The following is a 62,525-nucleotide window of genomic DNA, read 5'->3' as shown; positions in this document are numbered from 1 at the left end:
CTTACGGAGAAAACAAGGTGGAAACACTATGGCCAAACAAAGAGCTCAACCAATAGTGCCGTCAGGCCCCGTGCCACAATAATCATAAGATATCTTGAGAATTATCTAGTTGTCCAAGAGTAAGACCAAGTCGGGCTTGACAAAAATCCTGACTGCCTGACTCGCCCGATTTCAGCACCAGTGTTTCCAAAAAAATTCAGGGAAAATAGCCATGCAATCCTCGTACGTTGGAATTGCCTGACTTTCGTGAATGTGTGTTGCAATTGCCTGACTTTTGTGAATGCGTATTGGAATTGCCAGACTTTCGTGATTGTGCGCTGTCATTACCTGACTTTTGTGTTCTGGAATTACCTGACTTTCGTGACTGCGCGCTGTCATTGCCTGACTTTAGCGATTGTGTATTGGAATTGCCTGGCTTTTGTGTATTGGAATTGCCTGACTTTCGTGAAGCGTTTTGGAATTGCCTGACTTTTGTGATTGTGTGTTGGAATAGCCTGATTTTTGTGTTTTGGAATTGCCTGACTTTCGTGAATGTGTGTTACAATAGTCTGACTTTCGTGTTTTGGAATCGCCTGACTTTCGTGAATGTGTGTTACAATAGCCTGACTTTCGTGTTTTGGAATTGCCTGACTTTCGTGAATGCGTATTGGAATTGCCTGACTTTCGTGATTGTGTATTGGAATAGCCTGACTTTTGTGTTTTGGAATTGCCTGACTTTCGTGAATATGTTTTGGAATTGCCTAATTTTCGTGATTGTGCGCTGTAATTGCCTGACTTTCGTGATTGTGTGTTGGAATAGCCTGACTTTTGTGTTTTGGAATTGCCTCACTTTCGTGAATGTGTATTGGAATTGCCTAATTTTCGTGATTGTGCGCTGTAATTGCCTGACTTTCGTGATTGTGCGTTGCAATTGCCTGACTTTCGTGAATGTGTGTTACAATAGACTGACTTTCGTGTTTTGGAATTGCCTGACTTTCGTGAATGTGTATTGTAATTGCCTGACTTTCGTGATTGTGTGTTGGAATTGCCTGACTTTCGTGAATGCGTATTGGAATAGCCTGACTTTTGTGTTTTGGAATTGCCTGACTTTCGTGAATGTGTATTGGAATTGCCTAATTTTCGTGATTGTGCGCTGTAATTGCCTGACTTTCGTGATTGTGCGTTGCAATTGTCTGACATTCGTGAATGTGTGTTACAATAGCCTGACTTTTGTGTTTTGGAATTGCCTGACTTTCGTGAATGTGTGTTACAATAGCCGGACTTTCGTGTTTTGGAATTGCCTGACTTTCGTGAATGTGTGTTACAATAGCCTGACTTTCGTGTTTTGGAATTGCCTGACTTTCGTGAATGTGTATTGTAATTGCCTGACTTTCGTGATTGTGTGTTGGAATTGCCTGACTTTCGTGAATGCGTATTGGAATAGCCTGACTTTTGTGTTTTGGAATTGCCTGACTTTCGTGAATGTGTATTGGAATTGCCTAATTTTCGTGATTGTGCGCTGTAATTGCCTGACTTTCGTGATTGTGCGTTGCAATTGTCTGACTTTCGTGAATGTGTACTTGCCTGACTTTTGTGTTTTGGAATTGCCTGACTTTCGTGAATGTGTGTTACAATAGCCGGACTTTCGTGTTTTGGAATTGCCTGACTTTCGTGAATGTGTGTTACAATAGCCTGACTTTCGTGTTTTGGAATTGCCTGACTTTCGTGAATGCGTATTGGAATTGCCTGACTTTCGTGATTGTGTGTTGGAATTGCCCGACTTTTGTGAATGCGTATTGGAATAGCCTGACTTTTGTGTTTTGGAATTGCCTGACTTTCGTGAATGCGTATTGGAATTGCATAATTTTCGTGATTTTGCGCTGTAATTGCCTGACTTTCGTGGTTGTGCGTTGCAATTGCCTGACTTTCGTGAATGTGTGTTATACAATAGCCTGACTTTTGTGTTTTGGAATTGCCTGATATTTGTGAATGCGTATTGGAATTGCCTGGCTTTTGTGTGTTGGAATTGCCTGACTTTCGTGAATGCGTATTGGAATTGCCTGACTTTCGTGATTGTGCGTTGCAATTGCCTGACTTTCGTGAATGTGTGTTACAATAGCCTGACTTTTGTGTTTTGGACTTGCCTGACTTTCGTGAATGCGTATTGGAATTGCTTGACTTTCGTGATTGTGTATTGAAATTGCCTGGCTTTTGTGATTGTGTTTTGGAATAGCCTGACTTTTGTGTTTTGGAATTGCCTGACTTTCGTGATTGTTCGTTGCAATTGCCTGACTTTCGTGAATGTGTGTTGCGATTGCCTGACTTTCGTGATTGAGCGCTGTCATTGCCTGACTTTTGTGTTTTGAAATTGCCTGACTTTCGTGAATGTGTAATGGAATTGCCTAATTTTCGTGATTGTGCGCTGTAATTCCCTGACTTTCGTGATTGTGCGTTGCAATTGCCTGACTTTCGTGAATGTGTGTTACAATAGCCTGACTTTTGTGTTTTGGAATTGCCTGACTTTCGTGAATGTGTGTTACAATAGCCTGACTTTCGTGTTTTGGAATTGCCTGACTTTCGTGAATGCGTATTGGAATTGCCTGACTTTCGTGATTGTGTATTGAAATTGCCTGGCTTTTGTGATTGTGTTTTGGAATAGCCTGACTTTTGTGTTTTGGAATTGCCTGACTTTCGTGATTGTTCGTTGCAATTGCCTGGCTTTCGTGAATGCGTATTGGAATTGCCTGACTTTCGTGAATGTGTGTTGCGATTGCCTGACTATCGTGATTGAGCGCTGTCATTGCCTGACTTTTGTGTTTTGAAATTGCCTGACTTTCGTGATTGTGCGCTGTCATTTCCTGACTTTCATCGTGACTGTGCGTTGCAATTGCCTGACTTTCGTGATTGTGCGCTATCAGTGCCTATGACTTTTGTGTTTTGAAATTGCCTGACTTTCGTGAATGCTATGGGAACAGGCATGTTTCCCTACTTAATTCTTCACACATTTGGAACACAGACGGACCGAAGGCTGCAGACGATGTTAGGCTTTCCGGCGGAACTCGCGCAGTCTTCCGGCATCCGGCTCGACGTTAGACCTTTTTGTCGTATACCCGTTCGCACTTTCGTTGTTTTAACAAACAATCACTTAACAAGCAACTGGCACGCGCTAGATGTTACTCGCTCATTCACTAACGCGCTTGAAACAAATTAAACTTTACGCCGCCTTGCATTGCAAACGTGTCTTTTCAAATTAATAAATAAGTCTGTTCACGGAGTTTTAAAATTCAGTAGTCTGCAGTAAGAACACGCAAACAGGCTTTAGACTTAGTTTCAGTCATAGCAGCCGATTGGAATCAATTCGTACGCTGCAGTGCGTATTAAAATTTCCCGACTTTCGTGACTACTCCAACACACAATCACGAAAGTCAGGCAATCCAGAGTCATAGATTTCTATGGACTTTGAGGCAATCAGGCTACTTTCCCTGAAAATATTTTTGGAAACACTGCTGTTGATGTCAGGCGAGTCAGGCTTCGGGCACTCAGGCAGTCAGGATTTTAGTCAAACCGACCAAGTCTGACGTGTACATAGTCTACTTCTCACAATTAATTACACTTTAGAGCTAAGTTAATTTGCATAAAAATTCAATACATGATGTCAAGCAGACAACCACAAACTTGCTCACAAAAGACTTCTCTTTTCAAAGATTTTGAAAAAGAACAACAAAGTAGTGGTGTTACTTCACCTACTTGTAATGCAAAAGGTTTGTGTAATTTATTGTTTTGGTTTACTGGTTTGTGTTATTGATCACTTGTGTGGTTTGTATATTTTATTTTCTGTGCAAGACATGTCTGCATAGTACCCAGCAGAAAATACAAAAGTCATGCAGTAGTTATACTAATTCTTCCATGGATAAATTCAAAAATTAAAACCAACCCACAAAATAGAAATTATAGTTAACAATAACTAAAATGGGTGATCCATAAAAATAGTAATTCAAGCGCTGCACCAAATAATGCCAACTGCAATAGATTAACCACACGAATATAGTCCTAATAAAACCCATAATCTCATCAGTTTTACACAGTTTCATTCATTTTTATGTGCAACATAATTCTTTCCTCTTTAGATGTGTATTGGCATGTATTATATATTAGTGCCACCATTTTGTGTCACAGGTTCTGTGACACTTGCGGGAAAGCAAAACATCAAAATATGTGTTATCTGCAGTGACAAAGCAACTGGAATGCATTTTGGTGTCATGTCATGTGAAGGGTGAGTTATGTTTAGACAGGATATATACACTCTACATAGTTATTTATTTTTTGTTGTCAATTTTTGTTCCCCATTAAAAAATATAGCAATCCGCTTTGAACCAAAACTTACACATTGTATATTCAATTTAATAGTCTTCTGGCAATAAAAACATAACTTTATTAACCGACGTTTTGCCTGTTATCCAACAAGGCTTCCTCGGGGTAATGGGACTATTAAATTACAATATGCCTGGCAGCAACAAAAACATTATAATTGTATATTCAATCCACACTGTTGCTGCACTGTTTAAAATTACAATAATCTCGTAAAATTTTCCAATTGTGGATCCAGGTTGCATAATTTATTTTTGTTTTGGATTTGACATAAGATTGGAAAACCGAAACAAAAAAGATATGCAAAGAACAGTTTGTGGCCCATACAGTTTTCAGCCTAATCTAGAACAGGGCTTCCAACACTGGAGATACAGTGGGCCTTCTCATGAGAAGTTTTATCGGTTGCAAACAGTTTACCAATTGTCACACAAAATACATATAACTGTATGAAGGTTCAATGACATTTCAGCAAAAGTGGCGACTTTCCTGGTCAAGTCTGAACAAGGTCCAAAAATCAAGCTCATGGTCACATGATGTGTTGATGGCCGAAAAGAGACATTGGTCGAACCAAGGCAATTGGCACAACATGACGATGTACTCAGGAAGGCAAGAAACAGCAACTTTCCTTTAAAACCTTGGGCAAAACCTGCACAACAATTAAGTAAGAAAGGATATTGCTTCTGTCACCAACGCTTTGGTGACCGTGCCGTTTAATGTCAGCAACAGAGTGCCTTTCTGAAAAACTTACGACCAGTCGTTTTCAAGTGGTGCAACAGTTAGTTTGTTGCTAAGGCTGCCAGGCATACTATTTGTAATTAAAAGCTCTTCTGGCAAAAGAAAAACTTGTTTGATCGACGTTTCGGTTGTTATACAACAAACCTTCATCAGGATAATGACGTGTGGGCGTTTTTACTTCATTATCCTGATGAAGGTTTGTTGTATAACAACCGAAACGTCGATCAAACAAGTTTTTCTTTTGCCAGAAGAGCTTTTAAGTGCAACAGTTAGTTCACAAAAAACTGTTTTTGGACGGGACCGCATTTTACATGAATATTTTTTGGTCAACACTGGAGCAGAAGTTAGTGTTTCTCTGACATCAGGTACGGAATGCTTTGTCAATGCAACGGCAGCTAATGGAAGTGCCATTAAAATTTCCCTGAATTTATTTGCCGGCAAGTTTCCATGGAAGTTTGTTTTGGGGATGGGCAAATTCCTTTGGGCAAAAAGACACAAATGCTTGTTGAACGCACGTTCTTTTGCGAGTGCTCCACTATATTGCAAAAAGCACTCACCAATGTAGCTTAACGCAATAACATTTACTCATCTTGACGAGCAACAACATTTACTCTTCTTACGCAGTTTCCTTCTATAACAACGCTTTTCTCCACAGCAACGCCAAAACACCATGTGGAACATTACATTTTCATGCAAATGCACGAGTTTTGTCGCCTGAAAAACTGCAATTAGCAAAATGCGAGTTTTCCAAAAAGATTGCAACTGGGGATTATTTGAAGATCCTCGAGCCCATGGGCATCGCAATTGCATATGGTGCTTAAAACGTCAGGTGATTGACGGCCGTGTGGTGATCTATAATACTGGACTTAACGTTTTTAGTATTGTGTCCAAGTACAATCATAATAACATTGCAATTTATATACACCCTATACCAGTATTTTTCAACCTTTTTGAGCCACGCAACACTTTTTCTATCAAAATAATCCTGCGGAACACCAAATTGTTGGAAGTACTGCGGCATTGTACTTAACCAGCAACAGGTTCACGCAATTACATTCTTATCATTACAAAATGAGTCTGATTGTTGCATCACAATAAATGAAGCAAATCACGATGGAACATTTAAACTGGTGGTAGGGGATGATTACTTTCATTAAAAAGTTATTTACACCCACTATGATATACAAGTGATTTTCGACCAGTGTTCCATAGAAAATCCGTCAAACTTCTTGCGGAACACTCGGCGATCTTTTACGGAACACCGGTTGAAAATCACTGCTATACAAGGTTTCTTAAACCAAAAAGGCCTACACTCCTGTGATCAAAATTTTATGTGTGGGTTGTCAATACTACTACATCACTACACATACAAGCAGATTGATTTGGTTGTAACTGACCAGTAAACTCGCAAGGTTTAACTTGCAAAAAAAAAAAACAGAAACTTACAATTAAATTTAAGGCAAAAAGTTCATGCATTATTTTATCAGTTTTTAGCTAGCTACATGAAACTTTAATATTGGTTTAAAATTGCTTTGATCCAATTTTTTTTAAATATTTTTAAATAAGATGTAAAGGTTTCTTTCGGAGATCAATGAAAAAAAATGCCAACTTTACCTGTGCATTTGAGAAGAAGTGTGGAATAAACAAGAAGAATAGAAGACATTGTCAAGCTTGTCGTTTGGATGCTTGTTTGGGTGCAGGTAATTTAAGACTTTTGGATTGTAGTTTTTGCATCCAAGTGTAGGTAGACATTTAAATATGTAGTTAAGTGAACGTGTATATATACTTGTTAATGTTTAACTCACATTGATTTATTCTGTGCTTTTGGTAAAGGAATGAAAGCACATTTAATATTGAGTGATGATGAAGTGAACAAAAAGAGGGAACTAATTGAGGACAACAGAAAAAAACGACGAGAGCAACAAGAGTTGAAAAAAGTGGAACAGGAACAAAGAATGAAACAATTGGTTGCCATGTAACTATTGTTTTATTGCATTTGCATGAAGTAGAACTTTTGAAAAATAAATTTTTGTTTTTTGTTTTGTTGATTTCATAGCAGCAAGCAAAAATTTGCGCCATTTGCACATAGCTTGTTATGTGAATTTAATATAAACTTTGTTTCAAGTAACTACCAACAGTAAGAGATAATGGTTTTGCTAAAAAATACTCTGGACTCCAGTCAAACCAGTTTCATGATTTTAAGAATTTCATGATTGTGCAGTTGTCTGTGACTGAACAACTTGGAAAAGCTTAGAAAAAATATTTAAAATTTTTTAAGGAAGTGCTTGCCTTTTTTAAAGTAATTTTATGCTGTAAAACTGTGTTTAAAACATAATCATTTACTACAAGACCTTTGGTTTGGGATGTCCCATTACAAAATGAACTTCATTCCTGATCACCCATGTTGGCATGAAAACGTTCAGTTTTTAGCATTGTGTATCAAACCCAACACTTTGCTGTTGCTTCTGAGATCAAATGGGGAATGATTCCCTGAATGGGTTAACAGGGTCCATGTTGGATATAATTTATTGACTTTCAATGTTTCAGCTCAACTTCTTGCTTGTGTTACAGTGGTTCCGAGCAACCTCAAGCAATGACAGAAACTGACAAGTTGCTTATTGAAACTCTTTTGAAAGGGCACCAGGAAAGTTATGATTTTGGCTACAAAGAATTTGAAACATTCAGGGGAAAAGAGGTAATTGTGTACAAAACTACTGATCCAAGATGAATGCAAAAATGTTATGTTCAACTTTGTGATAATTGGTCTAATTATATAAGCACAGTAGTGGTTACATGTGTGAGGTAATACAATTGACTGCATTATTGTGCCCCAGGTTTTGTAAATTACAGATGTTTATGCATTTTGTTGGATAACAAATTTTGTTTTTTTGGTAGTTTGATTTTTACTTTTGTATAATTGTTTTATTCCTCGCAAACAAGAGTGGCAACTTTATTTTCAGGGCAGTGGTTACATTTAATATGGAAGTAAATATTTATACATAGTTATGTAACCATTGTCATGGGAAAAGTTGGAAATTAAAGAATGCATCCAATGTTTTCTTCATAAAAGTTATTATTTTCAGTGTTTGATGTAGAAATGTTTCAATTACCGTCTTTTAAACTAGCAAGTGAAATCACCAAGTGGACATCATACTACATCAAACACTTTGGCATGGCTGGTTGCATCCCTTTCAAAAGCAGGAGCTTCTAGCAGCAATACTAACTCTGCCAAAACAACAAAAGACGATCAAGGTGCCTTGAGGTTGCCAAAGTATTTGTATTTTAAGATAAAGTATTTGAAGTAGTCAACTTGAATGCAAAAGAAACATATGGCCATAGCCTTTGTTTTTGAAGAAAGTGTCTAACGATTGTACAGTTCAGTTGAGAAACTGGCAAATCTGCCAAAAACTGGAACAACCGAATTATTTTTTCAGTCCAAAGTCTAATCTAACCCAGTCTGCCATGCTTTGTCATATCATCCAGGTCAATTTTAAATTTTTTATCATAAACAACAAATTATGTGTTGATGTTAACAATGGACTGTGCAAAGCTGCTAGATTTGGACTGAAAAAATAATTCGGTTGTTCCAATTTTTGGCAGACTAATTCATGATTACATGCTCAAAAATGTTTCTACAATTAGATATTGGCCATAAAGTCAAAAATACCTTGAGCTAAACGTATCTCATTCCACAGGGATGTATAATAGTTACAATGTATGTAGATAAGCTTGAAAAACCCAACCCCGGTGAATCAAAACAAACATCACCAGAAGAAGATAAGGTACAAAGAAATATACTATGCAGTAGAACTCCGATTAAATCCAGAAATTTCCCAATTCTGACAAAATTGGAAGTGCAAATGATTTTAATTTGTCTTTCCTAACATTTTGGAAATTTTAGTTAATTCTGGACAATAATTGCTATATTTAAATGTCGCAATCCAAATTTCAAAGGATTTTATCAATTGTGCATTCATACACTAAACATGTTTCAGTTACCTGTTTATTAATAACAACTATCTTACAGAACTTTAGTTGGTTACTTTCTTAATTGCATTGTGCATGTATGCTGTCAATTATCACATTTATTGCCCAATTCTTGTAACAAAAATTAAATCTGGATTAACCAAGTTTTTTTGATTTTATGGTGTATAGATAATTGTAGCATTTTCATTTATTTGACTTTTATGCTAAAGGTTTCAGACATGTACCATGTGTTCAGCTCACTTCATGGAAATTCAACCACATGTCAAGAAGGCACTAAAAACAGGTAAACTGGATAGCATTATAAAAATACATAGGTAGAATACAGTAACCTCACATCCATTTTTTCCTGCAAATGAAAAAATCAAAGGGGGAGGGGGGTGTTTTGTAACAAACTCCTTGTTGTCGGACTGTATCATAAGCCACATTCAATGTAGACGTCTACGGATAGCACACCTAGAGAAGCTGTTATTTCGGCACACCATTATATCTCTGTCCTATGTTATGAGAAAAACTTTGCCTGGACTTCTTGCCTTATGACAGTTCACATTCGTTGTGAATTCCCAGCTGAAAATGTAATTTTCCAGCTGCACAATTAGGTGGTAAAGAAAAGACTCGTTTTGTGCTCTAAATACAATCATCATTCCAAGTAATGAAATTTATCCATAAAAAGTTCCGCAGTATGCTACTGTTGATAACCCTGAACCTTATTCTTGTGCGTAAAAGTTCGATTTCTTCCGAATGATTTGTGTAGATTCGTAAACCCAGTCAAAATCGCATCGAGGGTCAGCATACATTCCAATAAGAAGGCTAATGCGTATTCAAAATAAACTTATTTTAATTCTTAGATAGAGGCATGAAAAGTATGGTACAAGTACCACTGTAAAAGCAATCGATTGTGTAATATGACACTAAAAGTTTTAGTTACCAAACGCATGTCCTCAAAACATCTGTTTTATGCGACGATTACAGCAAACACAAGCTTTGGTATTTTGTAAAGCTCGACCGCAAATACTGTTATTTCAATTCCGCACCTCTCTTTAATTTTCGCTAGTTGCGCCACTGCACTATAGTAAACGGCAGAAACGAAAAAATCTGAAATTGTGATTGAAGTGCTGTAAGTTTTGACTCATGTGATCACGTGAAGAAATCCGTGTCGGATTGTTCGTGATCTTTTATATCATCACACAATTAGGTTTCGCTTGTTTTAATGCGCATGCGTCGCTTTGGCCAAATAAGGTGCAAAATTTCCTGTAAGTAATGCAACTGTGAAAAACCTTTTGTAAGCACATGTGGGAAAGGTGACCTTTTATCCGTCTTGATATGCCAAGTAAATTAACTGAGAATAATATGATTCACCGAAGGTAAAAAACACATTGAATGAGAAAAACACATACATGAAATATTTTGCTTTGATGTTCAGATTATTTTAGGTCAGGGGCGTCCAACATGTTTGACCTAGGAGCCGCTCGCAATTCCTAAATAAAATTTCTCATGGTAATTTTGTGTTCTTGTTTTCACAACAAGTTGCAACTGTAGATGATGTCGCTCTACATTTCTGGCTTTCGGCATAACTGCTATGTTAATCAGTTGCTAATTTGACAAATAAAAGTTCACACATATGTACACTTTTGATTACCAACTCCATTACAAAAATTGTCTCGCTGGCCACCTTAAACCTGGCCCGTGGGTCACAGGTTGGATGCCCATGCATTAGGGCGTGATTGTTTGGCCATATTGTGCAAGAAAGCCAATTCAACTCAATATTTTGTAACAAAGTCTAAATCAGCCATAGTTCAAAACTGTCCATTAATCTTCACCTAAAAAGACAACTGTGCTAGGATGCCCAAAGTCATAAATGCTACATAAGATTGTCCATATTAGTGATGTCTTGCTCCGGATATTCCCCTTAAGTTTACCGGATAGTTGGGAAAGCATTTTTGTCCTAAAAACGGACAAACATTTTGCAAATTACTCGTTTTTGGGACCCAGCTGTCATACTCGCCGACTGCCGTTTTTTCGCTTGTTTGTTATTAAGGTTTTTTGTGACGTTCTACCATGTTAATAAATGCCCACTGTGACTTGTTCCACTCATGATAAGCTAACCTTAACATAGCATTCTGTTCGTCAATCAAACATTTTTGCCATACTGGTAAAATACATGCTTGAATCAGTGTTAACAAACTGTCGGATCCAAATTATCCGGCCGGATTTGATTGATAACTATTCTAACTATAATAACTAACTATAATTTGGAACTGGGAACATCACTAGTTCACATAGTGTAGCATTTAGGACTTTAAGCATGACTTTTTTTCTACATTAGAAAACTTCAGTATAATTTTGCTGTGTTTTAAGCAAAACAACCAACATACAACAAAAGGAAGAAAGACAAGTAAGTAGATAAAGACATGGCCGCCAACATAATTCTTTTGTTGAAAGAACATGCATATTTTGCTTAATTCCTTGTTTTCATTTTTATTGCTTTTCAACCACAGCATATATCAGTATGTTGATATCTCCACTCTAAAAAAAGTATGTGTACTGCAATTCAAACAAATCACAATAAAATTGTCTAATGTTCCAGGCACAGGTTGAGGACCAAATATTTTCTCCAGACGATGATGGTATAATTTTGCATCCTAAGTTATTGCAATAAAGTGAATCATTTTTTTATGTCAGATTCCTTGGATTACATTCGGGGTTTGTTAAGAAGTCAGGGCTTTTCACTTTCCTTGGTTGAGGATTCAAAATCCAAGCAGTTGCTGCAACATTTTTGTGACATAATGACCTGGGGGATAAAAAAGGTTAAAAAAATAAACTTTAATGAATGCCTGAAGATTTTTTTTATAAGTGTATTTCTTTTTTTGTGTCTGCATTTTGAATCAAGAATGACCCAAGCCTTTATTAAAATTGGTGAAATTTTGTCACCTAATAATATCATCATCTATCAGTACACTTTAAATTTCATACCATGGTATTGCATTTGTTATCTCTTTAGGTGATCGATTTTTGCAAAAGCATTCCTGATTTTATAAATCTCTCTATTGTTGATCAAATTGTTCTTTTACGTGGTGGTTGCCTTGAAATGCTTGTCTTAAGGTATGGCATGGTTGTTTTTAACATTCATTTCATAACAAAAGCTTTTTAGGTCATATTTTGCATTTGCATCAGATGAAAACAAATATACCTCAGAAAAGTTTCAATACAAACCAAGTGATTTCTTACAAGCAGGTGCCAATAAAGAATTTGTTGAAAAATATAACTCCTTACATGTGCGGATGAGAAAAATGAAGCTACAGGTTTGTGTTGAGAAGTGTTAAAATGGGGAGTATAGAAAAAGTCAAACAATTATTTTTCATATGTGACTGATTCATCAGAATTGTCACAATGTTGTTTTAAGCTGGGTAATAGTAGATCATTTTACTACAGGCATACATATGTTGGCAATTTTAGACTGATCAACGCTTTCACACTAAATTGTAAAAGCTGCATGTGATCTTGATATATTGACATGCTTGGACCAGGTTGTGATACTTTTTTTCTGCCTTTATTAATTGTTTTGTAAGTTGAATTGTCAGCCATTTAATGTTGTGATATTTCTGTGTTTGAATGTATCCTCCCTTTCATGTTTAATATTAGGTACCTGTTACACTCATTAATAGTAATTAGTAACCATGCTTTAGTACACTTAAATTCCTGGTAAGATTCTAATTTTGTATGAATAGTTATTCCTTCTGTAACAGTTCATTTCTAAATGCACTTTTAAATTGTTTCGAGGTTCTGATATGGGTCAAACATATATTAGTTATATATACATGGTTCAGCAACAATACTGTTAAACCATAATGTCTTTAAAATTATGTTGTTTGTGTGGAAAAGAAATAGAATATATGTTCCTAAACAATAAACACTGATAAATTTTGTACGATTTGGCAAATTTGAACAAGGCATGTGACTCAAATTTCAACAACCTTTTGTGGCTACTGTTTTTATTTTTTTGTATCAATGTTTTTATTGACAGAACAGCCATAACTTGCTATTGGGCACATATTTTCATGTTGAACTGCTGCAGTCGTTTAGTTCAATCGTTCTTAAACTTTTTTGGTCACGCCCCCTTACAATATTTGTCAAATGTTGCCACCACTCTTCGAAAATTTTCAATTCTAAGACAGCTTTTTATACATTCTTTTTAAACCAGGTGTTTATTGCGTGTTTTTTTTGTGGATGACAATGCACATAGCAGGCCTGCTGCATGTCCATTTCAGTGAGCTAAAACTACTTTGTCAACATAGTGCCTTTGACGAGTTACAAAAATTATGATTAAATTGAGTTTAAGATGAGCTGTTGCAGTCATATTGTGAGATTTCTCACACAGAAATACTTTACGGATAGATCACTGAATGGTTGCTAGACGGGCATTCTAAAAACATTTGCATTTAGTTATTCTAAAAACATTTGCATTAGTTAATGGAATCGAAATGGTCGATGTGGCATTGTTCAATTGTTTCTCTGACTAGTATTGATATTGTCATTACATTCTGCAGCACCATGAACATGTTGTTTTTAGCAACCAGTCTGTCACATAAAGTGCACCTGAAACTATAAAGTCAGAGACTTATACTGATACCTTGCACCGCAGAATTTTAGTGGCAGTTTTTCCCAACCGGTGGTTCGCGTACAACTAGTGGTACACGACAGCATTTCAGGTGGTTCGCGAGCATATTTCCGTAATTTTCGGATATAGTTTGAATTTCAAATAAATGTAAGTGATCCGAAAATGTTCGGTACGTCATCCCCTAGGTTAAACACTCCACTAGGTGGTATGCATCAAAATTGTTTTACCTCCAAGTGGTACGCAACCACAAAAAGGTTGGGAATCACTGCATTAAGGTGTGTTTTAAACTTGTAGTTTCTTTGAGACTCTTCATCATCTTGAAGTTTCACATTTGGCTATTACCTTAAAAAAAGGTTGAGAATCACTAACTACTTTATCGACTTAACACATCCATGTGGTTATAAAAGTATTCATTGTAGGTTGAAGAAATCTGCCTTTTGTTGGCATTGGTTCTTTTTTCACCGGACCGACCTGGATTGGAGGATCAAGAAAAGGTGGAGGAAATTCAAGACAGCATAGCCAAAACATTACATGCTTATGAATACAGCACAAAATCACTGCATCAAGTTAGTTAAACATAGTTTTCTTGTAGTGACAACATGTGAAGTGTTGTGTTTATACTGTAATATGTTAAATCAAACTGATGTAAAATCTGTTGGGCGAGTTTCATTAGACCACCTTGAATAATTTATGACAGTGCAGCTTATCAATGCGGTTGTGATGAGGTTTTCTAACATGTGGTGTAATTATTATTTGTTTGAAGATATGCCTTCTTTTTAGTGGTAAAGAATTTTGAAATAGCACCACATAAAACAGCGTAACATTACCTGTATCCAAACCAAAACATGGTTGTTTAATCAGAAATTATTTTCAGGCTCGCACAATGTACTCTGAGCTCCTTTTGATACTGCCAATCCTAAGAACAATCAACATGCTGTTTGCAACCAATCTAATGTCATTGCAAGTTTCTAATGGCAATGAAATGAATCCACTGATATTGGAGGTAAATAGCAGTGCATCTGGAGATGATTAGTAAACAAACTCTGCTATTCCCCTCCTGATTTTCTTTCATGTAATTAAATTTTCTTTTAACTGGTTGCTGTTACTAACTAAACATCATTTTTGATCGGTGGAAAACATTTGTATCCATCCATTTTGCAATATTTTTAGTTGTACATGGAACTTAGTTTGTCTTCATAGAAAATTGTGTTTTTATTTGTTAAAGTTGAAAGTAGTTTTAAGAGATTTTATAACATCCAAACAAGTAAGTTTTTTAAACCAGTTACTTACAGCCGTTCGACTAAAATATTTTATTGTCTTTACATTTGTGGTAAAACCTTATACTTGTGCTGTAACACTGAATGAATATTCTTATTTTTGCATTCTTTGCTTTTGTTTTTTGTTAAAGTTACATCAATAATTGTGATATTGTTGTCAAAACCTATACTGCTTCACCTTTTTTAATTGCAAAACCAAGCAGTGGTTCTTGTAAAGCCAGTTTCGATGCAAACTTTGTTGATGATTGTGTGAAAAAATTTTTTCAGGATAAAAACGAAATAATAGGTGCAACGCTCAATAATTGCTATTTGGTTTATTAGTTTTTTTAATATGCACCTGCAAGTTAAATACCAAGATTCACTTCTGTTAATATGTGCATTTGTGTTAAGAATCCATCCTTCCAAAAATTTTTGTATTGCTGTAAAGTTTCTCTGTTTAGTCCCAAAAACTTACCTCTGGTGCCTGTAAATAAAATTGAAAATGTTATTCTGAGTTGTTCATAATTCCGTTTGTTGTGTTCTCAATACACCAACAACAAAACTACAGCACATTTGTAAGCTGCAACAGCACAAACATTTTCATTTTGATACAATTAAAGCTTTTTTGTTAGTTTTTTTATTATATACATGTGTTGCGGCTAGCGAATACAGTAGCCCAAGCCGACAAAGGGAGCATTCAGTAGTTGCCACAAGTATTACACAAAAGTAAAACAATATTGTGAACAGATTGTACTGCGTGGGCGATCGCGTAACTTCGCTACAAACTGTCTGTTTTTTATCTGTTCTTCTTGTTAATAAATCATTTGACTCGACGGTGCTTTGCAAATAGAATGCAGCACCAGAGGGATGTTAGTTGACAAAAAAAAAATCGCCAGTTAACAAAAAAAAATTTTTTTTTGATTTTTCTTTTATTGGAAAGTTCAGCCTGTGATCTTTGTGTGAAAAAAGTAAGTCGCTGGCTTATAAGATGGCAGAGTTACACGCGGCCAAAGTTTTGTTAACTGGGAATTTTTTTTGTTACCTTTCGCGGCGAGCGCAGAGCGTTGAAAAATATGGGGGTTATGGTTGATATTCTTCAAATTTGAGAGGGCGCGCTTTTTTTCTCGCGAAAAAGTTTAATATTTTTAGATAGTACAGACACCAAAGAATATCTACTTTTAAGAATTTCAGCGGGAATCGATGTTTACTTATGGTTATGACATAGCAAACATATCATATTCATATTCGAATATTAATGCAAATTTTTTTTTTGATTTTTCTTTCGTTGGAAAGTCCAGCCTGTGATCTATCTTTGTGTGAAAAAAGTAAGTCGCTACCTCGTAAGGCGGCCGAGTCACGCGCGTTCAAACTTTTGTTAACTGGCGATTTTTTTTTGTCAACTAACATCCCTCTGGTAATGCAGCGAATTTATCTTCGAATGACCTGGATAATAAAGAAGTACTTGACATATGCGTTTGGCTTATGGCCCAGCACAAGAACAAGCATTTATGAGCCCAATTGTTAACTGACATCTGGTTTAGCTCTTATGCGAATCCATTGTATCGTCCTTCGAATGCGAAATTGAATCACAGCAAATTAGTTGTAGTGTTTCAAAAATTTGAGTTTAACAAACTCCCCCACCAACTAAGCGAATGTCCCTAAAATGCTAACGTTATTATGTAGATAATAACACCACAAAAATACGTTGCCCGAAAGTTTTTGCTGCTTGCGGCTTTTTGTGTGAGCATGTACACTCGTTACACTCGCACAATGTTACTGGTGGGAGAGAAGCTACATAAGACGCAACATCATCGGAAGTATTTTAAATTTCCTAAATAACACATCCTATTAACCAATTGGTAAAATAGTACAGCTAAATGCTAAAAAACTCTTGTTTGTCATTTTGTTTTTAGTTCATTTGAAATAAGCAAAGCGCGCAAAAATGAACAATACTAATAAAGACGACGATAAGGTACACTAATAAAGTATAAGCTTGACGACGACGATAACAACGACAAGTACAAAATTGCATGAGAATAAACTTCAACTAACATTCAAGTTTAGATTATGAAATTATTCTGCACATCTTGCGATACGGTTCTTTAAGGGCCGTTTTCCTTTCTAGAAGTTTAAGTTGTTTAATGCTGGTGCTTGACGATGACCACTATGTCTCCGTCTGTTGGCGCCTGACCGCTGACCGTTTATTTCTTCCTCGTTTTCACGCGAGTTTTCATCACGATCAGGTCCCTTGTTGTTTGGACCTATAATGCATTGTTTTATCAAAAAAGTAAATGTGTAAGAGAACTTAAAATACATCTTTTTACATAACAAATCAAAGTAAAACAGACGAAATTTATTGGAATTACCTTTTGCTTCACTTCGCCGTATCACAGGTGCACAATTTGAAGGATCGCAATATCCTGGTGGACCAACTGCCCCTTGTGGGCCAGGATATCCTGGAGGACCCGCAAAACCTGGTTCGCCCCGTTCACCATTTCTTCCATCCTTTCCAATCCCTGGCGAACCTGACAAACCTTAAAACACAACAGGAGTTTAGTTCTGTTTGTAACAATCAATTTAATTTGGTTTTACCGCGTGATCCCGGGGGGCCTGGGGGGCCCGTTAAACCTATACCCGTACTTCCTTTGTCGCCCTTGTCTCCACTGGTTCCTAAAAAACATATTCGGTAAAATGCAAACAAAAACACGCCAGACTTAAAACAACCTTTTTGTCCTCTTGGGCCTGGTTCTCCCCTTCCCCCTTCCATTCCTCTCAGTCCAGGATGGCCGTCATTTCCGGGCCTCCCTGGTTTTCCTTCTTCCCCATCTCTTCCTAGTGGACCTGGTGGCCCAGGCGCACCCGGTGTTCGAATTCCTCTTATTCTTACATTACTGATGATACCGCGGGCTTCATCTTAGTATAAGTAGCATGTGAATTTTAGCTGGTGATTAACGTCTTGCCGTCTAATTAGCCAGACAGAGATTATTTTACAACGTCATTATTGTAAATTTTTTTAACTATTTGTTGACTGCAAGGATAACATACCACGTAAAACTCTTCGGACGATTTCCAAAATTTTTTGATCACTTGGTATTTGACCCTGCACAATGAAAAATTTAAATTCGAATCATTTCGGGCAAATATTTTTTACCGGTGGTCCTTGCAGTCCCATTTGTCCCCGTGGCCCTCTTTCACCCTGTTGTCCTCTTAGTCCAATTTGACCTCTAGGTCCTTGAGGACCAATCGGACCTGGCGGACCAGACGGTCCTCTTTGTCCGTGCTCGCCGGGTGTTCCAGGCTAATTGTCCAAGGGCGCAAATGTAACAGTAAAGAACGATAGACAATTTAAAACATTTAACTTCAAAATACGTACAGAGCCGCGTTCTCCGGGAATTCCACTTTCACCCTGATTTATTTTTGACAAAATTAGCGCTAAATTTTTTTGGTATATTACAACACAAACCTTTTCCCCAAGTCGTCCTTGTGGTCCTTCCGGTCCCAGTTCGCCCTACAAAAACAAGCGTTTTTTCTTTTATTTACTGCAAAGAACATTACAGTAGACTTTTAATAGTTTATTCGCAGTGTAGTGAACTTACAGGTTGTCCCTTTTCACCGGTAGATCCTGTGGCACCCTAAAGCAAAACGACATTAAGCGAGCAGCAAAACAATGATCACACTCGCAAAAAACCTTGTGTCCTTTAGGACCGGGTAAACCTCTTTCTCCAACTCGACCTTGGATTCCTGATTCCCCCTGTTCACCCTTTAGTAAACATCAGTATAAGCTAAATATAATGAAGCGTTGCAACACAAATATTTTAATTACCTTGCTTCCTTGTAGCCCAGGCGGCCCAGATTCCCCAGAGGGCCCTGCATTACCCTAAAGATAACAAATTAAAAAATGTGAACTCACTCGATGAAATATAAAAATGCGCTATTATGTTGATACTTGTAATTATTTGCACTTTGAATTTGAATACATTGGACAAAGACAGAGAACTTCCAAAATACGATTGGGGTCGAGGTTAGCTGGATAATTGACATTTATAATTGACACGAACAGCTTTGCAATTGAATGCTTAGAAATTTGGCGGATTGTAAGTTTTAATATTTGTTGTGAATTATGGTTCCCCAATACAAAAACAAAATTGTGAATACTGTCGCATGCCATTCTCCCCACTAGAAGGGGCCTTACTTGACCTTCTCAGCTATCATCAATCTCATATCATAACCGCTTGGAATTCACCGATTCAAAATGGTTTATAAATTATTGGTTACCGGCCTTCCTTGTTCTCCTGGTATTCCTTGTAATCCCTGAGGGCCACCGTCTCCCTTAACAAAGAAAGGACATTTATTTAAAAACCTAATCGACACAATGTGCCTTTACGTACCTGTTTGCCTTTCATACCAGGTGGTCCGGTCTCACCTGGTCGACCAGATTCTCCCTGTTAAGAAAAAACAGATTGTAAGAGCGTGAAACACATTTTTTTCCAAGCAATACATACCGGAATTCCGTCATTTCCTGTTTCTCCTCGGTCTCCTTTGGGTCCCTGAGCACAATATTATAACCTTATCAAAACCAATAGTGAATTTTGTAACAGAAAAATTGTGCTCACACTTGGGCCTTGCTCTCCTTCGGCTCCTTTTTCACCAACAGGTCCTGGTGATCCCTGAAATCAAGCAATAAACACCAATTATATTTGTTTTGAACGTAGTCTTGTGAAACACACACAAAAAAACAAGTTACAAAATGTGTAACATACCCGTTCTCCTGGTATTCCTGGAAGGCCATCATTTCCATCAATTCCTGGTAAACCCTGAGTTAAAAAAAGTTTATCAGTACTGAATGTTCAGAATATCGTACAAATATATTTTTGACAACCAAATGTAAACATAATGCTAATTTGTTTTATTATACATGGTATTTACGAACTTACAGATTCGCCGGGTACTCCAGGGCCTCCAGGGTTCCCTTGAATACCCCGATCCCCTGGTGGTCCTCTGTCCCCTCTGTCGCCTGGTGGCCCTGCAGGTCCTTCCTCGCCCTGGTGTTTGACATGCAAATTTTGTAGCCAATGAATCTTTCTAATTATGTTGAAAATATACAGGCTTGAATTCAATTTCATTGCAATAAAAAACGGACAATGACAGCAATTAGTAAATCTGATGATGCTACAGGCTTCAATCTCACGAGGCCACTCATATCAAAGACCGTTTCATAATACACTACGCATAATTTTACCAATGGTGATTTCAGTACCTGTAATCCTTGTGGTCCAGGTCTTCCCATTTCTCCAGGTATACCAGGAGATCCCTAAATATTAATATATACTATAAATGGGCGTTATAAGCAAAAACGTTGGTTTTATCACCACTAAGGGCTATGGGATAACAGAATATTCAACCAAAACGGTTTAACCGTTTGAAGTAACGTGATGGGTTATAACTTGAATATCAATTTTTTTGTCAACCGGATTTCAGTTTTACGATTACTTGCATAAAGTATAGTGTAGGATATTCCGCATCAGTAACACAGTTATAACAACTTAATTTGGTTACTAGTAAGTTTTATGCTATACAAAGCCTTAAATAGACGTCGTCGCTAACATACGGGGCGTACCTATAATGACTGCCGAGATTCTGTAGTTTTAAATTTACTTGAATGCAAAAAAACAGTTTTGCGAGTATTTATGTTGTTTATAAGTTTACCTGCTCGCCTTTTCCTCCATCCTCACCGGGATAACCTCGAGAGCCACGCGGACCCTTCAGAAAAATCAGCGTTACAATTTATTGTAAGCAACATTAGTCATACTTCGTACCGTTTCACCTCCGGGGCCTTGAGGTCCTTCTTCCCCAGCAGGTCCAACATCGCCCTTAATTTTTCTGGTTAATTTTCCATCTGGTTAAACACTTACAATGCTTACCTTTGGTCCTTGTTTGCCAACAGGACCCATGTCACCTTTCAAACCTCTGTGCCCCTGAGCAACAAATAAGTATGTATCGATGTAATCCTTTTGTATACTTTTTTTCTGTTATTACCTTTGGACCAGTAAATCCAGGAGGGCCTCTGGGACCGCGAGGGCCTCGCTGGAAAAAAATACGTAACTTGTTTTATTTTGCGCAAACAAGTACGTTATTACGTATCGTAACTTAACTAGAACGACATGCATGGATAAACAATATCCTCTAACCAAACTTGATAGTCAACAAACAAACGTGCCAAAATCGTACACCAATAATAGTTTCAAAAATGATTCTGTTTAAATCATTTATTGCAAAAAAAACATGCACATTTAGTTTGTAGAAGGAAAAATAAAACATTGTTGTACGTGCAGACGTTTTTTGTAATGAAACTAAAATGAAAAAACGACACAACAAACTATAATTATTAAAATAAGCATATTAACTGACATAAAAGCTTTCCTTACATCATATCTGCGACATATAATAAAATTAAAAGTAGTCGATTTTCGTGGAGCTTTGTCCCCGTAAAACTTCGCACGCACCCAACCGGGTATTTGCTTTTAAATGACGGCAACTATTCCGTGTTCTGAGTTCTAGTCTTTGTAGTCTCTTGTCAGTATATTTGATTTTCGAGAAATGTATAAATTCAATATCATGTAGGTGGGCTACGCATTTCGTGTCAACTCAATATTGTAAGTTTGTAAGTCTTGCTACACCCCTATCGTAATTAACATCATATTAAGTATACCATTGTTGATTATCCGATAGTGACATTCGGAATAATCTCGACAATGAAAACCAAAAAAACTCACACCAATATCCAATTTTTCATCTGACAGGCCGATTTCCTAGTTGGCAGAAAAACAAATTTTACAATAATGGTTTGAATCCCATAGTTTTGGTTCACTAGAGCGAAACAGCCAGCAATGCAATTTCGCACGCGAGAAACGCCGCAACTGCTCTTTCTGTCTCAAGTGGAGCGTAAAATTTGAGACGCCCGACAATTTAACAGCGGTGTAATTTAGTGTTGGATTTTGGCACGTTTATAACTTACAAAGCCAGGTAAGTCAGGTGTTGCGTCATCGCCAGATCCCACAACTGTACTATCAAGCTATATGAAATGAAAAAAGTAAATACATTTCACAGACAAGGAATAAGTCGTTCACTTATTATCAACATTTATAACGATATGTTGTGTTTACAAAAATTTACCCGACTTCCTGGTGGACCGGGTAACCCTCGTTCGCCCTAACGAAACAACATATTAAGCTTTGATAGGCGAAATATACCTATCAGATACTTACCCTCTCTCCTTTTTCACCACTTGGGCCCTTAATAATAAAAAAATCGTCAAAATAAGCACAAAAAAACAAAATTTAACAGACATTTATGCTTACAGGCACTATAGAATCCCTTCCTGGTTCACCCTGCATTAAAAAGGAATAATTGTTTTTAATTAATTAGTAGAGTATCTTTCATTCGACCCAATTATTGATACAAAGTCATTCAAGTTTTACGAAAAACTAATGAAACAAATAACTCTCTATATCCTTATCGGTGTAGTTTGTTTTATTCCAGCACAGAAAAACAGTTACTAGCAAGGAAAAGTGTGTTGATGCAATTCGTCTGAGAAACTAGTGACAATAGGCCGAACAGCATAATACGATGTGTAAGTCTATATTCATGATAAACTGAACTTACCTGTGTCCCTGCCTCTCCTGGAAGCCCTATTTCACCCTGGATCATAGATTTAAAGTTTGATTGGGGTAAAATAGCATTATCCATTAAACTGATGTCAAACAACTTACTTGGGGACCATCTTCACCACGCATACCCTAAATACAAAATAATGATTTAATTACAAATAAAAATTCAAAACTGTACAAAAAATCACCTCGATTCCGGGGAGTCCTCTAGGTCCTTGCGAGCCCTAAGTTAACATCATATATCAGTTGTGAAACTAAAGTTAGTTATTCGTATTGATTAGGTGTGTAGAACTTACCGGAAGTCCTTGAATTCCTGGGGTACCAACTTCACCCTTAGAAGAAGTTTAAAATAATATTCGTTTGAATCATGCCTGCACACTTAGATAGGATTTTATGTCGGCAATGTACTTACATCAATGCCGTCTATGCCGGGTATTCCTGACAATCCGGGTGATCCATTTTCCCCCTTTTCTCCTTGTCTTCCAATTTCTCCCTATACAAGCAGAATTAAAGTAAAACATTGCCGCCAAAACGTAAACAATAGCATTTATTACCGGCGGTCCTGACGGGCCTTCTGGGCAAATAGGACACTAAAAATAGAATCGTTAAAAATACATTAATACATTTCTACAAATTTTAGATGGTTATAATTTATTCACAAACTAAAACGACTGGCTTTAGTTGTTCAAACACTCAAAACGCACACCGAAAAACAAACGTTTTTGGTGTGTTCCATACAAAACCATCTTAAAAAGCACAAAAACACTTTTCGTAATCGTTAAAGTGAAAAAACAAGTCAAACACCAAACTATTGTGGAACGTAACAGCACGACATCATGCCCCTTACTCTTATTGAGGCTTCAATAGGTTGTTCAATCTGTAAAGCCGTATTTTTACAAACAATATAGGTAATCATAATATTTACTAATGAATTGGTCTAAGATGGATACCTCAGGTGATGGCGTAGGCTCCCTTTGTCGTTTACCTCTTTGCAAATTACTGATTGCCTTTGATTTTCGATTTCTTGACTTGCGCTTTTTCGCAACAGAAACTTCCGTCAGCAATAGAATTGCCACAAACAATGCCAAAACTTGTGCATAAACCTTAGCGCGCATAATGCAGCGCAAAGGAAACTTTTATCTTACAATTATTCTCAATTTCTATACAGTGTGGGGACAGAGTCGGTAGCGACGCCTGCACTACAAACTGCAATCCCCGAACACTGACAAGTGACAACTTGCCGCCAGACAGAAAAAAATTCGCCGCACAAATTCCTCGACCATAAATAGACTATAACGGAAACCTCACGGTCTATGGAGTTTCTCTCAAATATCAGACAACCGCAAACCGCGGAGGTAACCACCCACTGTCTCGTCCAAATTTTAGCTTGTACGACAAATTTTACATTCAAAACAAATTTAAGGTAAACGTTTAAAAAAAAAACTGGTGTTAACACAAACATACGATTATTACTGCATTGTATCAGTTTATTGACCTAAATCTTTGTGTCAAAATATATGTGTTTAAATTCAATCTTGTTTTACAAGTACATTTTTATAACTAAGTTTGCTTTTTACAAATTCCAGGCCTGACCCTGGTTTCAGGGAATGGGGTAGAACAATCGACATGCGACTCTTACCACAAGCAAAATAACTAGCTTGAACTTCGTCTGTTTTGTTTAACTGGCTCCACGCTTGATTTTTTTAATATAAAAAATGACCGGTACGCGGTAAAAGCCAGCGTAGTTCTCAACCGGATGCAGATACGCCGGAAACATTATGCTATGAGCTTGTAGTCGAACCCCAACTATTGCGCAATTATAACCGAAGAGACAAACAGAAATAAAAAAAATGTAATTGATTTGTGACTATTTTGTGTTATGCCGTACGTGCAGTTGAGATATGGCAAACAACAATCAAGACTTTGCTTTTCATTGTGGAATTCTGTTTAAACGTCACTTATTAGCCAAACATATTGCAAAAAATGTTTGCACTTTGAGCCCGCGGTTAAATTTAGATAAATAACAACACACCTGAGCAGGTAGTTCACTACAAGATTCTCTTTGTGCTCGTGTAGGGTCGCAGTGAATCAACATCCACTGCAACTCAATCTATAAACAAATAAAATAATATTAATTCCAACACTTTGCGCTGTCGACAAGTATTATCGTACAGCAGCCGAAGTTCTGTGGTGCTGACTTATCCTTCCCACATGAGTTTCTCCGTCTGTGGGGACTGCGGCTCTTTCGGAAAACGGCAGTGTGTCAATCCAAACACAATCAACAAACAATGAAACTGTTGCGTTTTCGACGGACATTAGTAGCTTGTGCCATTTCTGCAAAGCGTTAAAACAAATAAGTTGTTTTAATTTAGATTGTTGTTGTTACTTACATTATCAAAAAGGCCCTCAACATCGGTAAAGGAAGCTTTTTGTATGTATCCATTTGTTCCTTTGGCTATGAACTCCACTAACATATTTTTTCCATCTAGTTTTATTCCGATTTCTTCGGAACCTTTCCTGTCATCAACCTTCGCACAAAATTTAGCATTTCGTTTGTCACACTAACAATTACACATACCAGCCAAAGATCCCATTGCTTGGTCCAGGTGTTGTTGATCATGCGAAATGTACTTACAAATGAGTATTCAGCAGGCAAGCCCATTGGATAAACATTTCTGTAATAATAAATTTTTAGAGAGTGGCGAATTTTAACTGTATACAATAAAGAAACTTACTTGGTCGCCACCCGAATAGAAACATCTTTTATCAACTGGTACGCGACTTGGTACTCCGTTGAACCATTTACCGTCTTAAGACCACCAACCAAGCTATTCCGGTCCAGTCGAAACTGCGATATTACGTCATACCCTGCAAAAATGCTCTAATTAACAATATTGCGGGTGTGCTGGTCTGTGAAAAAAAGGGCGCTTACCTGGAAGGTCATCTTCGCCAACCTGTATTTGCGGACACACAATGGTGCCATTACAACCTTCAACTAAAAATAGATGTTAAGGGACATACAAAAGTGATCGAATCAAATAATCACTTACATTTTAAAAACGTTAGCATACAACATATCAACCATATTTCCAATATAGTCATTTTTTCTTCCACTGGGCTGTGACTCTGAACACGGTATGAAACATAAAGTCGTCTCTCAACTCAATCTTACAAGTGAACTGCAACTTGACCGAAATCTTATATAACACCGCGCAGTTGCAAGCAAACGACAAAGCCAAACCACAAACAGATTAAACAAACAGGGCCTGTTAATTAGCAACAAAGTGTAATAAACCCAGGCATTCCTTAACAGCCACTAATAGCGCTGCTTTTGTGGGTCTGAGACGTATTAGCTGATATTTGAATGGGTCTACAAACAAATAGTCCCATAAAATTTTTAACCAGGATACAGTTTCAACATAATGAAAAGAAACAAAAGTCGTGATACCTTTTGTACGATACATCCTCGAAATTTTCTTCTTCTTATTGGTGCTTACCATTTTCGCTATGTTTGTTGTAACAGTATATACAGCAACAATAATAACAGGTCCTCAACTATTTGAATGCTGTTTATTCACAAACCCAATTATTTAATTCAAAATATTCACTACTAAACGCGAGTAAGTGTATGTTGATAATAGCAATACAATAAAACCATCGTAGTATTTCGTGATCAATCAGTGTCAAAAAGTACTAAAGGACCTATATAGCAATTAAACCATGGAAATCCTGTTTTCAAGGCCCTCTGCAATAATGCAAGTATACAGCAAAGATTTATAGAGCTTCTGTAAGATCTTGTGACACACTGGGTAGGGGGGTGCTGCTTGGGGCATTATTCAGTAACTAACTTTGTTGCAAAGGTAAAAAAAAATGCACTAAAACTTCACCAAAACCGCTGAATCGCCCTGACAACTTTTTTTAAAAGAAATGCTGATATGGGGTCTTAACTAGTAGCCAGAATCTCAATTGGCCTTTGCAGTGCAATACATTGGACATTTAATTACCACAATGTGAAGTTTCATACCTATTTGATCGTCGAGTCCGGAGTTATGGCTGTTTTAGCCTAAACTACACAATATCACGGGGTACAACGCAGCAACACAAACATGTTTCCTGTAGTTAACAACAACTGTTTTTTTATTATGTATATAAATGTAAAAGTTTAAATCGCTGTGTCATGTCATAACCCCAATGGAACCTGGTCGTTAGTTGGATACCATGACAGTCAGAAGGTCACTTTCTACCGTTCTTCCCAAAACAATTAAAAGTGGAACAAACTTATGTTTGCAACAATATAATAAAAAAAAATTATTACTTTGTTGCACTAATAAAAATAAGTTTGTTCATTCATTGTTTGGAACAGGGGTCGCCAAACTCTTACGGCATGCCGGACCTCCCTCGCCTCCTAAAAAAAATAAGTTGTTTTTTCACTGTCCGAATAATTTTAGTTTATTTTTAACCGTCAATATATTTTGAGCATTTTTGTTATGCTGTTTAGATACTGCTTTTTTACTTTAAATCGGAATTATTGCCTTTTAATCTCCTATGTAGAAGACCATTTTGGTAAAAATATGTTTTTAACGATTATCCATACCCCGATTATTATTGCTCATACTTTGTGAAGAAAGTTTGGTGAAACTGGTTTGGAATAGGCTATACAAATGGGAGGTAATTTAAGTTTATCACTTGACTGGGCTGGACACAAATCCAACACTCACGTAAGTAAGCACTAGTCCAGAGAATTTAGGGGGCCTGGGCCGTATTGTCAGTCGGTTTCTCGAGTAAGCTTTATTACCGCTTCACATTATGCGACGCGTCGTATACTTGGACTCGCACATTTCCAATATTAACCGATACACTCAAAACAATGAACGTCAACAGTATTCTTGTCGGGAAAATGTTACATCTGGCGCAGTGGGGAGGATATAAAATATATATATCAAGATATTCTATGCACGCAACGAACGCTCATTTAGCAGACTGAAGTTACATCCAAAATTGTGTGCGCACCACAATAGGTGAAGCTCTTTTAAACGACTCAGCTTCTTCGTATATTCGTCGCAATGTATCGTCAAACTGTGACGATGCAATTTTGGATTTTGTCCAAAAACATCGCCGCCTCGAAAAAATATTGAATTGCAAGTTTCCTTTTTTTATTCGTCTACATGTATTATTGTCTGATTAATTTAGTTGATTGCTAAATGTTATAGTCACTAGGTGGCAGTATCGATGGCTACTACGCGTGAATTTTGCCAACCAAACAACCAAAGGGCCCGACCCGTATACCAAGAATAAAACCTGATTGGGTTTCGTGCCCAGGTCATCCTGTGTGGTCAAAAAAAACAAAAAAACAAACAGTTTCGGAAAAACTTTTACGATGTAACAGTAGGAACACAACGTTTGTTGTCACTTTCTTTCGTAAATAATAGCGAAAAATTTAAACATAGTTTAGCAGCGTGATGGTAATAAGCTTTAATTTAGTGGCACTTCTGCATTTATCACAGAAAAATCTTTGTTTTGCGTGGACAAAACATTTGGCGTGTTTTTGTAAAAACACTCAAGTTTGCGTCTATTTCCCAAACGAATGTAATTTATCGTTAGTTACCACAGCATTAAGAATAACTTTTTCCATGTACAAATGCATCCCGAAAAGAGGTTTGTGAGTGGATAACACACAATTATATGCGAGAGCGCTGCTAGTGGTAAGGTGTTTGATTTTTATTTTTTTGGGATTGAGTGAGCAACCCCACGCTGTGTCATTCTTTTCTAAAGATAGTTTGGAGGTAGGTGAACGTTTTACTCTTGTGTTTAAAATTAGGGTGGCTAGATACAGATTGAAAAAGGTGTGCTGCTTTTAATTAGTCGAACCATGTTCAATGTTATTTTTTGCTGCAATCCTGTATGACCTGTAAATATTTACAAAATTCATTCGCCGTAATTTCCTTGCCGAAATGTGTATGGGCATATGTCTGAAATGGTTTGAATTTTACTGACATTTCTTAAAAAAATTAGTCAATAACCGACAAATACTAAAAAAAAACTCGTTTGTAACATAAGAAAAGTTTGTAATATATGCGGAGGTTTTTTTGTAAGAAATGTCAGTTGTGCAGACAAAGTGATTTTTGTATGTTAATGCATTAGCTAATTGTTTTTGTGCGAATTGCCTATAATATTTCGAAAATTTGCGCGTTATTTTTTCCTCTGATTATCGGCAGTAGGTACAACAGTAACGATTGGCCTATGCTTTTATGGTTCCAACTTCGTGTCACTAATAGGAGCATTTCTCATGTTTAATTCATAGACAAAAAAATTACCTTTACACTGTATGTAGCACCCTCTCTCAAGACTTGAATTGACATGTTTTAATCATAAAATTCACTGCCAATTTTGATCTAAGAAGGCATAACCAGTGGTGGATCTAGAAAAAATATGAGGAGGGTGTTCGGTTTCGGTATAGTCAGTTGGGGTAATTATCAGACAGTTAAAGTTATGGGGTAATTAGTGGACGCCACCATAGAAAAAAAAAGCCATGGTTCTTTATTTTCACATCTCGTTAAACAAATGGTTGTAAACCTGTTTTAAACTCACTTGAAACAGTATAGATTTGGCAAGTTTAGTACACTGTCCAGCAATTACCCTACATGTGTCCAATAATTATCCAAATTGATGGGGTAATTATTGGACAGCAAAAATTTGCCTGCTAATGAAAAAATGCACATAATAATCATTGAGTGCTAAGAAAGTTGTGATGGATTAATGCATCTACTGGTAGAGGATACAGATATAATCACATTGTTTCGCAACATAGGCTTTGTTTTTGCGTTTTTCGTTAAACTGGACAAGCGCACATGCACAAAAGCAACTAAAAGGTCTTGTGTTTTGCGGAAGTTGTTCGATATTTCTCGTAACTATTGTAATTTGCTACCTGTTTTTTAAAGCTGAATTTGCATGCTAACGGTTTCATTAATTAGGTACCGAAACCGAACACCCCCCTCAAATTTTTTCTAGATATGCCACTGCACTTGAGGTATTGTAATAAACACCAGTCCAGACACCACTTTTAGAATTTTTCTGTTGTAAAACCATCAACCATGCTTGTATTTTAGAGTAGGAATATTAAAACTTCGCTGTTTTATTGACTCTTCAAGAGCATACTTAGAAACTGTCCTCCTGTATATTGGAAGCTGACCTAAACATGTATTACTATTTTACAGCCCAAGCATATCAGGAGCAATGGGTGATAGGTAAGAATAATTTGTCCTTGCAATATTTGCTTGTTATAATTGGTTATGTATAGGGCATCGATTTTTTTCTGCATGTCGAACATCTTGAGAAAAACTGTCGAGTGTGTCGAATAGTAAAAATGTCATATGTGGTGCTACTAACGCATGAGAAAAAAAACTCATTTTTTTTTTTTTTGCTCCATGTTTACAAACAATGGTTAGTTTTATGTTTAACGTGCTTACTCACTGAACGTTAAAGCAAGTTTTGGCTGGTTTTCACATGGATTTTGTCCGAAAACTATAATGAAGTCAACAGGTTTCGCAAAATTGTCTGAATTCAATGCATATGACATATTGGCCAAAAATTGCGGTTGCTTTTATTTGGGAATCTAAACATAATTTACAGAAGGCTGATTAAACTTGTTGTTTGCCTCCAATTTTCTTTATTTAAATTGTTACGTGCACCCTTAGAAAGTCATAACAGAGTTTGAGAACATGCTTTAGGCCAGGGGTGTGCAACCTTTATTACAGGAGGGCCAAATGTAAATGACTGGCTGAACCTGTGGGCCGCCCGTTTATTTAATGCTGTAATTGCAGGCACAAAAAATCGTTGTTATTGATCTTATGACATTATTAGGGGTTATCTCCTTGCAGAAATACCTAGTTAAAACGCATAAATTTCTGAAGGAAACTGCTATTCAAATTGTCACACCGACTTTGAACGAGTTTAGTGAGAAATTTGCAACTGGCTTCTTTTCTCGACGGCTTTCTCCAAATTTACTTTGATGAAAGTGCTCGCAATTCGAAGTCCATTTTCCAAGTGTTCATCTGTCAGAACCAATCGATAGGGCTATTTCATGGTGCCCATTTTAGAAAAAAATTGTTCGCACAAATACGGTGAGCCAAAAAGAGCCATTTTAGAAGCCATAAATTTTTTCAAATGTGGAAAGTTAACTTGGTTGAGATGTTTTACGGTAAAAATCGCCAAGATTCATTTCCAAATACTTCAGTCTTCTCTTGGAGATCAATCAGTTCAAGTTGGATATCAGCTGGTGCTTTGTCAATGTCTGTGTTGAACGACGAAGAAAATATATCAAACAAATGTTCATGAGATTTAAAGTCCTTGAAACGTTCCAAAAATTCACACAACAATTTTTCAAGTTGGTCTGCAAATTCAGTTTCCTTCTCAGGATGCATTCCACAGTCTCTCAATTTCGGAAAATGAAAAAGATTTCCTGTCTGTATATGAGCTTTCCAAAGTCGTAATTTGTTCATAAAGCCTTTTATGTGACCATACATTTCATTCGCATACTGGCTTTTTCGCTGCAGTATTATAGTGAGTTCATTCAGGTGCGTGGTTGTGTCAATCAAGAAAGCTAAATCGTGTAACCAATTTTTGTCTTCCATTTCAGCCATTGGGTTCCCTTTAAGTTTCAAAAAATTTGCGACATCTTTCTGCAGTTCGTAAAACCGTCGCAACATGCAGCCCTTGCTCAACCAACGCACCTCGGAAAAGTACACTAGATCTTGATGTGTCGTGTTGAGATCACCCAGAAACTTTTGAAACTGACGATGGTTCAGCCCTCGTGCTCGAATGAAATTTACTACCTTAATAACCGGGCTGTGTTATAAATTTCAAGGATTTTGCGCACGGGTTTTGCTGGTGAATGATGCAATGGAAAATTGCAATATCGTCATTGATTTTTCTCGCCCTCAAGGTAGACTTCAAAAGACCTACGAATCCAATGCCAGTTCCGGACATGGATCGAGCACCATCAGTTGCAATTCCGCATAAGTTGGATAAGTCCAGTCCAAACTTCTCAAAAGCATCAATTACTTCAGTAAAGATATCAGCACCAGTTGCCGTGCCCTTCATTTCATCGATCGCAAACTCTCAATGAAACAAAGTTCTTCACCTTATCCCTGAGAGTGTCACTAATATCACAAGCAAGATCATCGATACGCCTCGCTATCGTCTATCGTGACAGACTTATTTTCTCGAACTCACTCTTCATTTTAGGGCATATGCATTTTTTGAAACATTGAACGCTGGCTTTTTAATTCTTCCTGCAATTGCGTCACTTTCAGCTTTCTGTTATGTCCATCTAGTTTTCCATGAACACTTTCAGAATGCTTTGTCTCGTAGTGTTGTTTAACATTGTACTCTTTAGCAACATTAACAGTTTGATTGCAAATAAGACATAAAGGCCTTTTATCTATATTTTCGATAAAGAAATACTCAAAAGTCTATCTAGTCTGAAACATTCGCTTCTCTTCCTCTACCTTCTTCTTTTGGTCTTCTGCAAGTTTGCTACAAAATTTGCCATTACAGAGTGATAATTAGGTCTGAACTGAAAACTAGCTGTAGTAAATCGGTAATAGACAACAAGGTGCTAGTTGAGACTGTTACAGAGTTAGTTTTATATTATCTCCTAAACTAGATTTAAAATGCTCACTGCCCAACAATTTACAGCTTTGTGAATTGCGTTGTTCGCTTGGCAGAATCTAGCTGTTAGAGCATTGTTACGTCATAGGCGTAGATAATCAATTGGACTTGGGTATAGGTTTTGCAACATAAAGAAATTGTAATTGCTGACACGTACCAGACTACACTTACTAAAAAAAACATTTCGCAGGCCGCATACCATTCAAAATTGGCATTTCTCCGCGGGCCGCACAATTTTTCTTTGTGGGCCGCAGGTTGCACACCCCTGCTTTAGGCCAATATGCCACATGCATTGAATTCAGACAATTTGCGAAACCTGTTGACTTCATTATAGTAAATTATGACTTCACAGTATAGCTGTCCACCGTGGAAATACGAAAACTGGGTGCAATTGTCCTCATAGTGCAGCTAAAAACTAGATACATTTTACTTATAATTTAGTGTTGAGTAAACAATCCACTAACTTTTAATGTAGTTCAATATTTTGGTTGGTTCAGAATTAAAATTTCAACAAAAACCCAAATCAAAGCAAGTTGTATTTGCTGAAAACTATGTAAGTATAGGCACTGCAAAAGATATAAAAATAAACCAGTAACGTGAATATTTCTAAAAAAATGATTTTGATTTTGTAGATTGTGGTCCAAAGCAGTTTTTACTGGTTACAAAAGGGGTTTAAGAAACCAACATGAACATACTGCCCTTGTGAAGATTGAAGGAGTGAAATCAAAATTGGAAACTAGTTTCTATGTGGGAAAAAAATGTGCATATGTATACAAGGCCAAACGGTTCGTTTTATAATAACTATTTTACTGATAACTAATTGTTTCTAATATCATCTAGAAAAACCATGACCCCTCGTGGGGAACCAAACAAGACCAGGGTTATTTGGGGCAAAGTAACTCGATCTCATGGCAGCAGTGGAATAGTGAGGGCAGTTTTCAAGAGAAATTTGCCTTCCAAGGCTATTGGTCAAAGGATTCGAGTGGTAAGTGTCAAAAAAGTTCATTTAAATGTTATCAAAGACAAACAAAGATTTGAATTTGAAATGCAATATATCTTGTGGGCACAGTCCATGTTTTATGTGAGTGACGTTTTTGTTACACAAAACACTGACCTTAGAAAACCGCATCGTGCTTACATTCGCCATTGTTTCTGAACAGGGAGAATTGTTACCGAAAACTTGGCATTTTTACGAAACAAGTGTAATTTTTCGTCAGTCTTAGGATATAATGTCGTTTTTTAGTGCTCACTTTGTTGTAATGACAAGCGGTTTTCTTGTGTGTAAAGACAATTACTTTAGTTGTTGAACACTGTTAGCGCTCGCAAAGGTGCAAAGAGGAATAAAAGGCCACCGCATGGAAAATAATTTTTATTTGTGTGTTTTCTTGATAATGTTAGCTCACGTTTGATCCCTTTTGGTTACAAATGTATTCAAGCCTTTCTTTCAAAGAAGTAGTAATAAAACTACGGCGCAAGCACTACCGCAAAAATTCGCATCGAGTGTTCCATAGCGTTACGAAGCCACCGTTTTATGTGACGGATTTGCACCAAACACAGGTTTTCGTATTTCGCAATGCTCCACCACAATAAGTTTAATTTACACCGGAAAATCGGGGAATTCCCAAAAAAATTAAAGGCCTGTTAACAATTAATCTAGTTTTAGGTTTCTTTTGGATGCATAGAAAATTGTTTTTGGTCAAAGTCTAGAAATAATTACTAACCCCTCATCTAGAAGTTGTGTGATAACAATTCCCGTTTCCTTAACTTCTAAAAAAAAACTACTGTGGTTAATTTACACATTACAAATTACCTTGAAGGTATGTTTTTTTTTTGCAGATGATGTATCCTTCTCGCATTTGAACACAGTTGTTGTGGAGTGTTTTGGATATGAATAAATAAAATGATCCTGTTGTATTGAAGTCCGCATATTTGTATTTCTATGGCAAAGAGTTTCTTGGCTGGAAAATGCCCTTTTCCAACTCCTGCGTAACAGAGGCGATTTTTTTTTGTCAACTAACATCCCTCTGGTGCATGGGCGCCAGTGTTTTGGTTGAATAAGCGCAGATGAACAGGCGGTTGCTAGGGCGATTTTCAGCGAGTTTGGGACAGTTTTACTATGGTTTCCAGGGTTGTAGGTCAGGCAGTAAATTTGGTAGAGGGTGCTGTCGGACATGTAGCTGAAAAACTACCAACATATTGAGGTGGATTTGGTGGAAAAATGAATCACAGAAAGTATGCTCATTTTGTGATTTTATGTCCCGACCCTTGTCTAGGAATTCTGTTAAAAATTATATTGGAGATAACTAATTTAACCGCTCCCCCAGGGGCATTTTGCCCCCCCTGTTGACATTATTTTGGCTAAAAACGCAAAAAAGTGTAGATTTGTTTTGTGAAAAAATGAATCACAGAAAGTACCCTCCATTTGCAACATAGGAAAGTAACTAACCCTCCTCTATACAATGCATTCAGAATTAGATGTCTCATAACTGCTTATGCCCCACCCCCCAGGGTTGTTTAATTGTACTTTCATTGATTGATTTATTTTACCGCATAGCTTTTTGTGTTTACTTGCAATTTCGTATTTGCAGAAACTGAGGATGCCCGTGCAGGCGAAATCGATTTTTCAAGATTGTTAATAAATTAGCTGACTGCAATTTGAAACTTCTGTTAGTTCCATGACATTGACTCGTTTAAGGGCCCCATCATTTGTGGTTTTACAAAAGATCCATCCTTCATCTATGCATTCTGGACAAAATTGGTTGCCGGGCAGATGCATTTTTGAACCCCGAGGACATTTGATTCCTCTCTGTTGGACATTATTTTGGGTAAAAATGCCAACAAAAAAATTACCCTATCTATTGTGGTTCAATGCAAGATCCACACTCCTGTACACAATAGCACCAAAGTTAGTTGCTGAATAATTGCCTGAGCAACACCACCCGAGCTGTTTATGCTCCCTGTAGGTAATAAGCTCTTCCAGGAGACTCAAATCCTTACAGTAAAGGTTCTTCCATTGTCGAAGACCCGACATCAGTATGTCCAGAAAGTCCCGGTGAGACAACATGCTGCCTGAAGGTCCTGTCAGAACAAAACCGAGATCTGTGCTGGTCGATGAGACCAAAAGCCATGATCTGTCAGACCGAAAACTATGATCTGTTTATTTGTGGAAAGAGTCTTGAATATATAAGGAGATAATACGAGGCAGAAACAAAGAGATAATTGCTGTTTCTTCATGCTGTTCGAGAACTGTAGTAAATTATAACGTATTTTTATCGCTTTAAATTATTTTCTCCAACTTTCATTCATTAACGCACGTCACTCTTAATTCGCCTCGTTACGATACTCGTGAGATATTAATCTGATAAGGCAGCTCTCGCATGAGATGAAAGCTTCGCAAGACTGAAATTTTCCGCTGACCTGAACTATAAGATTTTTTTATGATCGACGTTTGTTTTATGGAATTCTTACCTTGTCAACACGCCTTGAAATGAATCTATATATTGACCGCTTGGTCTGAAGAGCCCAACAGGTGTTGAAACCAATGTGGCACAGGCCATGGGGCACCAAATTTGGGCCAGGCGGCACCAACATGGCACTAGCATTGGTGTGTTTTCTGTTTGTACCACTTATTGAATCCACTGTGTGCCAAAATCAGTGATAGTAATCCGTGTATCCCACACCAATCAGGTATAAACAATCTTTTATTAAGATGGCTTAAATGAACGGCAACAGTCCAAATGAAATCACAAGAAAATGGGTAAATGAATGCAAGCAAATATGGCCCATTAAAGCATACATACAAGTCAAAGGTGTGGACCAACAGGTTACATTATTTTAAAGTCCTTTATTGATAATTACTGTTGGACACGTTTGTGTTGTCCTGTACATGGGGAAACAGGTTACACATAAACAATGGCAATAATTTTTAGGTTCGTATTTTATTGTTAAATTTACATTGTGTTCGCTACACTTGCCCCTTTGTGCAAAAACGTTTCATTATCAATTTAAAATCACACCAAAGTTTTGGTAACAAAGGAAATTATCGGAATCAATTCCAAAACAGACACAACATACACAAAAATATAATGATTAATGCATGTTGAGTAACGTTCACAAGTTGCGTCGACGTTCGGTGTGATCTCGCAAGGATTCGCTAGCTCGAACAGTTCAGACTTCAAATGGCTGTGCTTGAACATATAGCAGATTCACAAAATAAGGCGTTTATGAAAATTGCGTACAGCGTTACAAATATGTTTGTTTCGGAAATAAAAGCAACAAACGTCATAAACATAAAAATGGTAGTTTAGTTCAAGTTAATTTATGTCACAAAAAATGTGGGACTAAACTTCATACGCAAATAAGTAAGTTATGAGTTTGATGCTTCGACTAGCTATAACCCCTAACTACAAATATGCAAGGATTTTTCTTTAAGGGCAAAAAAATGTATTACAGTGTTTAGTGTGTGTATCTGTGACCTTGCTCAGCGCGTTCAGCGTCAGGCCCTTAGTTGCACCACCTCAGTGAGGGTTTACAAAATGTTAGGATAGGTTCCACACTTTACCATTAACTACCGTCAACATCTATGCCAAAAAATTCAACTGATGTTTTTTATGACAGCAGAATTTTGCGCGCCTGGCACCGCGAGGCCGTCACACTAGGGTTGCAAAGTTGTACTCTATCTCAATTCCAAAAAACGCGTGTATTTTTTTGACACACTCCACATGGACACGAAAACGAACACGAACACGGTTTTCTGTAAGGCATTGATACACCCGTATGTTACAATACAAAGCGAAAAAATGTGCTCACCGAAGTTTTGAGCCAGGAAGTAAGACATCAGCAAAGCATATTCAGTTTTTCAGGTATACTATTTATTTTGGGTCTATAGTGCGGAATTGTACGTACCTATGTTCCAGACACAAGGGAATCGCCAAATTCCGTCACAATAAAGGTGGGGTCAAGTCATGACGTCACACCCAAAATTACGTCACTAGCCGAATATTCTCACCTACATGCACATACGCGGTTCTCCTATAGGCATCGGACAGGCGCGAAAAAGTTGTAATTATTTGAAAGTTGTAATTATTGATTTTGTGTTTTAGCTTATAGATATTGGTTTGCATGATATATATATAGTTTTTATTAAACCTTGCGTGAATGTGGCCAAACTACATGTAAAATCCTGTGGTGATGCACTGACTATCCTGGGAACGTAGTACAAAAATATAACACTGCCGTATATCTGACTCCTGCTCTACTGTTTAAACAAAATCTGTAGACCTTTAAGATTTACCCTCGAATTTAATTCATTAAAACAACAAAACACATCGACAACTTACAAACAACGCATAGAATCACCAAAGAGATGCTAGTCGACAAAACTTTTTTTCCTGTCGATAAAACTTCAAACGCACATAACTCTGCTGTTTCTCGATGGATTCCAATAATTTTTTTGGCAAGATGCATAGATTGACACAAAAATTTTTAAAATGTAAAAAAAAAAATTTAATTTCGAACGTATTTTGTAACGCATGCATTGTCATAAATCCGCTATAACTTTTTTCATAGGTCGACAGGAAAGATAATTCTACCACCGTGGGAAATCTCTGCGATACCTAACTTGTGCGCGATTTCTTGGAGGAAATATGTTTCCCACCCGAATATTAAATATGACCGTCATAACAAAAATTAGTCAAAAAAAAATGGCTACAGTTCGACGGGAAAGACAATTCTACCACCATTGCAAAGCTTGCACAAATACCTTTCCAACGATACCAAACTTGTCTTCTCATTCGCGGGGGAAATATGTTTACCGGCCGAATATTGTTCATAACCTCGCCCACCAGAAAAACAGTTTTTCGATCATAACTTTTTATCTAGCCACAGCAGGAAAAATAATTTCACCACCATTGTAAAGCTCATTGAAAAACCTTCCAACGGTACCAAACTTGTTTTCTCATTCGTGGGGGAAATATGTTTCCCGGCCGAATATTAATTTTGACCGTCATAAAAAAATCATTTTTTCACTTGTACTTTTTTCAAAAAAATCTGAGTCTAAAGCGGGTGCTTCGTAACGTGTATTTTTCTGAATGCGCGTCGTTGCCAGAAAACGCTTAATTGTTTCGAGACGCGCAGAAAAAGGCAACACTAAAAGCAAAACTTATCACGCTTCAGTGAATTCAAGGGTGGCATCCGCCACATTACTCCCCCCCAGAAGCGGGATGTGTTTTTTTTGGTCGCCCTCTTTTACGAGCTTGCCCAACAGGTACCGGTTTGGAGCAGTCAACAATAGCAGGTTTAAGGCGATCAATCGAAATGGAATGTTCAACACCTGAAATGTTTATCACAAAATACTTTTCGTGACGAGCACACACTTTAAAAGGACCATCATACGGTGGCGAAAGTGGGGGGCGATATCCATCTTTACGCACAAAAACATAGGTGCAATTGCGTAACGAAGGTGGCACAAATACACGAGTTCGACAATGGCGCGACATGGGCTGCGGTAATAATGTTTGAATCGCGCGACGAAGAGTTTGTACAAACTCGGAATACTTGATAGACGTGTCTGCAGCAGCAGGAAAATCCCCAGGTTGGGAAATGGTTGAGCCGTAAACGAGTTCCGCGCTTGACGTGGTGAGATCTTCTTTTGGCATGTTATGTATGCCGAGCAGAACCCAGGGCAGCTCGTCAATCCAATTTGGATTAGCCGATCTAGCCATCAGGCTGCTTTTGAGTTGACGGTGAAATCGCTCCACCAATCCGTTAGCCTGTGGGTGGAACGCTGTAGTGCAGTGGTGTTTAATTCCCATGAGCTGGCAAATGTTCTTCCACAATTCAGATGTAAACTGCGGGCCTCTGTCAGACAATATTTCCGTTGGGATCCCGAAGCGGGCAATCCAATGAAATATAAACGCTCTTGCGCAAGTGACGGTTGTCGCATCAGACATTGGAATGGCTTCTGGCCATCGTGTAAAGCGGTCGACGATGGTAAGCAAGTATCTACTTCCTTGTGATGGCGGCAGAGGGCCAACAATATCAATATTAACGTGGTAAAATCGCGCTTTGGGGATTTCATAACGATGAAGAGGAGAACGTACGTGTGTTTGGATCTTTGCACGTTGGCATTGCAAGCATTGCCGAGCCCACTCTGCAACTTGCTTGTTCAAACCATGCCACACAAACCTTGACGAAATCATTTTGCGTGTTGTTCTGATTGATGGATGGGCTAGACCATGAATAGCGTCGAACACCTTTCTTTGCCATGATTGCGGGATGATTGGTCTGCAAACACCAGTGGACACATCACATAAAAGTCTCACCTGTGAGGTGTCCATCACAACTTCCTTAATTTGTAAGTTGGATACGGCAGTGCGGTAAGCTTGTACTTCGGGAACTTGCTGCGCTTTGGCAAGAGCAATGTGATCCAAATTGATTGCAGGACTTTCAATGGAGCCAATCACTGCTCTGGATAAGGTATCAGCAACACAATTGTATTTACCTTGTACATGGCGAAGGTCCGTTGTATATTCGGATATGGCGGACAAGTGGCGCTGTTGTCTTGCTGACCATGGATCCGATGCCCTTTGTAACGCAAAAGTCAACGGTTTGTGGTCGGTGTAGAGGGTAAATATGCGGCCCTCTAGGAAGTATCGGAAATGACGAATAGCCAGATGAGCCGCCAGCAACTCTCGGTCGAAAGCGCTGTATTTCATCTCGTTAGCACGCAAATGACGGCTAAAAAATGCAAGAGGTTTCCAAACCCCGTTTATATGCTGTTCAAGCACCGCTCCTACAGCCCTTTCGGATGCATCAACAGTCAGGGCGACTGTGGCATCAGGATGTGGGTGGTTAAGTTTGGTTGCATTTACCAGTGCAAGTTTTGCTGCGTCAAAAGCACATTGCAAATCACGAGACCACTGCAGCTGAGCATTCCTTTTTGACATGGAATTATAAATGGGGAACATGATACTTGCGGCAGAAGGAATAAATCTGTGATAAAAGTTTATCATTCCAGTAAATCTCTGCAAACCTTTAACCGTGGTGGGCCGAGGAAATTTTTCTATGACTTCCACTTTACTGGGCAAAGGTTTTGCGCCTTCGGCATCAACCAAATGACCTAGAAACTGGATTTGTTTTTTTCCAAAAACACATTTGTTTAAGTTGATTAAAAGGCCGCATTCCTGCAGGCGGCGGAAAAGCTGTTCTAGGTGTAATTTATGTTGACTTGGGGAACTGCTGGCCACCAGTATGTCGTCCAGGTAAACAAAAACAAATGGTAATGATTGACATACCTGGTCCATAAGCCGTTGAAAAGTCTGGGCTGCATTTTTCAGACCAAAAGGCATTCTTAAGAATTCAAACAGTCCAAACGGAGTTATGATAGCAGTTTTTTGGATGTCTTTCTCGGCAACAGGGACCTGGTGGTAGCCCCGAACTAGGTCGATCTTCGAAAATATCGTGGAGCCGGACAACCGCGATGTGAAGTCTTGGATGTGCGGAATGCTGTAGCGATCTGGCTGGGTGGACACATTTAGGCGGCGGTAGTCACCGCAGGGGCGCCATTCACCTGATGGCTTTGGAACCATATGTAGTGGTGCGGCCCAAGGACTGGATGAACGACGAATGATACCCATTTGAAGCATCTTGGCAAACTCCGCTCTAGCGATTGCAAGCTTTTCGGGGGATAAACGACGTGCCTTTGCATGAACCGGTGGTCCAGTTGTGCAAATGTGATGCTGGACCTTGTGTCTGGGTACAATGCTGGAAAACTTCGGTGCAGTTAAAGACGGAAATCGTGAGAGAAGTCTTGTAAAATCTTCAGTGGATGTGGTCAATTTGCAAATGCGCGACGATTTGTCATTTGTGGCCTTTATAGGAATGCTGACGAATGATGTTGAATGAACAAGGCAACTGTGGCGTAGGTCTACCAGCAAGGAATGTGCACGCAGAAAGTCGGCTCCCAGAAGAGGTTGCGATACAGCGGCAAGTATGAATTTCCAACGAAATTTGCCAGCTGCGAGTTCCAAGTTGAGTACCTTTTCCCCAAAAGTATTAATCCTGCTGCCGTTAGCTGCAATCAACTTGATTCCTTTAGCTTGCTGTTGACGAGCAAGACGTGATGCCGGAAAAACGCTTACCTCGGCGCCTGTATCAACTAAGAAATAACGACGAGTGGTTTGATCCCAAATGTGAAAAAGGTTATGAGCTTTGCCGGCCGATGAAGTAACTAACAACGGCCGGCTGACGAGTTTCCCTGGAAACTGCAGGGAGGTTGACATTTCTTTGCCTTTTCACCAAAGCGCTGATGGTAAAAACAAAGTCTCTGATTTGCTGCAGTGCGTGTCGATGCACGTGGAGACGCCGCGAGCATGTTGCGCTTGTCTACCTTTGCGACAGCCGTGAACGCGTGGCGCTCCTCGCTTCTTGCCTGCCAAAGAGTGGTAGCACGTCGTGCAAAAACACGTGGGTCGTCAAAATCTTCTTTTGCGAGTATAATTCGTACTTCTTCGGGCATCCTTTGCAGAAAGATATATCGAAAAAGGAAACACGGCTTGTGACGGCCTAACAATGACAGCATCTCATCCATTAATTCTGCTGGAGATCGGTCTCCAAGTTCAGATGTATGTAACAGTTTATGCGCTCTTTCATAATCTGAGCAGTCGTAAGTGTTTATCAAACGTTGCTTTAGGTAATTGTACTTATCGTGATCCGGTGGGTTTTCCAATAAATCCAATAGTCTACCGGCGCTTGCTTGATCCAGGGACGAAACAACGTAAAAATATTTCGTTTCATCAGCAGAAATGCTTCGTAGCGCAAACTGGGCTTCTGCTTGCTGAAACCATATTCTTGGTTGCTGTGTCCAAAACGTTGGCAGTTTCATAGCAACTGCGTGCATGGCAGGAGTTTCTTCCATATCCTCAAACGTCAGGGGTCACCAATTAAAGCGGGTGCTTCGTAACGTGTATTTTTCTGAATGCGCGTCGTTGCCAGAAAACGCTTAATTGTTTCGAGACGCGCAGAAAAAGGCAACACTAAAAGCAAAACTTATCACGCTTCAGTGAATTCAAGGGTGGCATCCGCCACAAGTCTGTAGTGCTTTAAGTATTATTGTTTACGACCAAGACAACCTTAAAACCAAAACACGAACAGGTTTTTGACAATCTGACCATAACGTAAAACGATTTTTAGCCGAACCGACTTTAGACGATTCGGTTCATCACTAAAAAGCACTAAGTCCGAAAATTGACTCGGCACTCGCAGGATCAGTCTAATGCGAATACGTCTGAGAACCTATTGGCCGAGTAATGATTTTACTTGGCCTAACCTGGAAACTTAAAGAATCGACGCCTATGCTTCAAATATATATCAAACATGCTCTAACATATCAACAAAAACAGGCAATGGAGATATTTTCTTACTGCATTTTCGATGATTTCCAGCTGCTGTCTTTTAAACTTTTTTAGCTTTTTGTCTGTCATGTTGGTTGGTGGTAAGCTTTCCTGAAAGTTGTGAGCTTTTTTACTCCAAGATTTTCGTTCCACCCGGGGGTAGACAATGTTCCTGAAGGAAGTGGTGACCCCTCAGCACGGAGGCAACATGTCTGCTTTCCGGAAACTCCAACTTTATATTTCTTGGGCGGCGTTCTTCTTCCCATCGTCGATTGCAGCTTCGATCTTTCGTCGTTAAACACAGCAGTGTCGTGGGTCGTTGAGAAATTTACTTCATGAGCTCGTCGGGTACGGATGGTTTCACACGGATATTCGTAGCAAGTTGATAATAGTCGTAGCAAGTTGATAAATAGCAGTTTTCTGTAAGTAAAACATATACGTTTAGTGTGAAATGAAATGCATCTGATGTACTTACTAAACCCGGCAAATTTTATCAAAAATACAGAAAAACTGCTATTTATCAAAAATTATCAAACAAACTCGTAGAAGGCATGTGCACTTTTATCCTAACGGCTCCTTATTGGTGTATTTTCAGACATATTCCTAAAATGTTATTTTTTTCATTTTTTCGCCCACATGTATCAATTAATGAAAGATAAAATTTATTTCTAAAATATTCGCATAAAACTAACCGTGTATTTCCGTATTTTTATTAATCAAGTTTACATGCAGCTTGGCTTTTATTATAAATTACTGCAAGCGTTTATTAAGTTATAAAGAAACAATGTGCCAAACCTTTGAAAAGAACCAAATAGCTTTTTTCCGATCCTTGCACCTTGTTGCAAAACTCATTTGCCATGGTTAAAGTATTTTGTTTTACGGAGTCCTTCCACATTGGAGGCAATAATAAAGCTGTGGTCTGCGCAAACAAATCAGGAAAAGTTATCAGGACTGACTGAATAGGCACCAAACTTGTTGAACCCAACAAATCGATATGATCGCTATTGGACAAACTAATGTTTGGCGTGCCTGCTTGCGTGTGATTACTAAAAAACTTAGTAGTCGACATATACAAATAAAGACAATTATTGGACGAAGGTACCTACAACTCAAATTGCGCGGTTGTTATTTCAGAAGGGTACAATTTTGCGGGGTTAAGTATCACAGAGGATAGGCTCGCCAATTTAGGCTATGCAGCGACGTCTGTTAAAATATGTGCAAAAAGAAACACCGTATACCTGACTCTATGTGTTAAGAAACTTTAATCAAAATAACTTTGCAAAATGTGCTTAAAACCAATGTCAGCGAAATAATCAACAAATAACTATTTGACATTCAATGTTACGCGCAACAAAAGGACGTTATGTCTGTCACACTTAATTATGCGAGTGGCCAAATTGGATTTTTTTTAAATTTTGAATTGGATTATTTCATTCAATTTTTTGTTAGTTAGTTTTTGTATATTTTTAGATGTTTTTTTTATACATAAAGATTTTATTTTAAGATTTTTTAGTTAGTTAAACAGAAAGTAATAAAAAATGGACAACAATTAGCAACAGTACACCATTGCTGTTGGGACAGAGAAATGGCACCATATTTCTTAAATGCTTCTCTGAAGTCAAGAATATTCTATGTTATGTTCGATATACAACTTTAACTTTTCACAACATTTCACTACAAATGCAACCTGCAAAGAAATGATGTTAATGAGCACACTTTTCAGTTTAAGATTGCAACTTTTCACAAAATGTACTATAAATTTGGATTTTTACTGAAAAATCCAATAGCCACTGAGGCTTCTTTATAAGACATTCTTTCAACAATCATCAAAAAAAAGTAATGGCTTCCATATACAAAAACATGGGACAAGTAACAGGTTAAGTAACAAGTACTTTTATCAACCACGTATTTGGGTCGTATAACTTTCCCAACATATGTCTCCCGAACAATTTGACCTCCAATGCGACGCTGACGCCATTGAAATTGACAAACTGAATAATGAACACACCGAACCAAATTTTCAAAATCAGTATGTGTCACCTGTGTGTCATTTAATAAAAATGAGGAGTTAAATTCTACAAACTGTGTTTTACGATTACTAAAAAACAAATAGGCACGGTAGGTCTCTAGTAAAGGTTTTGTTACATCTATAGTTTTAAACATAATCAAAGCCAGTTTTGCAAGTATTTGCTTGTAGATTTCATTTATATAATTAGGACACTCAACTGACTTGCCTTTACTAAAGTGTTCGAATTTTATGTCTTTTACAATAAGTCTCTCTGTTGTTCCACAGATTCAATGTCACAAAAGCGCCGCTTTCTAGTAATCAGTTTTATAGGCAGTTTTTTATGTGTACCATTTTATTTTGATGTAAGCGTTTAGCTGATGCTGTATTTAAATATTAGTCCCGGAAAGTGTTTAAAACGTCAATAGACCTTCTACACATACCTCACACAGGTTGCAATTGTTGACGGAAAAAGTCATTTCGATGGAAAACGCCGCTTATGTACCATTTTATTTCGATATGAGCGTTTAGCTGATGCTGTACTCTACCTATAGGGCAATTATTAGAAAAATATTAGCCCGAAAGTGTTTAAAACGTCAAAAGAATTTGATCCAATATCATAGTTCGGTTTTAATTGTTGACGGAAAAGGTCATTTCGATGGAAAACGGCACTTGTGCACCATTTTATTTCGATATGAGCGTTTAGCTGATGATGTACTCTACCTATAGGGCAATTATTAGAAAAATATTAGCCCGAAAGTGTTTAAAACGTCAAAAGAATTTGATCCAATATCATAGTTCGGTTTTAATTGTTGACGGAAAAGGTCATTTCGATGGAAAACGACACTTGTGCACCATTTTATTTCGATATGAGCGTTTAGCTGATGCTGTACTCTACCTATAGGGCAATTATTAGAAAAATATTAGCCCGAAAGTGTTTAAAACGTCAAAAGAATTTGATCCAATATCATAGTTCGGTTTTAATTGTTGACGGAAAAGGTCATTTCGATGGAAAACGGCACTTGTGCACCATTTTATTTCGATATAAGCGTTTAGCTAATGCTGTACTCTACCTATAGGGCGATTTTGAGAAAAATATAGGTCCCGGAAAGTGTTTAAAGCGTTAAACGAATTTGATCCAATATCATAGTTCGGCTTTAATTGTTGACGGAAAAAGTCATTTCGATGGAAAACGGCGCTTATGTACCATTTTATTTCAATATAAGCGTTTAGCTAATGCTGTACTCTACCTACAGGGCGATTTTGAGAAAAATATTAGTCCCGGAAAGTGTTTAAAACGTCAAAAGAATTTGATCCAATATCATAGTTCGGTTTTAATTGTTGACGGAAAAAGTCATTTCGATGGAAAACAGCACTTGTGTACCATTTTATTTCAATATGAGCGTTTAGCTGATGCTGTACTCTACCTATAGAGCGATTTTCAGAAAAATATTAGTCCCGGAAAGTGTTTAAAGTATAATTTTATTATTTTCAGCTCTAGTTCATTTCAACTAGACAGCAGTGTAAGCTGGAATTTGATGCATTTATGGCGTAATAGTCACTCGTTCCGAGGTGCTTCAAGGTTCTTTTGAAGACAGATAAAGTTATTTCGATGGAAAACGGCGCTTATGTACCATTTTATTTCAATATGAGCGTTTAGCTGATGCTGCACTCTATCTATATGAAAGAATCTTTTGTTTGACATGGCATTTAAATGTTTGCCTGGATAGTTATTTTTGCAATAGGCATATAATTTGCTTGCCCGGAATAACAAGATTATTCTAAACCTAAAATAAAATTAAAAACATTATGTGAATGTTGTAGTAAGTGGTGCGGAACGCTTTTTTATTTTTTTTTTTATTTCGCCAGAATGAAAATATTTTTTTTTATTTATTTATTTTTTTTTTTGCACAAATACGCTACCACAATTCACACATAAGAAAAGGGAGCAGAGCGAAAAGCTGAAAAAAAAACATGACAAATTTCGTTGAATACTTCAGACAGTATGCGACCATTTAATTTTGTGCAAGTATAAAGTATTTCTTTTTTTGCTTGTTAAAATTCACAGTTACGTAGATTGTTCAAAAAATTCACAAATTTCGTAAAGGTCGGGTTCGTTTCCGCGTACTTGATCATGTAAATCACATATCTAGCACATAACATCGCACAATTTAAAAAAAGTTTACTTGGAAAATCAGAATGAATTCCAAATAGTTTTTCTGCATCTGTTAAAATTAGATTTTGTCGTATTCTAGCACTTAAAAATGAAATGACATCTTCCCAGTACACAATGACAGTGGGGCACGAACAAAAAAGATAACACACAGTTTCCACCTGCTTCTTGCATAAAACGAACATGTTACTATCTATTTTCCCAAAAGAATGTAATTGTTTGTTGGTTGTAAAGGCATTAAGATTTAATTTAATTTGGAAGCTTCTTAATTTGGTTTCTATGGTTGATTTGTAGACATGCTTATAAACAAGGGGCCATGGGGTATCTTCCCCTAACCTTTTGTCCCAGATATCTTGTGCTTTTGGTTTATGAAAGGCTTTATGTTTCAAAAGGGAATATATGTCTTTCGTTTTGTTCAAGGCATGCAAAGTCTGAATTATGGTATTGACATGGGAATTGTGCGGTGGGACACACTCCATATCCCACTCGGGGGGAAATTTCGAGACAAGCTTAATAAATTCCACGAAATCCTTATTATTGGGCGTTAAGCCGTAATTTTTTGCAATCGTATCATATGCAAGATACTCCCCGTTTGTGTTAAGTATGTCTATTTGAAATAAAATCCCCGCTTTAATAAATGCATCCATGAACCCGGGTTTTGCGTGGTATTTTACTTGGGCATTGAACCACAATGGACGATTGTTCGGTTGTAAGCCTAGCGTTCTGAAAAAGGTTTTTGCAAGCTCCTACGGTGGCTCGCAGGAATCGTAAGGGTAAAATTCGCTTTAACCGTGAAGACTCAACTTTTACATTTCCATTAAAAATTACCTCCAACCAATTTTCGTTGCAAAACGGCTTTTCTATCACCTTCCAAGTTTCATTAACCTTGTCATCGTGGAGTTTTCTAAACCATTTTAAGTTTAGTGCAAGGAGGTAGTTTTCAATATCAATCACGCCGAGGCCGCCTTCGTCTGCATCCAAACATATTGTCTCTCTTTTAACTCTTTCCCGCTTCGACCCCCAAAGAAATTTAAATATTGGTCGCTTGATTTTTGAAATAAGATCGTTGGTTAAGATTATCGGTAATACACTGAATTTATACGTTAAAATTGGAATTACCAGAGATTTAATTATTATTGTCTTTCTGAGTAGTGTCAAGCCTCTTGACGAACAGAGATTTAATACCACTTGGATTTGTTTGAGAGTAGGATTAAAGTTCCTGTTTACCATCACATTGTTGTCATTTGTTTTGATTGGTATTTGTACCCCAATATATTTTATTACATTCTCGGGCCATGACAAACCTTCATTTTCCATAGGTTTGAAACGTTCATTTCTTTTTGAACCTAGAAAAAAAGCGACGGACTTATTCATGTTTAATTTGCACCCTGACAATTCTCCAAACTCCTCTATTACTTTAAATACCTTATGAAAGTCTTCCTCATCTCCCTTTAAAATAAACAATCGTATCATCTGCAAACATTGAGACTTTGAATTCGTGTTGGTTAATTTGAATGCCTTGAAAGTTGGCCCTTTTAAGCGCGCTCGCAAGACATTCTATGCATAAAACAAAATGGGTAGGAGATAGTGGAATGACAATAGTTCGAAACACAAACACACCTCTACGCACTCTGGCACCGTTAGCGGCAAGAGGGGGTACCAATTGCGAAATCGTACGTAACAACGAAGGAGACGTCACAGAAACTTAAAATTTGGTAGGCTACAATACTTAAAGAGGGTCTTAGCATAGTATACTCTTATGGTAGTGCAACGGCTCCTATTTTCTTTGTTTGTTTTATTGTCTGTGGGACACTCCGTCACGCATGATTTCCAGGAGATCAAATGCGACTTTTTGCATACGACGAGATAGGAAACACGCAAACAAATTCGAATTACTTTAAACGTGGGTGGAGTTTTAAAACGAATTTTCAGTATGTTAAAACAAGTATTATACTGATTCGAATGGGTAAAAAATAAGAAATAAATCATTTCCTTTTTTGAAATAACACGTCGTTTTTTCCGAAGAATTTTTTGAAGGCCTTGTGCAAATGGAATGAAAAAGCGTAAGTATGCCACTTTGCATTTGTTTTTGTTGTTAAGTGTGTTTCAACATGCCTCTGCTGGCGTAATCTAACTGTGACGTAATTATGACGCAGATTGTGAGTACTAATCTGGCTAAAACCGGCAAAATAACGTAGTCTGTCATAAGTAGACTATATTTTGAAGTTATTTCTGGGTCTTCAGACATTTATAAATGTGCTGCTAATCTATTTTTGCATGTAGCCTATCTTACATCTTGATGTAATATTTTAATAGGGTTTGATCATTTTTATGTGTTGGATATGTATCAATGCACTCCATAAACTAAAAAGTGACCAAACAAAATTAGTAGTCACAAGTTCGCATGTTGCAGTTTAAAGTAAAACTTCACTTAATCTGTCTTCCTTGCCTAAATTTATATGTCCAAATTATCACATACTATTTTGCCAGAACATGACAGAAGTAATATATTTCAGACAATCTTCAGGATTCTCAGATGAAAGAAGCGAGATCTTTGTACCAATCTCCACAAATTTATATCATTTGAATTCTGTCTCTGCTGAAAACATTTAATGTGTTCAAATATTAAAATTATTGTAAGTTTTATGATGTATGATAATTAATTCTAAATCAAAAATGTATGACTAACTCCTGTCTAGCAAAAACCAATCACCACACAAAAAGTAAACAGGATACTTTGTTTATGTACAATTGCAAAGGAAATACTCATGTCATGTTAGCATCAGAATATATTTCAACAACATAAAACCCTAAGCTTCTTTGAAAAATACATTTTTGAATCTAAGTTAACAGGCACATTATGTATTGCTTATTTTTCATGTAGTTTTGTTTCTCCACACTGTTAATTTTGTAAACAACAACCTAAAAGAATTCATAAATATGTTATGTATGGAAAATACACACAAGATTACATCTGCATAACAAACTGACTCACATAGAAAAAACTGTAGGTGATTATGAAACATATCATATTACATAAATTTGTATGTATATTGTTAAAAAAAATTTTTTGTCTGTGGTAGGCTACTGAACTTCACCAGTTTCACAAACATTATTTCAGAGCAAGCAGCCCCAAGGCATTTCGACCTTTGGTCATTTATTGTAGTTAGGAATTGAATCTTGCATAAAAATCACAATACCTAAAAAAACGCATTTTTACACGATAGGATACCTTATAACCGTATTTATGCCTATAAAATGACGTCATGATTACGTCACTAGATTTATTACGTCAACACAGGTATGTTTATACATACTTAAACCAAATATTAAATAAGGTGGTATACTTAAACTTAAAAACTTCCAATTTACACATGGTGTCCAAAAACTGTTCGACAAAACATCACCGTACCTCGGAAAGAAGGGTAGGAAATATTTAATATTTTTAATCATTGGAATCAATATAGTACTAACTTTAACATAATAAAAATTCACCTCGAAACTCTACCCACGTTTTAAGCAATTCCAATTTATTTGTGAGTTTCCTATCTCTTCGTATGCAAAAAGTCGCATTTGACCTCCTGGAAGTCATGCGTGACGGAGACAATGGTTGCACTACCATAAGAGTATACTATGGTCTTAGTCATATTACAAACATAATAAAAATTCAAGTGGCTGCTGCCTTTTTAACCCTTTTTATCCGGGGGAGTATCTTGCATATGATACGATTGCAAAAAATTACGGCTTAACGCCCAATAGTAAGGATTTCGTGGAATTTATTAAGCTTGTCTCGAAATTCCCCCCGGAGTGGGATATGGAGTGTGTCCCACCGCACAATTCCCATGTCAATACCATAATTCAGACTTTGCATGCCTTGAACAAAACAAAAGACATATATTCCCTTCTGAAACATAAAGCCTTTCATAAACCAAAAGCACAAGATATCTGGGACAAAAGGTTAGGGGAAGATACCCCATGGCCCCTTGTTTATAAGCATGTCTACAAATCAACCATAGAAACCAAATTAAGAAGCTTCCAAATTAAATTAAATCTTAATGCCGTTACAACCAACAAGCAATTACATTCTTTTGGGAAAATAGATAGTAACATGTGCGTTTTTTGCAAGAAGCAGGTGGAAACTGTGTGTCATCTTTTTTGTTCGTGCCCCACTGTCATTGTATACTGGGAAGATGTCATTTCATTTTTAAGTGCTAGAATACGACAAAATCTAATTTTAACAGATGCAGAAAAACTATTTGGAATTCATTCTGATTTTCCAAGTAAACTTTTTTTAAATTGTGCGATGTTATGTGCCAGATATGTGATTTACATGATCAAGTACGCGGAAACGAACCCGACCTTAACGAAATTTGTGAATTTTTTGAACAATCTACGTAACTAAATTTTACCTAAATTTTTCCTTTTCTTATGTGTGAATTGTGGTAGCGTATTTGTGTAAAAAAAACAAACAAATAAATAAAAAAAAAAATTTTCATTCTGGCGAAATAAAAAAAAAAAATTTAAAAAAGCGTTCCGCATCACTTACTACAACATTCACATAATGTTTATAATTTTATTTTAGGTTTAGAATAATCTTGTTATTCCGGACAAGCAAATTATATGCCTATTGCAAAAACAACTATCCAGGCAAACATTTAAATGCCATGTCAAACAAAAGATTCTTTCATATAACATAAATCACAGCGCATCAGAGAGTTCACAAAAAAAAAATAGTAATTCAGGGATGTTTCAAACACTTTTCGGGACCAACATTTTACTAAAAATCGCCGTATAGGTAGAGTACAGCATCATCTGAACCAAAATACTGAAATAAAATGGTACATAAGCGCCGTTTTCCATCGAAACGACTTTTTCTGTCAACAATTAAAACCGAACTATGATATTGGATCAAATTCTTTTGACGCTTCAAACACATTCCGGGACTAATATTGTTTTTTTAAAATCGCCCTATAGGTAGAGTACAGCATCAGCTAAACGCTCATATCGAAATAAAATGGTACATAAGCGCCGTTTTCCTACGAAATAACTTTTTCCGTCAACAATTGCAACATGTGTAAGTTTTGTGTAGAAGGTTTATTGACGCTTTAAACACTTTCCGGGACTAATATTTTTCTAAAAATCGCCGTATATGTAGAGTACAGCATCAGCTAAACGCTCATTTCGAAATAAAATGGTACATAAGCGCCGTTTTCCATCGAAATGACTTTTTCCGTCAACAATTAAAACCGAACTATGATATTGGATCAAATTCTTTTGACGCTTTAAACACTTTCGGGCTAATATTTTTCTAATAATTGCCCTATAGGTAGAGTACAGCATCAGCTAAACGCTCATATCGAAATAAAATGGTACATAAGCGGCGTTTTCCATCGAAATGACTTTTTCCGTCAACAATTGCAACCTGTGTGAGGTATGTGTAGAAGGTCTATTGACGTTTTAAACACTTTCCGGGACTAATATTTTTCTAAAAATCGCCCTATGGGTTAAATACAGCATCAGCTAAACGCTTACATCAAAATAAAATGGTACACATAAAAAACCGCCTATAAAACTGATTACTAGAAAGCGGCGCTTTTGTGACATTGAATCTGTGGAACAACAGAGAGACTTATTGCAAAACTGGCTTTGATTATGTTTAAAACTATAGATGTAACAAAACCTTTACTAGAGACCTACCGTGCCTATTTGTTTTTTAGTAACCGTAAAAAACAGTTTGTATAATTTAACTCCTCATTTTTATTAAATGACACACAGGTGACACATACTGATTTTGAAAATTTAGTTCGGTTTGTTCATTATTCAGTTTGTCAATTTCAATGGCGCCAGAGTCGCATTGGAGGTCAAATTGTTCGGGAGACATATGTTGGGAAAGTTATACGACCCAAATATGTGGTTGATAAAAGTACTTGTTACTTGTTACTTAACCTATCACTTGTCCCATGCTTTTGTATATGGAAGCCTTACTTTTTTTTGATGATTGTTAAAAGTATGTCTTATGAAGAAGCCTCAGTGGCTATTGGATTTTTCAGTAAAAATCCAAATTTATAGTACATTTTGTGAAAAGTTGCAATCTTAAACTGAAAAGTGTGCTCATTAACATCATTTCTTTGCAGGTTGCATTTGTAGTGAAATGTTGTGAAAAGTTAAAGTTGTGTATCGAACACAACATAGAACATTCTTGACTTCAGAGAAGCATTTAAGAAATATGGTGCCATTTCTCTGTCCCAACAGCAATGGTGCTGTACTGTTGCTAATTGTTGTCCATTTTTTATTACTTTCTGTTTAACTAATTAAAAAATCTTAAAATAAAATCTTTATGTATAAAAACATCCAAAAATATACAAAAAACTAATTAACAAAAAATTGAATGAAATAATCCAATACAAAATTATCAAAAAAATCCAATTTGGCCACTCGCGTAATTAAGTGTGACAGACATAACGTCCTTTTGTTGCGCGTAACATTGAATGTCAAATAGTTATTTGTTGATTATTTCGCTGACATTGGTTTTAAGTACATTTTGCAAAGTTATTTTGATCAAAGTTTCTTAACACGTAGAGTCAGGTATACGGTGTTTCTTTTTGCACATATTTTAGCAGACGGAAATACACTGTTAATTTTATGCGCATATTTTTTTGAAATAAATTTTATCTTTTATTAAGTAATACATTTGGGCGAATCGCTAGTGTGTATCTTTTTTAATTGCGTGACTGACGGCAACTTGGTGTTGATTGCGGATCTAAAGCCTTAACTTTTTTGATAGAAGTCCTTGATCTACAGTAGGCACAACGTCAGCTCCCACAGTCTTCACACTCTTATACTCAGCTTGTTTTGGCTTTTTGAAACATAATAATGCTGATTAGCCTGGGCCACGTATGACTTTGAAGTTTTGATTTTTTTCAATGCATGTCACATTGTTTTAATTCCTTTCAACAGATACGGCATAACAATAATTTTAGATTTGGTATTGCCATGTTCCAAAACAATAAACTTTTATTAATATATTAATTTGTGAATAGAAAAATGGCAGGGGAATGCACAAATTAACGGTGTTTTGGTGTTAGTGCAACTGCAAGGGGCAATCGCGATACGTCGCGACCGCGTTCTCTTAACGCACACTTCTTACCTCCCAATACCTAAAAGTTGCCGGACAATGCAGTCGGAGGAGCAGCATAATACTGCAAATTACAAGGGGCAATTAATCGTCTCATTTCGCAACCAGACGTTCAAATAGACTTGGTTGCTATACAAGAATACCATGCTTTGGGCAGTAGGTCATTTAAAAATTCGCACTTTGATTTACCTGCGATGTTCAACAGTACTGGTATGATTAAAGTTACTTGACAGTTTATACGGTAGCGTTTCTTTTTGTATGCATGTTTTAACAGACGTCGCAAAGTTCTCAAACAAACACCCATCGCAATTGGCAAATTATATATTTTTTGGCTTACAATAATAAATACTTGGCAAACGACTTTGCCATAAACTGTAACCAGGGTGCTGTAAGCGATTCCTAGGCGGTAATTGTTTAACCTGTTACTCAAGGCGCCAGCGAACGAGTCTCTGCAAAACGCTCTCAACTGATTTATTTCGTCTCCTCTGGTCAAACACTTAATCGGGGATCAACCCTAATAAACATTTTATTTAGGGTTGCCTATTATCAGTTAAAATTGCAAGACATCGATATAACGGTACATTTTAACTTCCCAACAGAATGGCAAGCTTTAGCTTTGATACCAAAAAATAGAGTCGAATAGTTTACAGGAACACACATAATGCTTGGGCAAACGGAAACTGATTGGTTGGTTTTGATCACGTGGTGTTATGCAATACTTGTTACAACTTAAAACAAGAACAAGCAAAGTATAAACATTGACGCATCGCTGGCAATGATAAACAAAAAATTGTACATTTGCAGTATAAATGTTTATTAATCACGAAGGCATTATTGGGTCGAGTCGTGCCCAAAGCAATGCTCTGATGGCCTCGGCAACTTCGCCAAAGGTATGATGTAACTATATGTGTGGTTGACATATTTTGATATATGGTGCAGTGCCAGCGACATGGACTAAAATTCAGGCACTGAACGTTTCAATGCCAATATTGATAACGCTAAATTAAAGCCATTTTTGTAAGCTTAGCCACACTCGCTCGTAGGCGGATCCATAAACCATGTCATAAAATGACAATTAACCACTGAAATAACCGGATATATTGACAGCCGAAACAAGCCGTTGAATCGAGACGGTCCTCGCCATTTCGGGACGTATGGTAGGTCATACACCAGTGTTATTGGCATGTGACCAACAGATGCACAAATGAATACTGTTTTCCGGGGGTGAAAATGCACCCGCAAATGCATTACATAACCGCGTGTAGTGTTTGAAACGATGGTTATCCTTTCTGGCCATTCTAGTCTATACAAAACTTAATTCTGTTTGATTGCAATAATAATTATTTATCCGCCTTCCGAGTGCACAGGAGAACAGGCAACTCAGTGGCAACTAGACAACATGTCAGCCGACCTCCATTGAGACTCTGTCATCATCATCCAACCCGCACCACTTAGGCTACAACAAAAATTTTTTGTTTAAATTATTACGCACGCCATTGGAAACACAAAACGACGAACAGTTTATACTTTTGTAATAATAAAATGAAATGATTTGAATTTTGTGCAAACTAATTGGTGGCAGTCGCATCAGGAATATATGACAAAACGTCATTTAGATGGAAAACGGCGCATGTACCACTTTATTTCAGTTGAAGGGTTTAGATGATGCTCTAAACTGCCCGCTTGCTAACCTGGCGTCTTCAGTTGCACGATACAACTTGCCAAGAGGTGGAACGGTACTTTGTCCCGCTATAATGTGAAAGAGAGCTCCACAATATGTGTAAGATTTCTGTGCGCGTAACTTTCCATGTGAGAAAATTTCACAACAATAGAAACGTCATAATGCCCCTACCAACTGTATGATGCAAGGCTAGTGCCAGCAGTCTTAATGTTTGCCACGTGTTGAACTTGTCCGCGTGCATTAAACTGTTTTGGTGGTTAAATATCTGTTGTGAATTGCAGTGAATTGACTTAAGTTGATAACTTAATTAGTGACTGCCTAACGTAAATTTACCTGGTGCAACCGAATGCTATTCGAAGTCGGTCCTTGTGCATCTTGTATTGGTGAGTTTAATACCGTATGTCATGTTGCATGTGTGACCGTTCACTAATATGTGTTTGTTTGTTTAGTGAACGTGTCACAGTTTGTTAACTGTGCCGCAGAATAAAAGAATACTGTTCTTTCCTGACGGTGCGGTCAAACCCCTGTGACAAGGCTAGCTGGTCGTGTTACAATATGGTTTGGCACTTGAATGAAAGTGACGTCATCAGCAAAGCAAAAAGCGCAAAAAGACCCATGTTTCAAGTCATTCTGATGGAATACATGGGATCTCTACCGATTTTTATTACTTTCACGCTATTCGGCACCCAATTCTTTAAAGATACAGAGATTTAAAAAAAAATTCTATGGAGCGGAAAGTGGTTTGGCAATTGATTGAAATTGAAGTCATCGGCAAAAAGCGTAAAAAGACCCGTGTTTCAGGTAATTCTGATGGAATACGTGCAATCTCTACCGATATTTATTGCTTTCACGCTATTAGGCACCAAGTCCTTGGCAGATACAAGGATTTAAAACAAATTCTATGGAGCGAAAAGTGGTTTGGTACTCGATTGAATTTAACGTCATCCGCAAAGCATAAAGCGTAAAAAGGCCCATGTATCAGGTCATTCTAATGATACACTGGGGGCTTCTATAGAGGTATCAATGCGAAATAATTGGTAAGTGAAATATTTTGCAAAATAAGGTTAACTGGTGTGATATAAACCCGATCGTATAAGTTAAACCATGTCGTGCAATACTGCTCAATGACGCGAAACGCATTGCGCGAAAAAATAATTTTGGATTCTGCCTGAATGACAGTGGTGATTTGCGCTCTCCACATACAGCTATATGAACATTCTGCTGGTCCTGGCTGAAACGGGGATAACATAGTAGGTGCTTGTTACGTCACAAGACGACCACAACAAAATCACTGCGGTCAAATAATTATTTCTTACTGTAAAGCGTATTGTCCGTAACACCTCTTAAAAAATCAACTCATCTTTCCAAGGCTGGTTTCTCAGTAACATGTACAAACTGACCGCCCTAATTTCAGAGTAAAACTTTTAAGTTAATCTTTCAGACAGCTCTTTTAAAGATGTTTTTATTATTAGCAGAAAAATATATTTCGCCCTGAAAAGGGCATCATCAGTTTCTGCGAAGACTAAAAACAAAAGCAACGTAAAATAACTAAGTACAAGCGAAGGTCTGCCACACAAGACTGCCCTAATGTACAACATCAAATAGTCCATACTCAAAAAGGATTCAATAACACCAAACATTTTTAGACAGGTGTATCTGACGTCACATTTCTCGTATGTTATGTTGTGTTTACGTGGCATCTGTATTTTTATTAACGTCGAGTAATACGCCACGAACCCATTTCAACATACGGCGGATAACGCGATGTTTATTGTATGCACGGAAGACAGCTAAATATCCGGCTATTCAAATTCCGTGACCCTTCCATCAACACAGCTGTCTTTTCAAATGAGTCACGGATCGGGCCGAACCCAAACGACCCTGTATGCATTTTCTATATAAGCCACACATCTTTGGGTAAAACATAGAGAAAATATAGAGAAATATAGAGTCATATATATATAATTCAGTCTTTGAAGAGGGCGATTTTTCAGTCTATAACTCTATTCCATGATTTCTTTATAGACTCACAGACAGAGACTTTAGTACGCGTGGTTTGTAACGTTTTGTTGTAATATTCGTGCGACTGTTATTTATGCATTAAACTGACAGATTAACTTTGGTTTAGATAGTAGCCTTTTTATCAGGAGTCAGATATACGGCAGTGTTATTATTTTGTGTAGACGTTTAAATAACGCCCTACATAAACTTGGTGACCCCGACGTGATATTTGAACGGGCATTTAAACCTTCTGATTTTTAACCATGTCAAACAAGTTTTTCAGACATTTCTCGATGTTCTCCATCAAGGACAAAGATCGAAACAAACATTTCGAACAATAATAAGGTATGACGTTTCTTTTTCCCTTTGATTTTATGCGCCTGGTTGTTTAAGAAAATGCCAAACTGCTGTTAAGTATGTTTTGTCAAATGTCAAACCGTTTTTATAGTTATAAGCATAAGCCTGACCGTAGTGGTTATATCAATCTCATTTTCGTTGATATTATGATGTTGTAATAACGCTTGCATCTCAATAAGTTTACGTCACACGCGAATTCACCTTGAGAAGTGTTTTTTAGATTTAATTAAATCATGTCCGAAACGTTAGATTATTTTCTTTAACATACGTCACTGCTGGCAACTTAGGGTTGATTGTGGAAAAATGGTCATAACATTGTCTGCTTAGAAAGTCCTCACGGAGGCATGACGTCAGCTAAGGGGCCTGACACGTTATTTCTTACATTGCGCAAACGAGGTCGCCCAGCCTGCATGCATTTTTTTACTCATTTTATTTTGTCCCTCATTAGGAGAAACCCTCGTACTAGTTTAGGGGTTGTTATGGCTATTCGAAGCAAGAGATCACTGATTAACAGCTGTCATGTATGATTTTTCGGCCCATTTAATAATTAACATGAGCTTAATGCAAATCTAATTCACCACCATTTACATTTGTAAACACAAACATTTCATTCATGTGAGGTAGCTGTAACGATATATCGATTTGCAACGAACCGCCTGACTTTACCTTGTGTCCCTTGTAAGTAACTGCGCCAGAATCGTTGAAGGAAATTGTATAACAGTTATTCTAGATTCGACATGGCTACGTGTTTCCAAAACGTTAATGTTTATTTAATATTTGAACTTGCTGAAGGAAAATAGCAGGAGAAATGCACAAAATGACGCGAAATTGGTGTTATAATGCAAAAGCATTTGGGCAAGCGCGACATCTCGCGACCGTGTCCCCTCGACACAGACTGAATCCTTTTTTATGTACGATTTTGACAACACAACGATCTCTGACGATTTCCGGAGTTCGATTGACGCATATTTCGACGGCGTACGCAATCTTTCAATTTTCAACGATCACCACCGTCTACACTCGTGCGGAAGTCACAGCTGCGATCAATATACGAGTACAACCAGGAGTTGAACAAGGAAATCACATCAAAAGATATGGACAATTCGCAACAAGAACAAATATCCAATCCATCAAAGGACAAGATTAATGTTGCGGAACCATGAAACACTTGTTCGGAAAACATTTACGAGGACGGGAGTTTTTATGTATCTGACGTCACATTTCTCGTATGTTATGTTGTGTTTACGTGGCATCTGTATTTTTATTAACGTCGAGTAATACGCCACGAACCCATTTCAACATACGGCGGATAACGCGATGTTTATTGTATGCACGGAAGACAGCTAAATATCCGGCTATTCAAATTCCGTGACCCTTCCATCAACACAGCTGTCTTTTCAAATGAGTCACGGATCGGGCCGAACCCAAACGACCCTGTGTGCATTTTCTATATAAGCCACACATCTTTAGGTAAAACATAGAGAAAATATAGAGAAATATAGAGTCACGGAGAGTCGCATAGAGTCATTTAAGTCAAGACATTAAGTCGATAATTTTCAAGCCAAACAGACATACATTTTAGTACGCGTGGTTGTAACGTTTTGTTGTAATATTTGTGCGACTGTTATTTATGCATTAAACTGACAGATTAACTTTGGTTTAGATAGTAGCCTTTTTATCAGGAGTCAGATATACGGCAGTGTTATTATTTTGTGTAGACGTTTAAATAACGCCCTACACAGGTGATAAGTATTATTTGATGTGGAAGAGATCGAAACAAACATTTCGAACAATAATAAGGTATGACGTTTCTTTTTCCCTTTGCCAAGTCGACTTGAGCATCAAGTCGACTCGTGACCGAATCACGTGATTTTCAAATTCGACGCGCGAAAACGACGAATTTACATGGGGCTTTTAAGTCAGCTTAAGTTAAGCTGTCTCGGGCTGACAGGCTGTAAATTCAGACTCTGTACTAAATAAATTATCAATATTTCTAATCTAAGCATGCAGAGAAAAGTTATTGGCAGTTAGTTTACGCAAATGCTTGCTGCAAATTGGTCCTTGATTATAATGTGAGTTTACTTTGCCAGATATAATAGATGATTAAACTAAAAGGCTGCATTTTCCTGGAATGTGTTCACAACAACACCATGGTAAGAGTATTCAAGTGAAAATTTCATGTTTAGTAGTATTAATTATCTCTGTCCTTCTTCACAGGATCCTTTTCAGAAGCTCTCTAATCCCGTAATCCCATGTACAATTGAGTGTCAGAAAAGACTGAATGGAATGTTTCATACCAGCCCAATGTTAATTAATTTGAAACAAATATACAGAAGATGTGATAGTTACATAACATAAACTTGTGTCATGGCATTCTTGTCATATTTGTTTTATTTTGACAAACAGAAAAGGTTTACATAAGCCTGCTTTTGTATTTTATTGTTGATTGTTGTTCACATAATCCTTTCATAAATAAGATGCAGTAGCTTAAATATGAATAAACAACCAGTTTGCATTGACTTGTTGTATTATAACACATCCAGCAGCAAATAAAAACAGTTAACACAAGTGCATTCTTCTTCCAAGCAAGTGTCAGCATTCCTGCAATGCATTTGTTTCCTTCAGGTCTCCAAAATGCAACTTAGGTCCTCAAAACGAATGTTGCTTTTTTGTATCTTGATGCTTGTACAATTCATTTAACACTTGCGCAGTATTTATCAAAATTAACTCGAGTAAGCACATCCTTCTCGCCCCTGCAGCATAGAGCATACTCATGTAGTTATACTAGAACTAGTTTATTACTTTTAAGGTTTATTGTAAACAGCAAACCCTCAACGCACAACTTCATAAACAAATTACCTAATCCTAACTTCTTCGCGGCACTTGTCGCAACTGGGTTTAAGCTGACTTAATCGCTTAAGCTGTCCCGTAAACCACTCTCCGCGTTAGATCGAAGTCCGAGACGGCTTAAGACGCTTGCCTTTTTCTCTTCGCCGAAAACGAGAGAGTCGGATCGGCGAGTCAGCTTCGAAGCCGTCTTAAACCGTCATGTAAACGGGGTTTAACAGTCGGCCAACTGCGCACACATTAGTAACGCTCTCGAAACACGTTCGTATTATTGTAGCCTATTTCAACACAAATGATTTTTTGAAGTGTTCTATGAAAACAATTACAAAATTCGTTTAACTACCTTTCATACCACAGTTGGCGCGAAAATAACTGCGCAGCATCACTACCACAACGTGGCATACCCAGAAGAGAAACGTACAGATTAATGACATCGTCCATCCGGACGAGTTATGGTATCGTATGATTAAATAACACTAACCCTGTTTACATGGCCAAGTCGACTTGAGCATCAAGTCGACTCGTAGCCGGGTCACGTGATTTTCAAATTCGACGCGCGAAAACGACGAATTTACATGGGGCTTTTAAGTCAGCTTAAGTTAAACTGTCTCGGGCTGACAGGCTGTAAATTCAGTCTCTGCACTAAATAAATCATAAATATTTCTGATTTAAGCATGCAGAGAAAAGTTATTGGCATTTAGTTTACGCCTTTAAAGGCTTTCTGCAAATTGGTCCTTGATTATAATGTGAGTTTACTTTGCCAGATATATAATAGATGATTTAACTAAAAAGCCTGCTTCAACCCATATTTTTTTAATTTCTGATTAAACTAAAAGGCTTAATTTCCGGATTGTGTTCACAACAACACCATGGTACGAGTATTCAAGTGAAAATTGTATGTTTACTTTAGTTGTATTAATTGTCTCTGTCCTTCTTCACGGGATCCTTTTCAGAAGCTGTCTTATCCCATGCACAATTGAGTGTCTGAAAAGGCTGGATGGAATGTTTCATAGCAGCCCAATGTTGATAAATTTGAAACAAATATACAGAAGATGTGGTAGTTACATAACATAAACTTGTGTCATGGTGTTCCTGTCATATTTGTTTTATTTTGACAAACAGAAAAGGTTCACATAAGCTTGCTTTTGTATTTTATGGTTGATTGTTGTTCACATAATTCTTTCACAAATAACATGCAGTAAAAATGAATAAACAACCAGTTTGCATTGACTTGTTCTATTATAGCACATCCAGCAGCAAATAAAAACAGTTAACACAAATGTGTGGTTTTGCAAAGCCAAAAAATAGTTCCAGTTGCTGAGAATTGTTCTTGCTGTCATGCAAAATGTACATGGCACATCATTAGGGACAAAAGCTTCATTATTCTTCTTTCAAGCACTACAATGCATTTGTTTGCTACAAGCCTGCAAAATGCAACTTAGGTCCTCGAAATGAATTTTCATAAGTTTTGTGCTTTTTGAATCTTGATGCTTAAATTCATTCGAGCAGTGTAATCAACAATAAACCTATCAAAATTAATGCACTAAAACTGAATTGCCACCAAAAGTAAAAACATCCTTTTAATTCCTGTAGCTGTAGCATACAGCAGACTTAAGTAGTTGTACTAGAACTAGTTTATTGCTTAAAGTTTTAGCGTAA

At 37.3% G+C, this 62,525-nt stretch overlaps 4 protein-coding genes across 5 annotated transcripts; 2 read left to right on the top strand and 2 right to left on the bottom strand.

Annotated features, from left to right (window-relative positions):
- Positions 1-3,543: 3,543 nt before the first annotated feature.
- LOC145902511 (vitamin D3 receptor B-like) lies at positions 3,544-17,174 on the top strand. The gene is made up of 15 exons (XM_082990516.1): positions 3,544-3,740; positions 4,156-4,252; positions 6,649-6,782; positions 6,916-7,057; positions 7,654-7,777; positions 8,208-8,334; positions 8,806-8,864; positions 9,279-9,352; positions 11,425-11,461; positions 11,654-11,693; positions 11,749-11,873; positions 12,068-12,168; positions 12,218-12,368; positions 14,104-14,250; positions 14,559-17,174. Exons 1-15 carry the CDS (start codon positions 3,629-3,631, stop codon positions 14,715-14,717), a joined length of 1,629 nt encoding a protein of 542 aa, XP_082846642.1. The 5' UTR covers positions 3,544-3,628; the 3' UTR covers positions 14,718-17,174.
- LOC145902510 (uncharacterized) lies at positions 16,819-23,841 on the bottom strand. 2 transcript variants are annotated; one of them, XM_082990514.1, is made up of 33 exons: positions 23,558-23,840; positions 23,162-23,197; positions 23,020-23,100; positions 22,904-22,939; positions 22,796-22,831; positions 22,710-22,736; positions 22,603-22,638; positions 22,299-22,328; positions 22,206-22,232; positions 22,114-22,149; positions 21,956-22,012; positions 20,977-21,024; positions 20,862-20,915; positions 20,757-20,810; positions 20,647-20,700; positions 20,198-20,251; positions 19,875-19,982; positions 19,701-19,754; positions 19,554-19,607; positions 19,443-19,487; positions 19,329-19,382; positions 19,216-19,269; positions 18,764-18,817; positions 18,629-18,700; positions 18,537-18,572; positions 18,404-18,448; positions 18,314-18,346; positions 18,092-18,238; positions 17,986-18,040; positions 17,665-17,853; positions 17,533-17,610; positions 17,307-17,474; positions 16,819-17,201 (listed from the first exon to the last, which is right to left on the bottom strand). In XM_082990514.1, the coding sequence occupies exons 1-33, from the start codon at positions 23,720-23,722 to the stop codon at positions 17,062-17,064; spliced, it is 2,217 nt and encodes a 738-aa protein (XP_082846640.1). In that variant the 5' UTR covers positions 23,723-23,840; the 3' UTR covers positions 16,819-17,061. The 2 variants fall into 2 exon arrangements, with proteins under 2 accessions (XP_082846640.1, XP_082846641.1); XM_082990515.1 differs by lacking the exons at positions 20,647-20,700; positions 20,757-20,810 and having other exon boundaries at positions 23,558-23,841.
- Positions 23,842-24,770: 929 nt separating this feature from the next.
- LOC145902929 (collagen alpha-1(IX) chain-like) lies at positions 24,771-26,107 on the bottom strand. Its single transcript, XM_082991018.1, has 6 exons — positions 26,056-26,107; positions 25,540-25,602; positions 25,343-25,475; positions 25,186-25,282; positions 24,998-25,135; positions 24,771-24,941 (listed from the first exon to the last, which is right to left on the bottom strand). Exons 1-6 carry the CDS (start codon positions 26,105-26,107, stop codon positions 24,771-24,773), a joined length of 654 nt encoding a protein of 217 aa, XP_082847144.1.
- Positions 26,108-28,304: 2,197 nt separating this feature from the next.
- On the top strand, positions 28,305-34,190 carry LOC145904097 (large ribosomal subunit protein eL33-like). Its single transcript, XM_082992336.1, has 5 exons — positions 28,305-28,390; positions 29,822-29,851; positions 32,909-33,061; positions 33,117-33,261; positions 34,113-34,190. The coding sequence occupies exons 2-5, from the start codon at positions 29,841-29,843 to the stop codon at positions 34,134-34,136; spliced, it is 333 nt and encodes a 110-aa protein (XP_082848462.1). The 5' UTR covers positions 28,305-28,390; positions 29,822-29,840; the 3' UTR covers positions 34,137-34,190.
- The last annotated feature ends 28,335 nt before the right edge of the window (positions 34,191-62,525 follow it).

The sequence above is a fragment of the Ascidia mentula genome, chromosome 5 (assembly GCF_947561715.1).
Source record: "Ascidia mentula chromosome 5, kaAscMent1.1, whole genome shotgun sequence".
Lineage (NCBI taxonomy): Eukaryota > Metazoa > Chordata > Ascidiacea > Phlebobranchia > Ascidiidae > Ascidia > Ascidia mentula.
Note: the sequence above shows the minus strand (reverse complement) of the source record. Positions and strands in the feature narration are given on the sequence as shown.

What these genes read in the sequence shown, in the direction of transcription:
- LOC145902511 (XM_082990516.1), top strand. Translation starts at nt 3,629, where the DNA reads ATGATGTCAAGCAGACAACCACAAACTTGCTCACAAAAGACTTCTCTT. An exon ending in GGTGTCATGTCATGTGAAGG is followed by an intron (nt 4,253 to 6,648) that starts GTGAGTTATGTT and finishes TTTTTAAATAAG; the next exon opens with ATGTAAAGGTTTCTTTCGGA. An exon ending in AAACATTCAGGGGAAAAGAG is followed by an intron (nt 7,778 to 8,207) that starts GTAATTGTGTAC and finishes CTTTTAAACTAG; the next exon opens with CAAGTGAAATCACCAAGTGG.
- LOC145902510 (XM_082990514.1), bottom strand. Translation starts at nt 23,722, where the DNA reads ATGCGCGCTAAGGTTTATGCACAAGTTTTGGCATTGTTTGTGGCAATT. An exon ending in AAGGCCCGTCAGGACCGCCG is followed by an intron (nt 23,101 to 23,161) that starts GTAATAAATGCT and finishes CTGCTTGTATAG; the next exon opens with GGAGAAATTGGAAGACAAGG. An exon ending in CTGGAGTACCCGGCGAATCT is followed by an intron (nt 19,755 to 19,874) that starts GTAAGTTCGTAA and finishes TTTTTAACTCAG; the next exon opens with GGTTTACCAGGAATTGATGG.
- LOC145902929 (XM_082991018.1), bottom strand. Translation starts at nt 26,107, where the DNA reads ATGGTAAGCACCAATAAGAAGAAGAAAATTTCGAGGATGTATCGTACA. An exon ending in GAGGATGTATCGTACAAAAG is followed by an intron (nt 25,603 to 26,055) that starts GTATCACGACTT and finishes ATCTATTTTTAG; the next exon opens with TTGAAGGTTGTAATGGCACC. An exon ending in TCTATTCGGGTGGCGACCAA is followed by an intron (nt 25,283 to 25,342) that starts GTAAGTTTCTTT and finishes TTATTATTACAG; the next exon opens with AAATGTTTATCCAATGGGCT.
- LOC145904097 (XM_082992336.1), top strand. An exon ending in TATGTATACAAGGCCAAACG is followed by an intron (nt 33,062 to 33,116) that starts GTTCGTTTTATA and finishes AATATCATCTAG; the next exon opens with AAAAACCATGACCCCTCGTG. An exon ending in TTGGTCAAAGGATTCGAGTG is followed by an intron (nt 33,262 to 34,112) that starts GTAAGTGTCAAA and finishes TTTTTTTTGCAG; the next exon opens with ATGATGTATCCTTCTCGCAT.